The sequence below is a fragment of the Tympanuchus pallidicinctus genome, unplaced genomic scaffold (genome assembly GCF_026119805.1).
Source record: "Tympanuchus pallidicinctus isolate F22 unplaced genomic scaffold, pur_lepc_1.0 scaffold3, whole genome shotgun sequence".
In the NCBI taxonomy this organism is placed as follows: domain Eukaryota; kingdom Metazoa; phylum Chordata; class Aves; order Galliformes; family Phasianidae; genus Tympanuchus; species Tympanuchus pallidicinctus.
Window position 1 is genome coordinate 82,828,541 of NW_026294747.1, and position 72,089 is coordinate 82,900,629.

The 72,089-nt window shown below is 40.8% G+C and overlaps 2 long non-coding RNA genes across 2 annotated transcripts; both read right to left on the minus strand.

The window, feature by feature from the left end:
* Window positions 1–3,751: 3,751 nt before the first annotated feature.
* Window positions 3,752–50,933, minus strand: LOC128085282 (uncharacterized). Its single transcript, XR_008208873.1, has 4 exons — window positions 50,802–50,933; window positions 48,559–48,686; window positions 44,940–45,089; window positions 3,752–3,845 (listed from the first exon to the last, which is right to left on the minus strand). It is a non-coding gene; the product is annotated as an uncharacterized LOC128085282 (long non-coding RNA).
* A 13,798-nt stretch (window positions 50,934–64,731) lies between these two features.
* LOC128085283 (uncharacterized) lies at window positions 64,732–69,986 on the minus strand. Its single transcript, XR_008208874.1, has 3 exons — window positions 69,876–69,986; window positions 68,858–69,037; window positions 64,732–65,094 (listed from the first exon to the last, which is right to left on the minus strand). It is a non-coding gene; the product is annotated as an uncharacterized LOC128085283 (long non-coding RNA).
* Window positions 69,987–72,089: the final 2,103 nt, after the last annotated feature.

Consider the following 72,089-nt stretch of genomic DNA (forward strand, 5'->3'; position numbering starts at 1 on the left):
AAAGCAGCAGTCTCAGAGGTATTAAATTCCTCTAGATTTTGTAAAAAGCAGCAGCCTGATAAAGAATAAAAACACCTTATTTCTTCCACTGAAGAATAGACTATATTGTAAGTTCATCTCTTAATAGACTCTAAAGAATCCATATCCAAGAAGAGACTACAAAAGTACAACCACAGGGGAATACGTCAGTTCAGACACCAATCTCTTTAAACTCCAGAAGAATCCATAGGAAATCAGACCGTCTTGGTTGCTCTGCTTCCCTGATGGATTGTTTCCTTTTTTAGCTTTAGCTGTTGTTTTCAGTATGGTTGGAAAAGGCCTTGGAGAGGTGGGAAGAAACCATCTGGGTCTATGATTTCATGCCTCAGAAGCAGGCACGGTATTTCAGGATGAATTGTATGGTAAGTGGCAACTCAGTAAAAATGTGTCATGTATCTTTTGTGCTTAGTGTCTCAGAGCTTTCCCAGATGGAAGTTCACACTCTACATACCAAAAGAAGATGTTTGGGACTTTTAGCTGAGATCTTGAGTTGAACTGCAATAGATTTTGTTCGTGTCTAGCTCACTACTTCTGCTGGTAACAAGATTTAAACGATGAATAGAGAAAATTCATTTTTATGATTACTGAAATCAATATGAAAAGTCCCATTTGAGAATATGATTTATCTGATATTAGCCTTTATGGATGGATAGCTCTTTTTCTCCACTACTTCTACTATAGCAGGGCTAATCAGTAACAGAGAGAGAGAGGGAAACGTGCAAAAGTAAAGAAACAATTTATGTCTACTGTAGTGAAGAAAACAACTTCCTTGTGTTCTGCTTTGCTTGTTTATACTAATACAGAGTGACTCAAAGTGTGCATCATTGAGCTGTTCATGGCCTGCTGAGGGAAACCATTAACTTAGCCTTCTGTAGGAGTATTGGTGATGTAGTCATAACATGCACTCCAGTGCTTTGTACTTGCTTCTTGACGTATTGCCTTGTCTGTGTAGAATACATAAAGTCACCATGACCCTCATTAATGGATTCAGCCAGGTAATGCAAAAAGGTGGACTACATTGATTGAGGGAATATGAGGAACTTTTGTTACTAGGATTTGAAGGCAATACTTTTCTTAAATTCCCAGCTCAGATGATAGGATAATAACCAGCATCATGGAGTTACAGATTGGTTGCTCTTCCATAAGTGTTTTCTTCTCCTGGCCTGCATTAGAAATAATGTGGCCAGCAGCAGCAGCGAGGAAATCATCCCCCTGCACTCAGCACTGGTGAGGTCACACCTCGAGTATTGTGTTCAGTTTTGTGCCCCTCACTACAAGACATCAAGGCACTGGAATGTGTCCAGAAAAGGGCAACAAAACTGGTGAGGGGTTTGGAGCACAAATCTTTGAACAGTGGCTGAGGGAGCTGGGATTGTTTAGTGTGGAGAAGAGGAGGTTCAGGGGAGACCTCATTGTACTCTACAACTTCCTGAAGGGAGGTTGTGATGAGGAGAGGTTTGGCCTCTTCTCCCAGACAACAAACAGGACCTGAGGAAATGGACATAAGTTGTACCAGAGGACGTTTAGATTAGACGTACTGAAAAACTTTTCTCTCAGAGAGTGGTCTGGCACTGGAATGGCTGCCCAGGAAGGTGGTGGAGTCGCCGTCCCTGGCAGTGTTCAAGAGGCATCTGGATGAGGAGCTACGAGATACGGTTTAGTAGTTTTTGGTAGCAATGATAATGGGGGGACATTTGGACTAGATGATCTTGTAGGTAGGTCCTTTCCAACCATGTGATTCTATGCCATAGAAGCTGAATCTGAAGAACTTCTGGTGTCTACTTAGTACTATGGCTTGTGGCAGGAATTACATCTTTACAAAACTCCTGACAGAGTTAAACTCCAAAAGGCATTGTAGGTGAATTTTATAAGTTTAACTAATCAGATCTTTTGAGAATCTTATTATCCAAGTCATAGAATTCTCTGAAGCAGAAAAATATATTCCACGAGTTATTATGTAGAAACAAACTGGGCCTCAGCATTTAACATACCACTCTGTATTTCAGGGAGAAATTTTAGGTACTTAGATCAAGTATCACAACAGATGAGCTTTCAGTTTCTCTTCAGACACATCATCTGCAGTCTACTTACCTCAGAGTCACTGACTTCAAAATGTTCATGTAAATCATTAACTTGAACCATTTATTCTGACTACAGCTACATGGTCTAAAGTTGATGTCTGGAGTCTGTTAATCATTACTTGTCATCTGTTTGCCATGTATTAGAAGGGGATGCCAGACTTTCTTGCTGGTTTTGCAGAGCTCAGCACCTCTGGCTTTTTACATAAGTAACTTGCATCCAAGTTCCCTTAAACAGCCTGAAATGCCTCATCAGGTCTATTTGCTTACCTTTCTATTGCTGCCTAAAGAGACATCCTAAATTCTCTGATTCAGATCTGCGAAAAGATGCTGAAGCAGTTCCCAAAGCTGTATGGGGAGCATCATTGAAGCCTTGCTGCACAGTTCTGCAAGTGTCTGGTCACTCCTGTCCTCACCAGATCCGTTCCTGTGTGAGCTGAAGAGCGTAGTTCATAGTTCAGCCAAAATCTTAAGGCCAGAAATTGGCATTCCTTTGCCCCAGACTTCATCCATGAGGGACTAAGGACACTGACCAGATTCTCAGACCAGTTTGCAGTGGGGTGCGTAACAGCCAATGAAATGTTCAGAAATACCTGCAGAAGGAATTGGTGCTGCTGCTCAGCTGCTTGGCGGCTCCCAGCTGGTGTTATTTCTGTCACATCTTGTTGCATAGAAAACGATTTGAGATCCTTGGACACATTACAATGTTACAGTTCTTGATGGATCCTTGTGCTTGTATCTTCAGATGCTTGGGTTTTTTTTCCCCCAGCAATACAAAGGTCCATACTGGTCTTTCACTTACTACCTCCTCATAGCGTGTTGTTTCAGCCTCTTATCATCCAATCTTCCTTCTTTTTATGTCTTGAGCTTTCCTCAGCTGCTCTCTGTCATCTGCTACTCATAAAACTCCTTCTTTTATTGCCTTTTTCTCCTTGGTCTGTATTTCGTTCCCTCTACCACTGAACGTCCTTGCTTGCACTGTCTTATTTCTAATCCTAGTATTTGCAGCTTCATCCCTCTTCAGTTGTTCTGGTTTACTTCTTAGCCTGGTAATTGAAGTCTTTTGAGAAGTTCCTTCACATTTTTTTTCAATGACTCCTATTCCTTGGTCACTTCTTTCTTAGCTCCAGCTTTGTTACTGTTTCCCAACACAGACTTGTTTCTCTTGTACTCAGAGCCATTTTATCCCCTTTTGTGCTCTGGAAGCAGATGTTAGTTTGGAATTGAGTGCTGTGTTAGCCAACAGTAGCAAAGGGTTTCCATTCCATGGAAATGCAGAGAGCCTACAGACCTCAGCTGCTGGCTTTATTTAGTGCTAATATTTGAAGAATTTAGGTACCAACCCTGAGCAAACCATTACTAAGAATTCACAGATTTCAAATTTTCCAAAGTTTTCATCTTGCCCGTGTCATTTTAGTGCCATGAGGTAATTAATAAATAAATAAACAAATAAATAATTTTAAAAACCCACATTCCTTATACAAGCATAAGTTGTCTATTATTTTTTACCCATCTGCTCCAAACTATGGTGGGCAGATGCAACAGCTAACATTCTGCTAATTTTTCTAGCATAAAACAAACAAACAAAACAAAAAAAAAAAAACACAAAACACTCACATTCTTTTTGTTTGTTTGTTTGTTTTTGGTTTTTTTTTTGTCTTTTTCTCCCAGATGACTGGATGTTTTCTAAAACGTCACCAGAAGCCAGCCAGCTAGCATGGAAGATAGCTGCCAAGAATGATGGGTCAATATGTCAGCAACTCAAAATAAGATCTTATGATTGAAAATATCGGAAGAAAACTATATTTTATCTAGGACTTAATAATGAATAAATGATTTGTATAATCCCTTTTTTTCTTCATTATGTTTAATTGCTTTTTTTTTTTTTTTTTTTTTTTTTTTGGGGGGATGCATGAAATGTAGGAAGGTACAACTAGAAAAAATTCAACAGCAGAAAAATAAGAGATTATTTTCTACATGCAATTGAGAGATCCCACTTGCTTAAGAGAAACAAGTAAGTTACAGAACAGATAGGTTACAAAAAACAGCTGGGATGCAGCAATATCTTTGTCAGGATTAAACTGTTCTGTATGCTCAGTTTTCTAGAAGAGAAAATGACTGCACAGAATGGGCTTATAGATACTTGGCATTGCTTGTAGCAATTAGTGATAAAAGAGAGCAAAGCCTCACATGGGCTATTAGGTATATTGGTCCTTAGAGAATGACAGAAAGTTAGAACAGATACAAACACTTGCTTTGGCAAGACAGAACCAGAGTTTCTGAAGCACATATTTTCTGACCCAGTTGTAAAAGTCATTGTGTAACAGCAAAAAAGCATTCCAACCAGAAATGGCATCTGTACTGAGCATCAAGAATTTCTGTGTTGTCTTTTGCTTCAGCAGTCATCCTGCTTTATTGTTGTAACTGTTTTGTAATTTAGAATTAATTGTGGATGTCTACAGTCTACAGATCTTATTTTTGAAAGAAAAAGAAGTATAAATTCTATACTGGATAAAATAAAAATATTTATTCAAATAAACTTTCGATGCTGAAGTTGCAATTCCAGACTGAACAACATAACCTAATAGAGCGCAGATCTTATTTCAACCTTTGTGGTTTAACACAGCTCTGTAAAGGTATACTGCTTCTCTATGGTTTTCTCTGGAAAACCCTCTGTGCTGTTCTTCATGATGAGCAGTACCCTGAAGCACAAATAGTTTTGTGGTAGGAATGGTGCTGCTCCAGAATTTGGAAGTTAGGGTTAATGAGGATCTCAGATCCTACCTTTAGGTTTGCACAGTCCTGTGGCCTGAGTAAGTCAAGAAAAGATTGCACAGAAATGTGCTTCGTGTATCTTTAGTGGGAAATGAAGTTTAGATGTGCTGCAGTGTATTTATTCTTACAGTTCCCTGGTTAAATATATGTAGTTGTTGTCTTCTGATGCCTGTGGGAAATACTCAGCTCAGACTGCAACAGTGCTGCTGGATGAGCTGGAAGGTGAGGGAAAAGGTGGTGAATAGATGCATGGAAAGAGTGGGTAAAGGCTACTCTTGTTAAAGAATGCACTTAACCAAGAATAAACCAAAAGCTGAACAGAAAGAGGTAAATGGTTAATTATAAATTAATTAATTACAAATTGTATAATATTCATGACTCCTCAGGAAGTAAACCAATGCAGTGCTCTAATTTTAACCTGAAGTCTTCGCCATTAACTGTAAATTCTGGTATTCATTAATGCAAAGCAAATAAACACAAAGGTACTCATTCATTACGAAGAAATATAAGTAGCTCTGAGAAATTCAGTCTATCTTCAATGTATCCAATTAGTAAAGGGCCTGTTTTTAAGATGAAGAATTCTGAAAACTCATCCTTTTCTCCTGAAAGTTTTTTGCCATCTTTTCTGTAATGCTGTGATATTTTTAGCCGCAGATCTCCAGCGTTGTTTTCCAAGGGAAGCTATTTCTGTGGCCTAAGTGAGCAAACTGTGCAAAACAGGCCGCAGAGCAGGAAGGGAGAACGAGTGTCCGAGGGAAAACAACCACAACTACAAACAACAATTGCAGTGAATGGACCGGGAGGAGCCTGAGGTTTTGTGACTCTCTCAAACTAGCCTTTAGAAAGCAAAAGTAGATTCAGGTCACAAACATGTTTACTTGTTGGGACAGTTTTGCGATGTGTATTTTCCTTAAGGTCTCAAGCAGGCAATTTCTGCCAAAGGGTATGAAACAGCATAAGCAATGGCTAATAATTCAGAATACTACTAATGACACCTAGGATAAGATTTTGTTAAGGAAAACTAATCACACTCTCCAGGAGCAGATCTGGTGGCCTTGATTTGTATAATGAGAATCCCTCTGAATTCAACAGAATTATTTGCCAGAGTGGAAAAGACTTAAGAGAAATAAGCCACTGATCCAAATCCTGTACACAGTCTACAGCATTTAATAAAGTGGATTATTCACCCACACTGCATATTCTGGTATTGATAGCAGTCACCCCGTGGCTATGTGAATGCAGACCCAGTGGTGTCATCACTCTCCCTCTTCACTCATGGGCCTCCATAGTCTTAACAGACTCAGGGAGAAACTCACAGACGTGCCTATTCAGCGGGGCAACTGTGGGCTCCTGCTCTGAATTTGCTTTGTGTACATGGGTCTGTATTCATATATAGGATTGCATCTACTTGGCTACGAACTGTCTATTGTAAATTGCAGAAAGTGGAGACAGCAATGAATATTTAAGCCATTTTCATCCGTTAGACAGAACGTTCAATTCAGTGTGAGTCTTACTGATTTGGTCAGTCCAGCCTGAATTGATTCAGGTGTCACAGATTTCATCATTTTCCTTGAAACCTGTAAAAAATTCTGAGAATATTTGTATTATATCTAAATTTTCTTCTACTTATGTCTGAATTTCTTTTGTTGGTTTCCAGTTATGGCTTGCAGGAACTTGGCATCTGTAGAGATTCCTTCTAAAGTTAGAATGACAAGGAGGAAGAGGACATGTACATGAAAGGAAGGGTGAGGAAATCCCTTTGAAATTTGTGGGTCTACAGGAAAAACAAACAAACGAACAAACAAACCATTGATGAGGAAGGATGTATTTTAAACAGTGGCCTGGCTACTTTTTCTCTCTCCATATAGGCTGGCAAATACCACTAGCAAAGACCAAGGAAAAAGCAGATAATTGTTGCAAAAGGATACTTGCTCCTTTTACCCCTTTCCATCTCACCTACATTCCTTAGATTGTGTCATCATCCTACTCTAAACATCAAAGTCCACTGAGGAGAAAACAAAGCAAGACCAAACAACAAGGTAGTTTATTAAGACTGAAAGCAAATAATATAGCAGGTAATATAATGCAACTGGAATGTCAGCACTAAACAGCCGGGACATTTCTGATACAGTTGCATTTGTAGGTATTTGACTGCAGATAACAGATTTTATTTCCATCACATTAATCTCAGAGCTCTGATCAAGTGAAGCAAAACAGCAGAGGAGGTCAACGGTTATTAGAAGGTGGAGAAGAGTCTGAGGGGGAACTGAAAAAAGAGAAGGTGTTGCCTTCACTAAGCAGATGGTAGTTATGTTGTAAGAAAAGGATTGCTCTAGAGAATGAACCAGGTTTGGAACTTTCTGCCCTCAAAAAGGCAAGAACAGAGGAACTTATGGGCAGTAAATCTAGAACTGCAAAAAGAGATGGCCTTTTCCACATGATTACACTAGAGACACACCACTACAAAATGCTACTGCATTAATGCAGTCAGTAAAAGACTGCTGTGAAAGCAAAGAATTGTTGGGATTTTTTTGTCAAGAATACTAAGACTCTCATCCTATTACATGTACCATAATAAAACTCTGTTGAGCTCACAATTTTAATCTGAATTTTAGAAAATGTTGCTGGAGACAACAGAAGCTAAATAAATTTCAGGGATTTTTTTTTTTTTTTAATTAATTAATTGATTGATTGATTGATTGATTTGTTTGTTTGTTTTGTGTATGTGTGTGTATGTGTGTGCTGTATTTTTTGTTGTTTTTGATGTTTTGTTTTTGTTTTTTGGTTTTTTGGGTTTTTTTTCCCCCTAAGTTGTGTGCTGTGGGTAAATTTCATCAGGATTCGAAATAACGACTACTTTTGAGTAATGAGAATGTTGTGTTACCTTAGGTGGAAATACTCTGCTGCTGTGCATGCATTTTGAAATGAGATGTTGTCTTTCTCTATTACTTTGTCATTTTTCCTTCTTTCGGATGGTTGGTTTATCAGCTTGTTATCTCTTTGAATTTTGATTTGATTTCAAACTTCTGCATTTCTCTGAAAGTGCTTTTAATTTTGTAGCAGTTTTGGTTCCATTTCTTCCTAGATCCCATGGGTTCCAGACTGGGCCTTCAGCCGTTCTCAGCTATTGGTCTTACTGTTCATGAGTTCTACACTAACAGCAGTAGCTCCAGTGAAGATTGGGCCTTCACACAATTAATCAGCAAGATTTTTAAATGTTGTTGTAAATTGTTTTTGTTTATATGTGTGGCAAAATGCCAGGCTTGCATTGATGTTAGAGATCTGCTTTTCATTCTGTTTGTCTTTGAAAATTAGTCTGAGAATCTTTTCATGGAATGTTTGTTCCTTTGCCCAAAGTTTTTGTTCTTTTCAGTTTGGGTTTAAGCCATGCTGTGGGGATTGGGATGTTGTAATGCTAGCATCAAAATTGGAAAATTTTATATGACTTCTGATATCTGAGTTAGCTTGGTGAGAATGTGCAGGCATCTCTGCCTGGAAGTACATCATGCTGTGTAAGAATTACATTTGTATCATACACTTGCTGCATAAAAGTACTATTTGCATTGGTATATAAGTGATACCATTCTGTAGAATTGTCAATAGACAATTATCATCAGCCATGTTCAGTAAGGAGGAACTGGCATGATATGCATGTTTGAGGCACACATTGGCCCTTCTGTCATCGTTTCACTTCACAAGACATTTAAATCCATGTACCTCTGTAGTCCCCATTCTGTGGCCTCAAGAAACCTTTACTACTGCTTTTTATTCTGTATGCAAGTTGTCCATCTTTTGAAAGTGTTCAGAATTATGAAATGCTGGACTCATATCACAGCAGAGGCCAGCTAGGCTTTCACACACAAGATTTTGAAGGCAATGACAAAATGATCTCCAGCATGACCACAAGAACCCATATATGTAGTCCACTGTGGTCTCTGAAGGTCATGCAGGGTTGCATCACTAAAAGACAGAGCTCTTTACATACTTCTGTTGTGGTTTAACCCAGCAAGAAGCTGAACACCACACAGCCTTTCACTCACTCCCCCCACTCCCAGTGGGATGGATGAGAGAATCAGAAAAAAAAGTAGAACTCGTAGGTTGAGATAAAAACTATTTACTAAGACAGAAAACGAAGAGAGAAATAACTGTAATTATTAAATATGTGTGTGCGTTTGTATGTATATGTGTGTATCTACAAAACAAGTGATATGTAATAAAACTGCTCATTACCCACAAACCAGACCTCAAGAAGCATCAGCGCCCCCTGCCCCCCCCAGTTCCCCTCTGTTTTATAGTTTTTCCGCATTGTGGAACCCCACCATATGGTATGGAATGTCCCTTTGGCCAGTTTAGGTCAGCTGTCCTGGTTCTGTCCCCTCCCAGCTGCTGCTGCCCTCCAACCTCCTTGCTGCCGGGAGAGTATGAGAAACTGAGAAATTGAAATGTCCTTGGCTCTGTGCAGCATTGCTCTCCAGCAACTAAATGTCAATATGTTATCAACATTGTTTTTCTCCTAAAGCAAAAACATTGCATCATACCAGATGCTGTGAAGAATATCAGCGCGGTCCAGCTGAAACCAGAATAACTTGAGAAGAAAGAACTATGATTTCCACCAGAAGACCCAGAAGGAACTTGAAATGTAAACTAACAGAAAGTATGTATGTAGCTGCCGTTTTAATGGGCTTGCTATTTTGAATATGAAGATAAAAAATGATGCTGTTCTTCCATTTTCCTATCTTCTAGACTTGCATTGATTACAGTGTAGTGAGTAGTAGACCAGACCCTTTTCTATGTACGGTGATGAACGTTCAAAGACCTACCACATGAAGTCTCAGTCTTGCAATCAATCACGTGGGAAGAGATTCCCATGTGTCCAAAGGCCCAATGCAGCCAAAAGAAACATCAAAGATCACTTTTGAAGGTACAAGCTCAGAAACCAAGACAGATTTACTACTGTATTTTCCTTCCATCAAGATGCAGACATATTTTACATTTCTTTTTTTCATTCATCTCTGTAATTTTTAATATTGTTGATTATCTAAAGCGTGCAAAGAGTTCAAAATATGACCTAAGAGAAATGATATAAAAATGTATTTTAATTCCTAATATAGAGGATTATAATTATGTGATTCTGTGATTCTTTTTTCCTTCCCTGATATTTTCCAGAATGCACTATAAAAATAAAAACTTACCACTGTCTCCTGGCATGTGGTAACATGGTACTGGCTTGCTTTATTTTTCTTTTCCAGCCAAGTCAAAGTCACTATTTTGAAAAATCAAAGCCTTTTTCTTATTTATCTTCCTCTGGATCACTTTGTCCAGAATAAGGGTTCAATATCAACAAAGAAGAGATGTAGTAACTTAGCATGCCCCTTTATTCCCCTGTGAAGAACTCCAGCACTACGTCTTTGCTTCCACGGGTTGAATGACTGTCAGATATCAGCATATGGACATTTTTGGAACAACTCTTTCAAGTGCCATTCATATTTATACAGACTAATTTGTGTGTAACTGCGGACTCTTACAATAAAGGGAGCAGAACTCCTGAATAAACCATCGTTTCCTCTACAACAGAAAGCTAGGAACAGAAGTTAGCAGAGGCCTTTAAAATAACTACTAACGCATAGAAAGCAACATAAAAATGAATCTAGCTGCTTGTTTCTTTTGATGCCTTCCTGCTGGCAAGCTGTGGGAAATCATGTAGTTTCACATTTAGGTCATTTTGGGAGCATTAAGAATACATATACATTATGATAAACAATTTCAAAAAATAAAGGAAAAAGATGCTGTGATTGGTCAGTGAAAAATGATATGGTACACACATATCATGCCTTGCAGTGTATGCTTCTATTGCAAATAGCTTACAGTGGTATGCAGCCTAGCTGAGACTCCTTAGGACAAGACCTTCATCTTGAGTGCCTACATGCTCTAGTCCTAAGGACTGTTCACACTACTGAGACATTCTGAGCACAGAGATCTGGGTGTGAGTGCAGCGCAGTACACGTGCCCATTCCCAAAACTAGGCTCCTGTCCCATAGAACTTCCAGTGCCAGAAGGTCTTAATTTGCTGTCATCGAGAAGGCTTGAAATTGAAACACTTGATTAAGTGATTAGCAGTTATACAGTAAGAGGTTTTGTAGTAATCATAACACACAAATAAGCCTTTAGGCTTTAAGTTTATGTTGTTTTTATTATACTGTAACTGATTTGCTATTATGTTTCCATGTGACAGATTGTTTTCTTCCCCGAGGGACACAGTCACTGCTAATATTGCCATTATGCTAATATTACCAGAGGCAATTATTGATATTGACATCACAACCTTTTTGAAAAGAAAATAATAATAATAACAATACCATTTAGGAATCCATGCCATTCATGTTCCTAGAACGAGTTAATTTTTTCACCAGTAACATGCCAATTACTTGAGTTTCCATTGATTACCCCATGCCTGTGGGTACTGCCTGTCATCGCTCCTGCACACTGATTATTATGCAAGAGGCTGTCATACTGCAGAATATTTTTGCAAAACCAAACTGGTTCGCTTCAGACACACAAGACCCAGGAATTCAAATGGCCAACCCCAGTCTCCAACAACTAAACAAACCACACAGCTGAGCTCAGATATGGAAAACCCTGTAAACCAAACAACTGACTCAGGACACACAGCAAGCCAAAAAATCTCCCAGACAGCCAGCTGAGAGTGACTAACAGGAGGCAGGAGCTACACAAAATAGAGAAAAGTAGGCAAAAATATTGAAGACAAAGGGCTAAGTGATGATTTAGTCTGAATTACTTGCAGTACAAAATATTGTGCATTATCAAGCCGCTGCTTTTTTTGCCCTCAGTGCTGTTGCAGCAGAAATGCATGCATGCAAAGTTAGTGTGGGACAGCAAGAAGCCTCAGGTGAAGGTAAGAAGCTCAGAGGGTGAAGGCACCACAGGCATACACCAGTTCAGCCAGGTAAAGCCACGTTCCCCTGTTTACTGTTTCCCAGTTTCCCAATGTGCCTGGCCTGAAGCTCAGCTCCAGAATCATCTCATGGCATTCTCAGTTGTCATTCAGCATTAGAAAACCTGGGGAGCAAATGAAAATGATGTCTAACATGTGGGTGACTGCAGAAGAAGCCAAAAAGAGGGTGATTAAGCAGTGGATTAAGCATTTCCCTTTACCTTGAAAAGCCTCTGAAAGAAATGGTTTCAGGGATTAAAAATTAATGTGATTATTCTAACAAATGTTGTCTTTGAGAAGAACAACAGGAATAAGTTCCAAGCGGAGCTATCTAAGGGACTGTGAAACAATCCCTACGAAAAATGGTCCCCAAAGATCCTTTGTGGAGTGTTATTTTAAACTACTTTACACAAAGCGTATATAGGTGGGGATGAAATAATTCATACAATATTGAAAGACATTTATTTCCTAGTAAAACCTAGAAAACAAAGCAAACTCACATCCAACTGTGTTAGCTTGGAAAGAAACATTCAAAATTAAAGATCTCTTTTTTGTGTGTGCCAGAGGTCAGTAACTGTTTACAGCAGTAGAATAGTTGCAGTGCCTGTATTCGTATCCTTGGAGCAGATTCTGCACATCAGCAGACGAAAAATAGAGTGTTTTCCTAAAACCTACAACGTGCATCATTTTTTGTGACCAGCAAATAACTCAGATGTCAAAAGACTCCTGCAAGCTCACTCTTTTTTGATATTGGAACTTGTTTGTTCTATTTTTATTTTTATATTATAAATTTGATTTAATAGCTTAAGAAAAAAGGACATTTCAGAGATGAGCCAGAATATTAAGGCAGCCGTTTCATGACAGTTCCAGACCTTATCACAGTCTAGTTTTAATTCCTAGCTCTTCTTAGGGCTATTCTACACTTAAAATTATTTTTAATATAAAATAGATTCTAACTAAAAATAATTCAACCAGAGCTGATCTGATACTGCTTTCTAACAGTGCCTAGGATCTTCATGGTTTTTAAGGAACCTACCTGTCACCTTGATTAGCAGAGAAGCACCTTAAAGTCCCTTCCACTGATGAGTTACTGAGGCCCAGAGATACTACAAGTGACTGCCAAAAACATGGAAGTTGCACCTTCCAGAGCAGGTTATGCATCCAAAGAACAGATCTCAGAATTTTCCAGGCTGTCAGCTCCTACTGAATGACGGGAGTTAGGCCTGGGAGTATCTGAATGTAGTAACCTTGTTATTTCAAACTAGCTTACTAACTCAGAATGTCAACAGGGGCCCAGGTCCAGGACCATTGGGCCTTTCATTGGGTATTTATTTTCCATATATGCTGTTTAGGAAGTTTGGGTATCTTTACATCTCTTGCCTGTGCAGAACAGTACCTTTTGTCTCTGAAGCGTTTTAAGATAAAAATTTGTATGTTCTTTAGGTGCTTCTGAGGTTAAGCTGTAGTTGAGCAGGAATTGGCAGGATTGCAGTCTCGGTCACAGCTACTTAAAGACCTCCCTAAGTTCCATTTTAATCACATAAACCCTTTTATAGATCTAGGCTTAATGTCCAAATCCCTCTTGGAAATTTTATCCTAAGAGAATGTCCTGAGGTCACACAGAAAACTTATGAGAGAAGGAACTGAAGTTAGGTAATGTCCTCAGGTAGTGCTCTGCCTCTCGGACTGTTCTCCATAAAAATTACTTTGTGTTGTAAGAATGCAGCTTTTGGTGCTCTAAAATTGTTAGGAATCTGCCTATTTTGAGAGTAGACTCCGGATGGCTTTCAAAAAGGGGTACATAAATTACAATCAAAGGCTTTTTTTAAAAAAAAAACAACCAAACAAAAATGTGTAAAGAAGGCAGAAAGAAAGAAAAAAATGCTGTCCAGATTGTTTAGGGCACATTTCCCTCTCATGAGAATCACTGTTAGAAAGTCAGGAGGCACCAGAAGCAGTGGGTTTGGTGTCAGAGTCACTGTGACATTCACAGAGCCCATTTGTGACTGTGAATAAAAGGAAGGTGAGAGCACTATCTGGAGCTGAACAGCAATATTAAGGACAAGGACTTCCATGGTGCACATAGCAAAGGGAGTATAGAGCAACATTGTTCTCCTTGCCCTGAAGACGAAGGATGGCTGAACACAGAGAATGAGCGAAGTCAGCTGCCTTAATTACAGAATATATTAGATGTGTTTTATGTCTTTCAACTAAATTAGTGCAGCATTTTCAATACTGTGTGCAAGAATATATAAATGATACAGTTCTTCACTGAGAACAACATAGAGATGGCACTTTGCAGTTTCACAAGTAAGCAAATTAGAAAGAAAACCCTGAAACTGCGCTGGTGTGAATTGTCCCTCCCTTAGTGAGGTCAATGAATGGTGACAGTTACAGTACTTGAAGATTTTCATTCTCTTTCTGAACAGCATTTATGGAAACAAACATCTTAACACCATAAATCTGACAGTAGAAACCGCTGGCTATCCCACTTGAAACCAAGAAATTAGAATGTATTCATTACAGTGCTGTGCCTGCATTAAGTTGGTTAGACTTCTAGTCAAATGTCATTGTTTCTAACACTTGTAATTCGATGTTGTATGTTCAGCTAATGTAGAAAATTCTATTACTGTATTTAGGTTTTTCCAAATCTTCATTAGGTTCACATGAAAGCTGATGCCAAGTGTTATATAAGCAAGGAAAAAAAATGTGGTAATAATTTGGTTTGAACAAAAAGGAGAGTGAATTGATTTTTATATTCTTTATTGAATAAAACCACCTTTAAATATATCCTGTGGGTTTTATACCTTTAATTTCTCTTCCTTGCATCATTTTCTTTCCAGTCCTGTACATGAAGCCATAAACACTCCTTTATTAGAGAGAAGGAAAAAAGTAAAAAAAAGGGTGCAGTTAAAGAAGCCTTTGCCTGCTGTTTACTCTCAGATCTCTGAAAAGTAGCTTTTAAAATAAAGCAGAAAAGACGACTGTCTGACACGTACGGAAGATTTATCATTCTTCAAATGCATTTTAATGAATGTGAAGGGTTTTAAACTCTCTGTGCCTTGTACAGCTTGCTATTCCCTTTAAAAGCAGTTTAACTTCTGTAAGCGTGCAGTCTGCTGAGACTGCAAGACTGCTGAAACAATTACCAACATACCCCATCTTGTGATACTACAGGAGGAAAAAAAAGTCTAATTTTATAAGGAAATCTGTTCCAGTATCTAGATTTTGTTTTCATTAGTTGCTTATTGCATGAGATCACAGGTCAGTAGATGCAGAGACCAAAGTAAAGGCTCCCCATTCCACGGTTCGCCTGCTATAGTATTCGAAACTTCAAAAAGTTTCATGCTGGACACATCAAAGATTTTTTGTTTTAATACAGTGAAGGTACATAATAGAGCTTTTGTGTTTTCTCCCAGAAGCTAATAAGCATCCTGAACTTTTAACATAAACAAAATCTCAATATTAAATTGGTTGGGCAAATCGAGCAAACCCAATGTTGTGACATGAAATAATCTCTTGTTCTCATCAGATGGAAATGAATATCCTGGCATTTTAGGTTCAGGAGCCTGAAAAAGTCAGAGCAGTTTTTGCATGTGGAAATGCATTTGGAGGAAGTAGCATCATTGAAGAAAATGAGTGAACTGATCCATTGGTACACATTTCACCTTGCCTTTAGATGTGCAGCAGTTCATGGACTATGCAGGCCCTCAACTGTGCATGAAATATATCCCAGACTGCGCATGCAAAATCATCCAGGCCACTTAGGAATGGTGAAGAGTATCTTATTGCACCGCCTCAGATTCAGCAGTGAAACCTTATTACTCGGTTGACATGACGTGTCATCACATGTCATCATGACATAAGGTGTACATGACTTGATTGAGCAAATGTGAGGAGAACCCCCGAGAGATGGAGGAAGTGCCACAGCTCAGCATCTGCCAGTCCTCCACTCCTCCTCTCAGTGACTGCAGCAAGGGCAGCTGAAAGCTCAGAGGCTGATGAAAGACGGGGTTCATGCGGACGTTTGCACTGAAAATTGTGCGGTGTGAGGTCATGGGCTCTTGTGACACGTGAGAGAACAACTGCCTCTGCTGACGCCTTGGCTAGCCTTTCAGTTTGAGGGGAGACATTTAACAAATGCTTCATGCAGAAGTTCATGGATACTCTGAGCTTGATTCTCCTGTACTATTCTGGCAATACTAGGCAGCCTTGGAAATTATTGATTTGACATATGTTGGGTTAGAGCAAAAAGAACTGTCTCAGTACTGAACTTTGCAACAGGCAGTCCTGACCTTAGGACCAAGTCAGATATCTAATGGGACCACAATGACACAAATATACAGTAGACATCACGTAAATGATACGCTATGTCTTTCTTGGATGAAAGTAACTATATGAGCAATCAGAGAGATGAAAACTACCATGACACCTCAATAGAAATAATCCTTTTACATTTTGGAGCAAGAACTGTACAAGCCACTGTCAAGAATAACTGATAAGTCCACCAATGTAAGGAAGTTAAAAAAAAAATACAACAGTTCAGGGAAATAATTAGTCCTCATTGACTGATGATCCACTACTACATCTTTGGGTCTTTCTCTTCCTGCAAGATGATGCAAGGAAGACACTGCAAAACCAAAGCCCCTTTCCCTCTGAGCCTGGCTGCTGCTTTCTTCATCTCCCATGAGTTTACAGGAGTTCTTGTGAAGCAGTGAACTGGGTAGTAGAACTGGTGGGTCAGGCCCAGCCATCTCTTGTAAGCAGTCAGCTTCAATGAGAAATTCTCAGCTTTTACTGCAAAAACAAGAGTTGGAAAGTGAATTTGCATCTCTGGGCAGATAAGGCGGAATTTCTCCTTTTACCTTAAAGTAAACTGAAACATTGATAAAATTACTTTGATGACAAAAGTTAAGCAAGATTAAAACAAAACAAAACAAAAACTCAATCAAACTAGGATTGGACAATACATGAACAGTAGATCTATGTAAATTGTAATAGCTTCAAAATATATTTTAAATGAGTAGTGAGAACTTCAGAATCCGTCACCCTTTATATGCCATTGCATAAGCCATCCTTAACAAGAAAAAAGGAGAGGTGAGGTGCCTTAGGGACAAGCTATCCTATAAAAGCTTATTGGAAGGATTTGTGCATTTTCCTTTGAGTCAGCTGGTACTGGTCACTAATGCAGATCAAATCAGGTGATCTCGTATGGACATTCCACAATTTCTGTTTCCAAAACCTAGCTGCCATGGTTTTTATGGCAGCAGATGTTACACCGTGTGCTTTGATGAGCTGGAATTTTTCCATATGTGTATTCAAATCTTCACACGTTCAACGCGCTTGAAACTTAGAATGTCTAAAGGTAAGCATCTGGCAGGAATTTAAGTGTGAGTTCAGCAAGAAAGGCTGTGCCCACACTGTTAACAGGAAGGTAGTATAACTACTTTTTCTCCCTGTGAATGGAAATGTTGTGCCCCATCAAGTGCATGCACACCTCCCACTTACAGCCCAAAACTTAGCTGTACTTCTCATCTTTGCTGGTACTGAATTTTAACAAAGCGTGTTTCCTTCCTTCCCACACCTCACCTATGTAGGTTGCTCCAAAAGAAATGCCTCCTATTTATTTCCGTGGAAACTAAACAGATATAAAAAGGAAAAGAATGCCTCTGACATCATGGGCCAACATTATAAAGTAGGAGGCATTCGTTTTGGAGAATCTCTTGCAAAAATATATTCTTGTGACCCCAGAAGGAACTCTGACACACACAGATGTTAGGGGAAAACTTGACTGATAGTGCTGGCAAATTTGGCAGAAATCTGGGTTTCCTGGGCTTGCTGCTGCAAATATTCACTGCTTCCTGATGGCCTCCATATGGAGATTTCTTTCTGAATTGTTTGATTAAGTAAAGAAAAAATGCCAGCTATCAAAAGAGAGGGGGAAAAGGAAGGAAATTAAGAAGAAAATGCAGTATAGCGATAAAAGACAAAGCGCAAGCTTGAGCAGTGAAATTGTTAATTAGGAAAATGCTGCAAAGAGAGGTCTCTGTTATGTGAGTTCAAGAAAGATTTTTTTCTGAAGGATGAAATTAAGTTGTGTTAGACCACCACTTTGATTTTACCGATCTAACTAAGGGAGAGGTATTATTATTTTCATAGTAGGGGCCGATCTACTGAATTACACATTGCTGGTCTGTCACTCAAAATGACAACACAGACGGGATTTTCTTTGATCTCCAGCAGTTGATGTTCCAGACAGGAGTCCATAGGGAAGGCAAAGTTAATTTTTCAGACCCTAAACCTCAGAAAATCCATGGCATTGGGAAGAGGTTATTGTAGAGCATATTTGTAAGCCACTGCCAAGTGTTGTTGATTTGCTTCCTAGTAGGCATTATGATAAGAATCTGGTAAAGCTTAGAAGCCAATTACCAGTTGCAGTACTACCATTACATCACAGTTTCACTGAATTTACAAACAGTTTAAAAATAAAGCAGTTAATTCTTCACGTAGATTAGGATGGACAGCTCTCTAGCTCATTCACACCAAGGGCTGTGCTTTAAGTTCAGTGTAGTTATTCTGATTTACATGTGGGAATACAGCCCCGTAGTAGATCACCATACACATGCAGATGATAGCTGGAAATATGGGAGTGTATTCAAAATTTGAAATAAACATTTCTACACAAATATTTGGATGATAAAGAGTAAATGAGATTGGTTGAAAGTGATGCAGCAGATTTACCAAGGCAGTCCATCTAAAACAGCTGGCAATTTAGCCTTGGACCCTGATTTAAAGCATCAGGAGTTACCATGTAGTTTTCCATTCCACTCGTATTTGCAAGTAAATATTTACAAGAGAGGCTCTTGAAGTGTGGAAGTATTACTGACAGCACATAAAATAAAATAGAAGCTCTCTGAACTTTTGACAGGTTTTTTTTTTTTTTTTTGTCCAGTTAAATATGCAGAATATTTTTACCCTCTGGCATCTTAACTGTCAATTTGATTTCCATAATGTAAATAGCAAACAATGGAAGAAGCTGTTTCCACACAGGATATTTGTACCTGCTTATTCCCTGACTACTGACATTTCTGTTTACGTGTCAGCACAAATTAGTCATTGTAAGTATGTGCAATCACTCATACTTACATGTCAGTTTTAATAATTGCAATATCAATACAAGTTTTCCTTAGCCCAAATTGTACTCACTGAGACTTTCAGCTACCTTTGGCTCCCAAAGTTGAACAGCTGAGACTAAGTCAATACAAAGTCCATGTTTCCCCTTACATCATGTTGAACAATAGGAAAACAGTGTTTGGAAAACAGGAACATCTCCAAAATAACAAGGAGAACTGTGACTTGGGCAGGGAAGGTGTGGGAAAGGGACAGGCAGTGGTGCCGAGTTCATTTTGAGTGGAGCTGTCTTATCCAGCTGGGCGCCTCAGTGCATTCCTGCCAGGACCAGCACTTTGTAATGCACACTTGACGGGCATTGTGAAGCAAAGGTGATTCTGCTGAGAGGGGATTTGGAAGACAAGAAAGAGAAGGGGTGATCTGTGTAATGCAAGAAGAGATGTTAAAAAAAAAAAAAAAAAAGGAGGAAATATAGGAAAATAATAGAAGAATGATGCATATTTTAGTGACCTTCCTATTTCCTCCTCCTTCTTCTACTACAAGACTGGAACAATATCGTATTTTGAACTAAACAGTGTTACTGGTATGTGTTTGAGTAAATAAATGAGCATGTTCTCTTAATTCCAGCATGCGCACTGCTAAGTCATTGCTGCACACTTTCAGTGTGAGAAAGCTGAAACTGCACAAGCATACAAAGATCCTTTTAACACAAATCATGCCCTGATCATCTCAAAGAGTGGAGAAGCTTCAAAAGGACAAATTCTGTGTTCTCTGAGTTCCCACTGATGTGTGATTTCTGTCCAGTTCTGGGCTCCTCAGTTCAAGAAAGTGAGAGAACTTGGGGAGAGTCCAGCTGAAAGTCACAAAGATGATGAGGGGCCTGGGGTATCTTCCTCATGAAGGAAAGGCTGAGAGACCTGGGACTGTTCAGCCTGGAGAAGAGAAGACTGAGGGGGGATCTTAGCAATACTTACAAATGTATAAAGGGTAGGAATGAAGAAGATGGGGCTGAGCACTTTTTGGTGGTGCTCAGCAATTGGACAAGGGGCAACAGGCACAAACTTCACACATGCCGGAGAGATCTCTTAATAACTGGATGTGAAACATGTTTTGTTTTTCTCTCCAAGGAGTACAGTCTCAAATGTTCTGAGACAACATTCACATTTCTTCTGAATTATGAGAAGGCTAAAAGGCAGTATTTACAGCTTCTGCCATGGAGACAGTAAAAGACATGAAAAACATAAACAGCCTCTGTGGTGGGTGATGATGCCTTGACAGGGCCAGCCCATGGATGGGGTCAATCAACCAGCGGGTTTCTTCACCGCTGTCCTGCTTTGCTGGAAGCCAGCTGGGAGGCCTTGGGCTGAGGCACGGCCAGCCAAGAGCAGGGACACACAGGTGAGGATAAAAAAAACAAAAAACAAGCATTGCCTGGGTAATGGTGTGAAGAAGAAATAGGATAAAGTAGGTCAGAATAGTAAAGGGTGCTTTTGCAGAGGGAAGAAGCAGCCCAGAGCATTCTGCTTGCATAACAAATGTCTTTTACATCACAAGCATCTCTCTCCAACACTCTTTCTTGTGATGGGATTTTCAAAAGCACTCCATTTTTGCTAATCCTTTTCCTTCAGATGCCAGTGAGATTTGACCTTGCAACAAGAAGGTCTCACCTTTGCTTCTGTGGGAGAACTGCTCAACTAGCAGTGAATGCGAGTGCAGATCTTAGCCTGTTAGATTTTGATTTGGCAATGAAGAGACACAACTCTACTGAAACTGCCTGATCATTTTTCCTTACTCAGCAGGCTGATTTCTGTGAGAAGACTACCTGGGTTTGCATTGGTGGAAAAAAGGCAAAAAGCACAGACCAAGTAAAGTGATTCCTACTGTAACATTAAATAATAAAAAACAATGTGATAAACAGGATCTGAAACTCCTGACAGACTTCATTTCCAGAATGGAAGGTAACATTCAATCTCCATAGTGACGCCCTATTTCTTTCACACAATAAAACCTGCTGTACTCTGTTTTTACCCACTACATCCAGCAGCAAATGCTTGAGGATTTTGAGTTAAATCCCCAAACAGTATGAGATTTTTATTTACTCTGAGTTTGGAATCTTCTTTAAAAAATGAATCATGAAGTCTTGTGTTATCATTTAACTCCAGAGGTAGATGCTTTCTAAAATCTACGATAAAACTGAAAGAAATTGTAACATTATTAGCCCTCTTTTAACATAAAGGCTTCTCTGCTGCTACATGAAAGGTATGCTTTTAGCTCCACTGTCCACATTTTTAAGCATTTTTTTAGTATGACCGTACATTTGTAATGCTTTACAGCTCTTCTTTTTGTAATGGGTTCCACCAAGGTCAAGCTAAATGATTTCTAATTTTTATATGCATTTTGGAAATATATGTGCTGGGATACCTTGCAAAAATAGTTCACTGTCCTAATCCAACAGTTCTGTTTTTTTTCTTCACCTGCCATGCCTTCTCAAGTCTGGCATTGAGGTCTGATGAGATGTTCACTTCAATCCAGTGCTGCAGTGAAGTGACAGAAATCTGAGTGTTTTTTGTTGATATCCTCTGGTATATCCATTTAAAAGGTGAGATGGCAAGTCTTCCAGAGAGAGTCCCCAGCTCTGTAGTTCTCCTGTTGCTTTACCACCAGTCACTACATGCTGCTGAACTTCAGAGTGTACTACAAGCACATGATTTTGGGTCAACATAGTTGGAATTTGTAGCTCACTAATTACAAAGTTTCTATCAGTAGTAAAAGCACAAAATGATCTCATACAGCCACACAGGCTGATTTATCTTTGCTTTCATTCAAGGCCTACAGGCAATTATTAGATGAGCTAGGTCAAATGAAATCCTAATTTTATGTGGTGGCAGTACTCAGCAGTACCAATCTGCTAGCACCACGGTGGCCTGATTTCTAGAGGAGGTCAGAACAAGAAGTGTCAGGGAAGAGATGAAACAATGATATTGCACAGCACAGAAATAGCTGAGTTGTTGAAAGCAACGGATGAAAGAAAGAGAACATAAAAGAGCCTGTGTGGTGGTGGGCAATGCAGGCCTTCAGCAAGGAACTTGCTCACGGATGCAGAGAAAATCCGTAATGCTGGTAGGGCTCATGAAGAAGATACAAGAACAATAAAAGAGCTAAGTGACTACTTTGTATGCTCCTTCTGTCTGTTAAAAAAAACTAAGCATTACCATAGCTTGCTCAGACTGCAAATTATCAGGATGGACGAAGGTTATGCTTTTTGAGGACTTGGAGTCAGGTAAACCATAGTCATGCTAAGCTTTGTAAGTTATTTGGCCAGTGGGGTGCAGAGTGATGACATGTTTACAGGAACGCTCCTGTAATGGATGTAGATGTGGCTCCAGCAGTGGAGTATGTTATTTCTCCTCCCTCAGATGCAATGTGCTGTTTTCCTCAGCCGAGCACAGTTTCTGCCATGTAGGGTGCCTTTTGAGTATGTAACCTCTGTGCTTGCATGGAGTTGCTGTCTTTTGAGGGTCCTCTGGGAAAATTCATAGTGGTCCCAGAAATTCTGAGTGGGGTTTGAGTCGGTGCTGTTCACTAGTTTTTAGGAGGAGCCTTGTGACGTTCAAATCCCACTTTTTTTTTTCCTACAGTGGTTGGCAGTTGGTTACAACTGAATAAATGAATAGAATTATATTTGATGAAATACAATATGACTTCTCATCACAAATTGATCTACTGTCCTTCTGAGTGTCTCTCTATGCATTTTTATAATCCCTGCACAGTGTTTAGACATTAGAGTGACAGACACTTCCGAAACATTTCTAGCTAAATCACAGCTGGGAGTCATGGCTCCATGGTTGTGCTTAATTAGGTACCTATTCTTATTCATGAGACTCTAGTGTTGAAAGCAGCAGATTATAAAAACCTTAGCTGGCACAATATCTACTGACCAAAAGTTTGCTTCTGAAAAAATCTTGTGACCCTGAGGCACCACTTCAGAAGAAACCTGCTTATTTTGGAAGATTTCATTGCGCTGTTTATGCACTCAAAGAGGTGCTAGAAAGTGAAAGAAGGACATCGAAAAGTCTTTTCTCAAAGATAAGTGCTGAAGCCCAGCAGTGCCCTGACTCTTGTCTGAGAGGAGTGCTGCGGAAAGTCAAGGCTGCCCTGGGGGTCACTCTCTTCTCTGGGACACTGCAGCCAGGTGATGTTCCGGTTACAAAATAATGAATACAACTGACACCGAAATCCTTTCGGTTAGATGCCCAACAACTTGCTTAGCGAGCAATATTTGCATCCACTCTGAAGTATAAATTTGCTTTTGCATTTCTGGCTGATAACAGCAGGAATTAACACTACAGGCTTTAACCTGGAACAATCCTGAAAAGCTTGCTCAAACATGAATGAAATATAGCCAGCCGTAGGTATCACCTAAATATAGTGGATAGTTCTTCTCCAGCAGCACTGTGTGAGACTGCTTAGGAGAAGAAAAAGAAATTACTTCCCATTTTGGAAGCAAAGGTTGAATCATTTGAGGTAGGAAGAGTATAATTAAACAGTTTGGGCTATGGCCAAAGGTATGTGTGTGCAGTGAGTGCCTGCACAGAAGAAACAGGGCAAACTGAAGCAGAAGAGGAAAAAAAAAAAAAAGAGAAAAAAAAAAAAAAAAAGAAGGAAGAAACTGCTGGCTGAAATACTCATAGTGATGTTTTCAAAATAATAAACCAGCGATCAATCTGGTACACAAAATCGGAAGGATTTGGCAGCCAGAAGAGAATAAATTCTAACTCATAGGTGTAAAGTCAACTCCTCGCTTGCCTTCTGAGAAAAATCTTATGTAAGCTGAGCTCAGCACCTACAGTACTTGTTGCTGTTCCAGGGAAAACCAACTCTCTCTGCAAATATAAACCCTTTCTTTACTCAAACATCCAAAAATGCACTCATAATGCTGTTGCCAGGAAAACGCAGTGCTGCTACTACTTTAGTAGCTAGAGAAACCTTTACCCCCTACCACACATCAGCAGCATATAGCATATCTTTGTATTATCACATATTGGAGTCAAATTCATTAAATAGCACAGTCATTCAGAATGTGCGACAGCTGAGCCTGTTTAACAAATCCCACAGCCTGGCAGCTCTGCGCATGGCCAATGGCAGGATGCCACTGCATTCCCACAAAAGGAAAAGCAGCTATTTTTAAAATGTGTGAGATTAAAAACTACACATTTTAATCTTCAGTACCATTTCTTAAACATTATTTTTGAGTACAAAGAGTTCAACTGCGAGAAAATAATCTGTACTGAAAGGAAAAATATGAATGCATTTAAAACCTTTCTAGAATAAGATTCCTTGTGTATGCACAAACATATCCACACATACATAATATAAATGCATAAATAAAAGGAGAGCAATTTGGGGGATTAAAGCAATTGAAGCAAAGATTCTACTTCCTTTATGTTGTTGTTAGTCACTTGAATTTTTTCATGGCAAAATACATTTCATGCAGCAAGAGTCTAATTAAGGTGTTACTAAACAAAAAGAACAGCTTTGCAAAGCCCATAGGGCCACAACTCACACTTACTTTGAATAGCAGAAGAGAACGTTAATAATTCTGACATTAAAGGGAATCAGTTCACGATTGGAAATCCCTTTGCTGACTTAGAGAGTGCATTTTTTAAGCCATCATTTCTCTTTCAGAATCAATGTGGCTGTGGTGAAGAATCTAACTCCAATGCATTCCTGAAATATCCGGGAATGCAAATAGAGGAGGGTGAATGAGTGGCTGCAGTGTTACTCAGGGCGATGCTGAACCAGCACTGACTGAAGTTGCAAGCGTAGCAGCATGGCCTGTCTGTGAATGTAACCATGTGTGGGCAGCTCAGAGGCTGGCAGTCCCGGCTCCAGGAAGCCCACAGTGGGGCAGCATCAGATGCTGAAGTCCTTCTGTTAAAAAGTAGCTCATATCATTATATTCTGTAGAAGATAAGAAAGGTAAATCTTAATACTCGTTGAGAAATGGACTCAGGCTGACCAGGAATATAAATATGGAAAAATGTCTATCTTTTTTTTCATCTACAAGATACAGGCTGCCGTGCAGCCTGAATGAGTGTTTATTTTCAGGTGTGCTATGAAACACAGGATTAAGCAATGCTGCTCTGTCACCTCCAACATAGGGCCCCCACTGAAGGTGAATGCTGCAAGTCTCTCTTTGTCCTTCTACTGCCATCTAGGGCAGGATTCATGTGTCCAAGCCCAGCACCGGTGAGATGCGTTAAGGTACTCAATTCATCTGTGTGGGAAAACAGAGGCAAATTTGCAGCAGTTTCCTACCAGTAGCTTGAAAATTCACACTGGCTTAAAAACAGAAGCCTACGTCTAGTGAGCTTTTTTCCTATTGCTCCTAAGTGCAGTGGCACTCAGGACACCACATTTGTACACACAAATGTGTCTGTTCCACTTTGGCACCTTAGTGCTGGCATACTGTGTATCATGAACATCTCTCTGAGCACAGTTCCTATTCTACATCTTCTGTACATCTGTTAAAGCTTTTCTAGCCCTTGATGTCAGACTAAAATGACTCCTCATAAGGAGCTAAGCCTTACCAGTAACATCATTCACCAGCACTTTGCCACAAAAAAGAGAAGGGAGAACTTGGGGGCAAGAGCCTGATTTTGAGGCTAGCTTACAGCTAGTGTGCTCCTGTACCTTGCAGTAAAACTGCTTGGCCCAGCCCAACACAACACTGACACAGAGCACAACAACTCTGCTCCTGCTCTACTGGCCACTGCAGACAGGTGAATCCCTTGTGTCCCACATCCCCTCTGAGACCATCAGCCCAAGGCCTTAATTGCCTTGCCTCCTCTGCTGCTGCCAAGAGGCTTGGCTGGAGGTGAGCAGAGTCCGATGTTTGGCTGAGAACATGTCATCAGCCACCTGGCAAGAGAAGGGAGGACACTTCTGGGATGTATGGGAAGAGGGCCTTCTTTATAAGATAAGGTATGTCATCTTGATGAGAACCCAAAATAATTTTTTATTGTACTCAAAAACCTTTGATTCACTGGAAATCTAGTATGTAACACCAATCTAGTATATGAAGACCATTCTCCTGGCCAAGATAGGACTTGAGGAACATCTGCTTGGCAAAGTCCAGCAGACAGATGGCTGAATTCCCTGCCTGTAGCACAGAAATTGAAGGAAGGCCATGGGCACGCACATGAGGTTCTCTCTGAGCATCATTTCTTAACTCTGCTCCAAGGAGTCACAGGCTTATGATATAAGCCTCCTGCCCTGGTAATCTTTCTCTGTACTTTATGAACAATGGACTGGGCTCCCTGTATGCCTGGTGTAACGAGCTGCTGATTAGTCCACTCCAGCTTGGAAATCTTGCAAGTCTGGATTCAATTAATGAGTGTGCTGATAAAAACCTCTAAGAGAAAAAATAAACATTACTACACTACATCACTACTACATCACCAACAGCCACAAAGCAAAATGCAGCCACTACTTCCAAAGCAGTGAGAACAGGGGTGCCAGCAGTTCAGAATCTAAGACAAATTCAGAAATGTAAAAAGTAGATAAAGTGTTCAGAGAAACAACTTAGAGACAGAGGTGAAATATGGACTTAGTATACCATTTCTGCAGAAACAAAATGTTCAAGAAAACAGTGAAAAATCCTCATTTGTACCAGGAACACCCTTGCAAATTACAGGAATAGAATTATTCTCTTGCTGTAGTAATGGATAAGTATTTCCAGAGGAGTATATCTTGTTTTGAAATAGCCACCCCAAATGACACAAAAGACCTCTCCATAAGGGAAATACTCTGAATAATACTCTGTTATATGCTCTGTCAGAGACATTGCTTACTGTGATTTCTGTTGACTGTGAATGTACTGATATACAGAAACCATATCCCAAGACACGCATGTTTCCATGGGGTTTTTATGAGCACTTGTAAAATGGGGCTCTGAAATGCCATTTCATTGTGCAGCACAAAGTTCTGTATGCAATCCAGGTGAGTGTGGAGTCGTTATGTGTTTATGTCTGATATTAACTGATCTCTAACCCAGACCACGCTGTTCCCTAACACTGCAATCTCAGAAAGTCACAGACAGCTGGCAGAAAGATTGCTGTAGATTAAAGATCTAAAACTATAGCAGAGGGTTGATGCTCATGCTGCCTACCAGCTTCAGCAGCTGGCAATGCTGGGGAAAAATAAGGGGATCAACCCATCAGAAGGTGGTTTGACCAAAGGAACTGTGCCTTCAGCAGACTGTTGTTTGGGGAGAGGACAGCCCATGTTAGTGTGGCCAGACAGAAGTCTGTTGGAGAGCATAGCCTTCGACAGCTTACGTGGCCCTGAGTAGTGGCTAAGAAGTTTCAGAAAAGATTTTTCACTAAAGCAGAAATTTCATCTCATTCAAAGCCAGGGATCCACAAGAAGGATGTGACCCAGAAGACTGTGTAAGCCACTACAGTGCAAGATCATAGTAGCATTATAAATTATTTAATGCCGAGGCTGCTGCCAGGTTTAAGCCCTGTATGGAAGCGCAGTAAATAACAGATTCAGTCTCAAAGACCCTGCTATTGTCTGTCTTGTGTCTTAATGTGTGCGCAGTGGTTACCAGACAAATAAAACAGATTTGGTTTCAGGCTGAGGAAGTTTCTTTATTAGACACTGCGCACAGCATTAAGTCATGCATCAGTGGAAGGCTGGGGTGGATAAAGGTTTCTGCAGATCCTGTGTATAGAGGTTACTTCATTCCTCTAGCTAGGCCTTTCCAAAAAGATAATCTGGGAAAACACTCAGACTGTAGGGCATCTGAGGCTGTCCTCATGCCTTGCATTTTGGAGAATGCCTTCTGAAGAGATGAGAACTCAGGAAAGTATTTTTCCTTGAGAGGAAGGAAAAAAGGCTAGCATTTGCTGACCCATCGGCCAATAAAATAGCCAGGCACTTGTGTTGCTACAAAGGTAACAGGTCAAGCTGTTACAGCAAACAGCTCCAAAAAAGAAAAGGAATTAACATTTTGGAAAAAAAATCCAAACTGTAAGGAAATTATTTTTTTTATTCATTTATTTATTAAATAAAATCCCATTGAAAGAATTCTTGATACATAAACGAGTTTCTAATATATTTTCCTGAAACCCACTTCCTTTAATATTCTCTAATGCTTAAAATCTCATAGATTTCTTCACAGGTATTAAGGGTATGTTGTTGTCTAGGTTTGGAAAAGAAAATGCATTTTATTTTAAAAGACAGAATTTCATAAATGGTTATAACATTCTGGGCATGAAAATTACCTGCAGAGATGGTGTATTTTTATGGGGAAAAAAATGCACATGTAAACCCAAAACAGAAGGTTTTCTAAGAAAGTGATTTGCTAAAACATGTGTCAAGTACTTTTAAAAACATGCTTAAACACTTTCTATTTCTCCTCAGAATTTTATCTTAGTAGGACACTTTTTCCTGAGAAGGCTTAACAGTCACATGCTGATTTCATCTATGCATAATATTTTCTATATCAAAATACAAATATATTAAAATTGATCTAAGACTAAGAATGTATACAAACAACTGAAGAGTAAATAGCAAAACTGCAGATATGTGAATTTTGTTTAAACTCCAAACATTATGCACACAGGAATTCACTGAAAAAATTCACACCTAGAAATAAATTCAAGCAACTCAAGATAGAAAAAATACTCAGGAAAGCTCCCAAAGAACTTGGACTCTCCTTATAGACATCTCATGTACACAGAACATTTTAGTGTTGATTGCTCCTGCTTCCATGATTTTGATTTTTAAGATACAATCCTTCAGAAGAACGTCCCACCTCCCTAATGCCTTCACTCTGACATAAACACTGTATTCCCTGTAGGATTAGTTACACACATTTATAAACAGTAACATATCCTATTCTTCTTCATTCTTCAAATAGAATTGTCACATGAAGTTGGTTTATTAAGTCCTTCACTATGAAGATTACAACTAGCTTTTACTATAGAAGAACCTCTTTGAAACCTAATAATGTCCTAATAGCTCTGGAAGGGAAGTAACAGAAGCTCAATTGTTTTAGGAGAAAAACCCACCCACAAGGTCGTATTTTTAGTGAACCTATTTTTAGCATTCTAAAATTAGCGTTAGAATAACAAAGTAGTAAAGCAAGGTCCTAGACTACTTCATTATCTTAGTTATTAGCCTGACAGCCTAAGTGACTCGATTAAACATCAATGACAGAAGAGCTGAAGGATTTAAAGGTCAATAAATACGGTGATAGGAATTCTTCCATGTAGTCTTTCTGGAGCTTAAATGTTGACAAGCTAATTACTCTTCTTCCCTAATTAAGCAAACCTTTCTTGATCAGCTGTTCATTGACGAGCTGATCACAATTGCTCATGTTGAAGTTCAATAGAGGTCTAACTACCTAAATTTAATTAGTAAACAACAGAAATGAAAGCCAGATCCCAACTAGTTGACATTCTTAATTGAACTGGTTTTGAAGAAAATGCTACTTCCAACCTGTAAAAGCAATAACATTGTCAAGCCAAATTCTGGTCCTATGGGAATGAGCCACTCCACCTTGTATGTCTCCATCAAGGTGGATGAGTAGTGAGAGTATGAGGACTTACAATTGAGAGCACCAAAGGAGACAGACTGTGACTTTCTCAGTTTCTCTTTCATAATCTCTCTTCTCCCCATCTAGTGAAGACCTCTACAATTATACTGAAAGATATAATTTAAACCCTCCATGGATTCAGAGGGCTGCAGACAGAGGAGGACAGATAAAGGTGGCTCTACCATCTCCACGGTCAATGAATAACATATTAATTGGTGGGGTTAGGAAACACTGACTCTTACAGTGTTCTGCTTTGGCTACGGTGTACCAAAGAAATGAGTAGGATGGAAGAAATCTCCCAGTCCTCTCATCCCCTTCCTGTCAGGGAAGGATTTGAATAAAATCCTAAAAGCTTTCATGGGAAGCGTGAAGCCCCTCCAGTTCCCCACTAGCCTATTATTAACACTGTTTGTCTCCTGTTCTTGCCATTAATGACCTTGCAGCTACTGGTATCAAAAGGCAGTGTATTCTTTCACACAGATGTATGTCCTGTGGTGGCTTTTCAATAGCTCTGCTGGCCATTTGTGCTAGTTGCCCCTCTTTTGTATAAAGGGAATTTGAAATGATATTTACATACAAATAAGATAAGAAGTAGAAAATGCAGCATAAAAAGAAAATGAGGCATATGTAATGGAAAAAGAATTTTACTTTCATTTCTCTGAGCTATAAGGCCACATGGGAACCAGTAAGCACAGCAGAAATACAAAAGCAAAGAATATACCGTGCAGAGTGGGACAGGACATTCAGATACTGACAGTAAAGAAGGGATCCTGGTGATGCAAGGACAAAGGAAAGAGTAGGGTAAGATAAAAAATAGAGCAAACACTGGGCAGGAAGACTCTGCAAGAAAAGAGATGGGAAAGCTTTCACTGCAGTTTCAGCTAGAATTATTCCCTTCTCTTTTCAGTTTCTCTTCAAACTCTTCCTGTGTTTGTGTCCCGCTTTCACCATGCCCTTGGGTGGTAGTTTGGGTGGAAGAGCTTCCAGCTGAGTGCTGCAAAGCAGAACTGGTCTCGAAAATGCCATATGTGCATGACAAGAGTCCAAGGAAGAGACTAGCCCCAAGGAAAGAAAAATTAGGGTGTTAGCTTTTCTGAAAGGGCTGGAGTACTCCACTGGGGTTGCTGAAAAATGGTTTCCTAATGGAGAAAGATCATAGAATCATAGAATCTTTAGAGTTGGAAGGGACCTCAGAAGGCCATCTACTCCAACTCTCCCGCAATGAATAGGGTCAACATAGCTAGACCAGGTTGCCCAGGGTCTTATCCAGCCTCACCTTGGAAGTCTCCAGGGATGGAGCATCAACCACATCACTGGGCAATCTGTTCCAGTGCCTCACCACCCTCACTGTAAAAGATTTTTTTTCCTCATATCTAAACTAAATCTACCCTCTTTAGCTTGAAACCATTTCCCTTGTTCTAACATCACAGACCTTGCTAAAGGCTTTGTCCCCTTGTCTCCTGTAGCTCCCTTTTAGACAGAGATGTATGCTAGGTTTTGATGGCATTGTCATCAAAAGTTTCATAGTAAACTGCACTCCCGTCATGAAGAATTCTCCCTTCTGTTGGTTAAAACTCGTCGGTGAGAATTGTATGCTATAAAATAAATATCAGGTTGGGGATAATTTTGTTCCGCATTTTTCAACAGACTTAATTAATGAAATGGAATATCAGTCTTCTTGATATCACATGGATTTATTCCAAAACCTATGCAACAATAATCTAGTACTGGTGTGGGTGAGTGTAAGCATCAACTTGAATATTACAGACTCTGTCTCCACACAATGAAATGAACCAAGAATACTGATGACACGGCTAGGTGCCTGTAAGTAGCAACAGTTCTCTACTCACAGCTTCTGAGCCCAAAGGAGAATAAAGCAAAATTACCCTGGGGTAGGGGACAGCAAAGTTGCAGCAACACTTCTGATCTCACTGTCCTTGTCTCCTCGCTGAGGGTGGGGTAGTTGACCATGCTCCTCCTTCATGGCTGCACTGCAGCTCCTTTCCTGGACTTGGCTGTTAGTCGAGTCAGACTGACTTTGTCTATGCTAACAAATTAAGTAGGACTTAAGAATGTTTCCAGGCACTAGAAATCAATCATTCATTCTTTTAAATGGTCTAAAGAGATGGACAGATTAGTAGTATGGACACAATCACCCCACACTAGCCAGCCTCAGAGCCAGAATAGCCTTGGGCACATTTCTAGAGATCCCTAGCCCCTGCTGCCTGGTGGACAAGCTGAAGCCAAAGCAGTCCTGGTGTGGATCCTGAGCACGGACATTATCCCAGCCCTTTTCTGCTAAACTGTGCTGCTGGGGTTCAGCTCCTGCCCAGTTTGGAGTTATGTGAATCATCACAATGGTGTCCAATTTGCCACTCTTGGGATATTGATGTTTCAGTCAAAACCAATGAAACCTGCTCTGTTTGACATGCTCAAGCTGATGACTTTGCTCACTGAGTGATGATGGAAGAGGACTGCTGGCTTCTGGACCAGATTTGTTCTGAGGTAATTTCTCACTGCAAATGTAAGAGTATAGACAGGTCAAAATACCCATTTGTGAAGGAACATTTGGTAAAGGTCTGCTTTGGCTCATGTAAGAAAAGCTTGGGTCTGGGTTGTAGGCAGGCCTAAGTTACAGTGAAACACTGGGCAACAACACTACCTAAGCAAATACATTGGTAAGAAAGCATCCCTGAACACAGACATCATTCTGATAATCTTCTGCAGTGTTTGGAGATGCAGATGTGCAAAGCTATCCCATCAGAAATGGCTTTTGCACCCCATTCGACAGCCCACAGGAGGGTGGTAAGGCACCCACCTTCCTATCAGGATGCCAATTGTGTAGCTGGACACAGCCTTGAGCATTGTTCCAGGTCTCAGATGCACAACTGGTGTCAGCACACTTCAGCAGCGTAATTTTAGCGCTTTCTACTTGTTTTGCTCAAAAATGAGTAGATTTCTTTCTTTCCTCTCCTCGGACATGCAGCTGCTGCTGAGCTGCTCTTGCTGCGATTCCTCTGCGTGCGTTACTGTAACTCCTACTGCATAGCAGGAGCAATTACTGTACCCAAAGTTCCATCTCCCTCCACCTGGGTACAGAGATGTTAAATACACGGCCAGAGGGGACCACCCCCAGCAAAGAGATTTTTCTAATCTGAATATCAGATGCCTAAAACTCATCCCCAGACACTTTTTAAAGTGTTTCAGTTTAAACTGAAAATCGAGATAAAAACAGCGGTACTGGCAGGAGCTTAGCTCCTGGTGATACTGCAATTACTTTTGCTGATCGTTTCCTTCACACATGGACTGTACTCAAGGACTGCTCCCCTGGTGAAGACAGGAAAGATGGAGCAAGTATCAACGTCATCTCTGCAGAGAAGCTGCTTGAGGAAAATCTAATCTGTTTCAACTGAATTCAGAGAGCCAGCAGCCCTCAGAGGGCTTGGCTGGCTTTTTCTGCCGCGTGTTTATGGCAAAAACAGTGAGTAGAGATACTAAACGTCCTTAAACTCCCACCGGTTCTGTAAAGAGAAAATAATGTTTTTGCCACTGCAGCCACTGATTAGTTTAAGTTGCAAATGTTTAAGAGAAAAGAAAAATGGGCCTTCTCACACGGAGGTTTTCAAGACGTATTGTCATTTGCAAAATCACAAAGTTGATAAAGAATCAGGTCCAGCACGCCAAATCTGTTTCTCTATGGTGGTTTTGGAAGCTGTACTTTGTAAGCAGCAAACTCCATTGTTGTTCTGACAGCCTATGGACATCCTTTATACATTCTGTCATTGTTCAAACCAGGAGATTCAAGCTCTTTTTTTGGTTTGAAAGCTAATTGCCAGCCTAACCCAGAACGCAGTTGCACTGAGAGCAGTTAACCAGGCTGTGCTTTGCCTGCTGAAAGGGTATGAAAACTTTCAAGCGAAACATCACCTCATGTTCTCAAGCTGAATGTAAAAATATCACTCAGTTTAACTGCCTATAATCAAACAAAATCCCAGGCCATTTTCTCTGAGAGCTGTTGCAAAGGAGAATATGCAGCTGTACTAATAGTGACTAAAATTTTATTTGACAGCCAATACGGTAATTAGTAAATTAAAGCTTGTTTGTTTTGATGTTTGATTTGTTTGAGTGACATGAGGATTTTTTCTCTCTAACTTAACTTTTTTACAATTTGTCACCACTGGATTTTTATCTTTCAAGTGTGTTGCCCTGGAACACAGCTCTGCTCCCTTTTGGTACAGGTATAGCAAATGTAAATCAGATCTCAGTGGAGTTGTGGGTTTTTTTTTCATTTCTCAAAGAAATCTTGTATTTGTCAGCTTGTTTAACATTAAAGACTTCAATGCAAACCTGACTACAACATGTCAAGGGAAAGTCTATTTATGGAGGAAGTAAAGTTACATAATCTCATTTTCAATTACGTTTCATTTAGGGCATATTCTCATCATCACCTACTATTAAATACAAAGATTCTTGACAAGGAACTCCTTGAGGAAAACATGTCATGATTTAAGATATATAGCACACGTTTTGTAAGGGACCAGAAATCTTGTTTAAAAAATCCTAACAGCTCAGTGCTTTAATTACCCTGGGAGGAGCTTCTACAAATCCATGACCTGCATGTAGCTCACATTAGGGACAGTCTGGTGATTACAGCTGGGATGAAAGCCATGCTTTCATGCCATGTGCTAATGGCATCTTTAGGGCATGCGTTCAAAAATCAAACGTTGTTCTATTATATGACAGACACATTATACTTGAGATTAAATGGAAGAAGAGGACATTTTAGGCTAAACCAAATTCCTGATACTGTTTAAATATTACAGGTTAAGTTAGTGCAGTCCAGGGAGTTACGGATTGGATGAACCTGACGCTGTTTTGTATCACTTTGCACAGATGCATCCTTGCAAGTGGAGCAAGGAAAAAAGCTGCACTAAGCAGGCACCTACAGGCTGTCAGTTGGCTATTTAAAGTAAACCCAGCTTCCTTGAAAGAAGAATTATCTCAGAAAATCCCTTACTGAAATGAGGGACAGACTTTCCTGTTGGACTGCTCAGGCTGTAATCACAGGCATGCTGGCATCACACTTTCTCTGGAAGAGGACAGCTGAGGGAGGAATATAATTTAGTCAATACTGGTGATGCCTCATCTGGAGTGCTGGGTCCAGTTCTGGGCTTCCCAGTTGGGAGAGATCTGGACGCACCAGAAAAAGTCCAGTGAAGGGCCATGAAGATGATAAGGCAATGGAGGACCTCTGCCATGAGGAAAGGCTGAGAGAGCTGGGGCTGTTCAGCCTGGAGAAGGGAAGGTTTGGGGGGATCTTATACATGTATATGAATATTTGAAGTAGGGTGCAAAGGGTTTGGAGCCAGGCTCTTTTCAGTATTGCTCAGTGCCGGGACAAGAGGCACTGGGCACAAAGTGGAACACAGGAGGTCTCTCTGAACATGACAAGAACTGCTGTGCAGTGCAAGTGCTGAAGCAGTGGCACAGGTACCCAGAGTCTATGGGGTCTCCTCAGAGACCTTCAGAAGCCACCTGGACATGGGCCTGGGCACCCTGGTCAGGGTGTCCCTGATGAGCAGGGAGTGGGCTGCATGGACCCAGAGCTCCTGCCCACTTCAGCTGTGCTGAGATGCTGTGAAAGAGAATGTCTGAAAAGAAAATGCTTTCCACCATCTCCCCTGTGCTTTGGCAAAAGACCGCAGCAATGAGCCCTGCGGGGCAGAGGGGTGGGACTCAGCACCATGGCACCAGGAGCTGCAGGAGATGGTGGTGGTGGCTGCGATGCAGATGAAGCACAGGGACAGTCGTGTGGTGTTGCCAGCAGGAAGACCAAACTGAAAAGTGTATAAATTAAGCACGATTTTTAAGCACTTTGGACTAAATTAGTCTCTGGTGGAACTTCGCTGGTGTTTGTGAAGTTACACCCTGGATGAATCGGGTTCTTTGGCATGAAAAATGAATGCTGCCTGACTTTAAATAGAGCATGAGTTGTTTGCCATTGAGCAGGCTTGTTTCCTCTTGGAAAAAGTTTTCCTTGCAACCTTTGTACCCAGCGACTTTGTGTCCTTATAAATGGGCTGACTGAATGAGACAAAAAGTAGCGGGGTACCACACTGCATGTGTATGACAGGCCGACTAATTTAAAGTCCTAACTTATGAGCTGGGTTTTTCCAAGGCCATAGATTTTCATTAGCTATTTGCTGTGCTAATAAGAGACAACCACAGCAACAAGTGGTACAAATGTTAGCTTTGAAATACAGAGCACCTCTTAAACCAACAGAAGTGGCAATAAATGGCGTGTGTATATTTGCTCATTTGGCAAAGGTAGAAGTTCAAATTATGTCTCACAGCCAGTTGACATATACAGGCCCAAATTCATCCCTAGGGTAAATCCACAAGCTTCAGAGCAGCTACTCAGGGAATGAATTTGTAATTTTTCTCTTAATGCAGCTTCATTCCAAGCATAATTATTTTTTCATGTGCTATTCAATACGCGTCAGCTGATACGACGCAGAAATAGGGCTGCTAACAGCTATATGTTGCTCCTGATTCTTTCTCTGTACCTCAGTCCCTATTCCTGATGCGTAGCTGTTTGCTCTGCACTCTTCCGGGGGAGCTGAAACTGTTTCTTTCTGTTTTTTCATACTGCACACAAAAGCAAGTTCTGACATCATTAAAAATCTGTAAAATGTATCATACGAAAGACAGGAAGGCATGACCAGTGACTTTTTTCAAAAGGATAACAAGACAATCTGAGAAACGGTCAGCAGAAGAAGTCCTGCCTGCTCTCTGTGCTGATTTTGCACAAGGCATTTTGACCACATTGCTGAGGTAACTGGTCCTTCTATGCCCATCTCACCATGCGATCAATGACCACTAGGTGGTTCTACACTTGTGACTTTTTTTTCCAGTTTTTCTTTCTTACATTAAAAATTTGAGTGTATCTCAGCAGGCATGGCAATGTCCCATCTGGCTAAATCCTCCCTCATCCATTTTTTGTTTCGGTTTTGGCATAAAATATATCAACCTGAACATGCAAATGTAACCTTACTGTAATGCCTCAGGAGGACATTTAGTTATATGCAATCTCTTTGTTGATCATATTCTGCTCGGGGGTAGATGGCGCAGCTTCTTGTGAGCAATGGGCAATTTGGAGAGCTGAGGCCCAGGAAGGAGGTGGCAGCTGAGACCCAAGCACCAGAGGAGGGCTCTCACAGCTGGTTTCCTGGTCCTGGGTTTCCCCACTAGTTGGACTGGGACAGGGCAGGAGGAGTTAGGTGTTTTTTCTTATCCACCTGTCCCAAAGGATATGTAAAAGTGATACTGCAGTGATCCAGGCAGAACTACAGAGCTGCTAGTGAAACCACCACCATCCACTTCAGATCTCACCTCAATCAAGAAAATCCGGTATCTGTTGATGCAATCAGCACAATCAGATAGACACCGAGATTGTGACCGAGGAACACCTTCCCTTTCCGGGAAGAGACTCTTCCTCCTCTCTTTGGGATAAAAAAAAGATCCAGCACAGCCGCAGCTGTGCAAATTTGGGTCATTCCTTAGTGCCTCACACTCTAGTGTCATAACACAACCTATTGCCTTTATGGCAGCACTACTTTTTAATTTAGGTCTTGCTTTATTTCTCCAGAACCAACCTCAGGTTTCTCTACTTCTGCCTCTTTTCCATCCCGGAGGACAACAGGGCTTTATCTCTTCCTCTCTCCCCATAGGCAGCTCTGGGTGCCCTGTCCCATCCATGCCAGACCCAGCAGAGCCTTAGTACATCCATCATTTAAAATCTCTTAACTACAGGAGAATAAGAAAGTGGAATATAGTGCTTGGAGCTGTCTGCTGGCTATAACATATGTGAGTCTTCTCTTTAAAAACTATTACACTCCTTTAAAAAAAATTAATTTCAACTAAACAAATTTGGTGGTTGCTTTTTCCAAACCTCTGGTGTGTGGCATGTGGACGTGCTACCGGTAAAGGAGACTTGTATAACCTGCTGCAAATATGTGACAGACAGCTTGTCAGGAAACGATCAGGATAGGCAATGATTTGGGACTAATTTCATGGATGTTTTCCAGTTTCTATTTTCTCCACTGATCCTCCTTTCCCTTTCTCTGAACAAGAGGGCTTCTGAAATTTCCTGCTTAACATCTTTCACTTTGAATAAAGAATACGCTAAACATCCCCCCTGCAGCTGGTCCTGCTGAAATTGCTCCTCTGGAGGGACTCGCAGATGCTGCTGCCCTCTTTGAGAAGGCCCAGGCAGGAGGCTTAGCCCCCAGCCAGCCCACACTGAAGCCTGCAACCTGACACGCCGTGCCCCCGCCACTTCCACCCAACACACACACACTCCAAGCAAAGGCAGGGCTTTAAATGAACCCAGATGGCTGGCACACAGGGAGTAGGCATCCTGGAAAAGTGCCCCAGGGCTCTCTGGTTGCTGTCATCTTGGTCGACGAACCAAGTGCCTTCAAGATGTCTGTGTTGTTTCTTAATCTGAGATCACTCCCGTTTGGGCTTTTAGCCACTTCCTGTTGGGAAATGTCACCGAGGCATCAGAGAGATACACAAAGATTGATTTGACTGAAATCAAACATTGCCCTAACTCAGAGGTTGTAGATTATTATCCTTAATAAAGACCACATTGTAATAAAATCCAAATCAGATCCCAATTGATACACTGTACTTTCCCCTCTCCAGCGCCTGTGCCGCTGTCTGATTGAGTGACTTGAGTCTTGTGCAAAATAAAGTAATTGGGTACGAGTCACATGAAATGTGTGAAAGTGATGAATGCTGATAACCACTTTAAAATATTTCTTTTCCTTTTCCTTTTTTTTTGGGGGGGGGGTAGGGGGGGAAGGTGGTTCAATCACACTGAACACATGTTTCCCCTCTATATTTCTCTATAAAAATATGCAAACAATTACCTGGCTTTGGAGACATAATTACAAAGAGGTTCATCTCTAAAAGTTATTATTGATTTATAGAGTTATTTAGCTTAATGGAAGACAGACAGAAATGAAAAGAAACTTTCTTCTTCCCCAGAAATAACAGATGAGTTGCAAGGGAAATGTAAGATTTAGAAGTAATTTTTGCAAGGTGCAGAAGTTACGTGGTTCAGAGGGATGTTTCTTGTATGAGCATGAAGTTATTCAGAAACTACTGCAGCAAGGCTGGTGCAGGCACCCACCTTACTTACCCTCCTATGTAAGTAATTCAGGATGGAGCACTCTGCTGCCATGTCAGCATGGGCAGCATTGGATAGAGCATAGGGGATGGGCTGTAACAACATACCCGAGTTTGGAAGGTGAGGTTCAAGAGAAGGACTGTGTCCAAGGGAAAAACTGGTTGGTTTACTATTATTAGCTACCAGATAGAGGTTTTGGAGTGGTTTTTCAGTGAGTGCAAATTTATAAATAAGTCTTATGAAACAAATATAATGAGAAAGTCCAGCTTGCACTAGACTCAAAGAAGGAGCTTTGTGAGATTGGTGGGAATGGGACCACGTCCCATCCCAGGACAGTACATTTTGTCTGTTTGAAACATGAGGTGCCAGGAACCCCTTAGAACAGGGGCTATTGCTTTGTCAGGAGAGTACCAAGGTGGCATGGCAAGCTGGGAACCTGTTCCTTGGGTGGGCTGAGCCCTCTGCAGGCCTGAGAGAGGTGTGGGTGCTACAGCAACACCGAACTACAAGACAGATTTAATTCTCAGTTTTCTCTAAGTATCTGGACAGAGTGAAGTCTCATTTATCTTATTTACCTGTGTACAGCACAATTCTGCTGCCTCTGCCTTGCAATTAGTACCGCCTGAGTCTGATAAGGCAGCCTGTAAACAAACCTGGTCTGAATCAATTTTAAAAGAGAAACAGAATAAATCAATAGCACACCGTATGCTCTGTGGTTGTAATTGCACTTGATGGTTGTTCAGCTTCTTGTTCATTGTTTCTCTGCCTATAAAATGGAAAATCTTGGAATAATGATCTTTTGTCCAGCAGCACTGCAGAGGGAATCAAGAGCTCCCATTTGGCTGCTGTGGACAGCCCCAGAGTGTGAGCAGCCTGAGCACACTGTTGGCTGGAGGATGCTGTTAGAATGCTTTCCAGAAGGCTGAATGGCTGTCATAGGTGAACACTGCCAGACTCAGCACAAGTGATGGAGCAAAGATCCAACACACAGTCACTATCTGCTAGTGCACAGGTTTAAGCATCCCTGCCTTAACCTCCTCTATAGATATAATTGTTTGTATAGTTCTCAAGAAAACACACTCCTTACTACTTGATGTATTTTGACAACAGTAAGCAACTGAAGCAAAATGTAACTTTGGGATTTAGAAAACAGAGCAACAGTGCAGGATTATGTTTCATTTTAGGTACAGTCTCGTAAGGAATCATAATATCCTCGTGGACATTTTGCAATATGGGAAAATAAGATAAGGAAGAAGCTTGTGTGAAGAACTGTCATCCCTTTACATATTGTATACGTACACATATTATATTGAATCACTCTCCCACTTCTCATCTGGTGGTACTCATTTAATCGTGATTCTCAAAAGGCATTGGGCTTCCAGATCCTCCTGAGGGATGTAGAAGCCAATTAAATTGACAGTCCTTGACTAATATTTTGAGTATCTGACCCATGGGCAATAAAAGAGAAAGTTAATTTTACGTCATATAATTCAGAAGATTCAGCTGTAAGGAGCAGGAAAAATAGCAAATTAAGGAAAAAAAGATAACCTTCATTAGTTCCCAAGCCTTTTTTTTTTTTTTTTTTTTTTGGTCAGGTGCAACTTTAAAAGTATAAAGCCATCAGTCCATGAGCACAGCCATATTCCACTGCTGGTAATAAAAGCACCGTTTGTTGTGATTGCTTAAACTAGGGAAAAAATGGCTACTTGAATGAATACCTACAGGATGTCTCATGGGGAGAAGTTAGAGACCTCAGAGTGGCCCACAGAGTCCTATTGTCTCAAACTAGATCTGAGCTGTGCTTCCTTTTATTGTACAGCCTTAATAGCAATCATTGATCATCACCGCTAACATTTAATTTTATTTAGGTCTCATTTTCAGATGCGACTGTGGTTATTGCTTTGCAGTGGATTTGTCTTGCATCGCGTAGTAACAGAGGAAAGTAGCACAAAGGACAGGAGTGGTGAGACCCTGTAGTTTATGCAATAATGTGAATTAACAACAATAGCAGGCTCATAACAGCACATCAGTTGATAAAATGGGTGGTAGAAAGCATGGCATTTGCCTTCCAGAAACTTGGTGTATTGCTCCCATTTGTTCCTAAGGAAAGCAAGAGTGCTTCTTATCACTTGTGTGTGCTGAGAGAGCAGGCGTGGGGGGAACACGGCCAGTTTCCCTCCAAAGAACTGAGGAACCACTGTTCCCGATCAGCTTGCACTGAGAGGATGGTGGAGGAGGCCAGATCCTCTGTCAGGATAAGGAGAACCTGTGGGATCAGCCCCAGTATTTGTACAGGACAGCTCCTGCCGACAGTCTTTCCTCTGGTAACTGGGTGCATCTAAAACTGCAGGAGAAATAATACAGACGAAAATAATGCCTCAACTATTTAACTCCTTCCTTAAATGGAAACGGTTCAAATACTTCCTTCATTTATCAGTCCCAGCGGCCTATGAGAAAAATGGCTGTGGGCTCTGCCTGGTGCCACGGGGATGAGGGGACGCGCATGGCTCGCTGCTCCTCTCTAAGGATCCCTTTGTTCTGCCCAGTCCCTGGGGCACATGTCCCATGCGAGGCAATGACAGTTTTTGTTATCGCGCAGACCTATCAGTTTCAGTGACAATCACTCCCTTTTCAAAAAAACATTATTTCTCATGATTGTCTGCCTCTTGGAAAATGTGGCCTTTAAAGCCCAGGGGGGGATGAAGGATGAAGGGGAGACAACGAATGTCCTGGCAACACAGCCGCTAAATGGCGTGTTGTGGGACGATCAGTCAGTCAGCGCGAGGGGCAGAACGCGGCATATGGAAAGGAAAAGCAGTGCCTCCTGAGAGGGAGAGGGGCCGTCCCTCCACGTCTGGAGGAATAAAGGGAGCGGGGGGAGGTGGGGAACTCGCTAATAACAGCGTGGGTTTTTTCCTTCCTTCCGAACTTAGCAGCACATGTGACTTCATGAAGCCAACAAGTTATGGGCATCCGATGCAAAATTCCCCACAAAAATGCTCCTTAGCAAAGACCGCTGGGTAAACCGTGTCACCACTAATTTCTGCAAATGCCTTGATTTAAGGCAGGCGCAAGCCCTGAAATTCACACCAGCTCTTTGTGTGCCGGAGTCACGCAGATACCAGGCTTGGTGAGAAGAAACTGCATACTTCCTATTTTATTTCACCACGGTTCGACCTGCTTTTCCTCAGACTTAAAACCATTTGCCAGGTCAAAATAAACTCTTCAGAATCCCAATGTGAAAAATGTACCTAACAATTCAATCCTTGTCAGTTGGGAATTGGAAGAGAAAGCGCAGTGGAGTCTAATTAAATTATATAATAAGTAGCTTAACTTGTGGTTCCACTTTGGTTTCTGTTATTCTTATTATCATAAGCAGTATAGCAATATAGTTGGCAAGAAACTATTGAAATATGCAAAGCAGAGATGACAAAACTGGAGGCTGTTTGGGTTTCTCAGAAGCTTGCCTGTCAGAGCTCGGTTATGCAAAGTCAAATCCAGAAGGGAGGTCAAGCCAATTCCTATTTAATTCAAATTTTTCCTATGAGTTAGCAATAGGCTCTGTGTTTGACCTGTCTCCATTAGAGGCACAAATCAAAGGCTATATGGATTTGCAAATCCTCAACTGTCAGGTTCTTTTTTGTGAAATGAAAACCAGCACAGGCTCAGGTGTGAGTGAAGCTGATCACAGGATCATGGGGCAGCTTTGCATCTCTGGGAGTTCTATAACCACACTAGATGCAGTTCTGAACACAGCACATCCTGGTGCAGGTCCTCCTTCCTGCAGCTCCTTTGGACAAGCAGAGGACAGAACCTGATGGAACCTTCAGGCAGACATCCACCAGCAGGATATTATCTGAGCAATAGCTTCTGCTTCGTCTAGCACAAATCTGTCAGTAGAAATGTACACTATGCTTTACCTGACTAGTCAATAAAGCTGACCAGACTGTACATACTAAGGGGTTCCCTGATGATACAAATGCCCATAGATTTGAGTGATCAAAACTTCCTAGAAGTTTGGTGTAGGTGCTCAGTCTGCTACAGTAACAGGTTGCACTGCACGCTGACATCTGAATCTGGATCTAGGGCTCTGGTTTGGCACTGTTTCTAGTTTTGAAAATTGTCTCATGCAAGCTCCAAATAAGAATAATTTCAATCTGTTTAGTGGTCTGTAAATTCAAATACCCCAAGAAGAGATGAATCACTCTGTTCTCTGCCCCAGGGGTCTGACTATTACAAACAATGACTGAAGTCATCAGCAAAAGACGAGGTCACAGGCTGAAAGGGGAAAATATGCTTTTTCATTTCTAGCATAAAAAAATTGAATGCATTGTTTGGAAATGTCAGTGCATGAACTAGACTAAATGGAAGCAGGCTAAGCTGGGCTCTGACATCCAGTGCTTCCTTCTCCACTCCTATTTTGTTTAATTTGACAGCTACCTACAACATACACAAGCTCCAAAATTCAAAATAAGCTGCTTAAGAACATTACAACATTATCTATCTCTCTTTTACCTACTAGACAAATCAAATGTGACTCTTGGATTTTAAATCCCAAAAGGACATGAAAAACATCATCTTGGATATACACATATTGTTTGCCAAACCTTCCTATCGTAACTCAAGGCCAAAGAAAGTGGAAATATATTTATTTTATTATTTATTTTATTATTTATTTATTTTTATTTCTGTTTAATATGCAGTCCCCTAATACTAAATGCATTAGATGCCTTTAATTGAGGCTATACCCCATAAATAGGCAAAATCCATTCTCATTCATCAAGCTGCTACCCAAGACAAAATACTAGAGAACAGTCTGAAAATAAGCCTTAGATGCAACTTCAACCCCTCTGAGGTGAATGTGTTTTGCCAGTGGAATTAATGGAGCCTGACCTGCTAAGATTTCCTCAACCCTAAGCTTCCCATTGGTGGCTCATGGGGAGCTCCCGTGTGCCATGGAAGAACAGGAACTGGAATCAACAAAGTAGTCTCCTTTCTCAGCTTCTCAGCAATCCCTTTTTAATACATAACCAAATCTTTTTACCTCATCACTAGGGAAAATGCTTAAAAACAGGTGTTCACTAGGTATAATTACCTCCTGTAAATCCAAACATATAATAAAGAAAGCCTAAATCAAACATGTTCTACTCACAATGCTTTGTAAGTGAAACCCACCTTTAAAATACTTTCAATTAATGACAACTTTCACTTAAATGCCAAGAGTCTGAACTTGTTCTGAAACACATTCTTCATCACTTCACAGCTGATAATATGGATGCTGAAGCAAAATTCAGATTTACAAAGCACTTTGGATCTTATCTGATGTTCTCTATCCAACAAACCACCATGAAGCCAGAAGGTGTTTGGGGAGAACAAAGGATTCAAAAACCACCTCATCCTTATTTACAAGACTAAACTACAAATGAACATCATCTAAACAGTACTCACCTGATTGGGCTCATGATGCATAAATCAGAGCTTCATAATGAAAAGGAGAACAGACAAGATGAAAACAACAGCAAAACAACCAGAAGGAGTTGATACTCTGAAATCAGCTAGCTTCGGTGTAGGTGCTCAGCCTGCTACAGTAACAGGTTGCACTGCACGCTGACATCTGAATCTGGATCTAGGGCTCTGGTTTGGCACTGTTTCTAGTTTTGAAAATTGTCTCATGCAAGCTCCAAATAAGAATAATTTCAGTCTGTTTAGTGGTCTGTAAATTCAAATACCCCAAGAAGAGATGAATCACTCTGTTCTCTGCCCCAGGGGTCTTGGGGTCTAAAGTCAGCTGGCTTCACCCGCTGAGAAGCTTCCATTGCCTTCCACAAATGCAAGAGCCGGTTGTCATGCTCTTGCTCTTGAGATTTGGGTGTATGCTTTTAAAAAGTGTGAAGTTCCACTACTCATTTGTTGCTAGAATCACACTGCTGGTCAAGCATGACTGCAACTCTTACCAGCAATATTCCCTTCTTAAGTTCATAAAAGAAAAAACCTCAGATGTGGAGGAGCCATAACATTTACCCTTAAAAGGAGACTGCAGCGTTTTTCCCTCCTCCATCTTTTTTCTTTAATAACTAGGACTATTGAAATCTTGCAGAGGAGAAGATAGAAGGAAGCTGAAGAACATTTCTATGTAGGATAGAAATGCCAGCACTCACTTACAGAGTCGGTAGGCACAATTACAATCGAACACCCATCCTGCGTATGTAGGCAATTGGCATGTTCCTTCCTGATGCTGCTCTGCTTACTAAAGAACTGCTCTTCTCTCAAATGCGAAACATTCTGCACAAATTTCCTACTTTTGGTGAGAATCTGTTTTGAAACAAAAGAGAGAAAAATAAATCCCCCTACCTTTTACAACACAGCTTTTCGTTTTCCTGGAAATAACTTTTCATTACAAAGTTTTCATTGGAAGTTGCAACAGAAAATATTTATAAAACAAAACACAGGAAAAAAAAAAACAAAACCTTGTTCTCTGAACTTTCCATTTCTGAGAAATCCTTTGGATTTTGTGCTATTCTGGAACAATTGTGTTTTTACATTTTGAAATTTTACCTCAAAATGGAAAACCTGGCTTTGTCTCGCCCTCTGCCTTTGTGCCTTGGCTGCTTATCCTACACTTTTAGGAGTCAGATATGTGTCTCTTTCAATGTGTATCAGCAGTTGAACTGTGGTTGGAGAAGACAGCTGCAGGTCTAGGGGGCAACCAATTGTGTCTGTGGTAGAAAGTCAGCCTTTGGAAGCTTTCTTCTTTGCTCAAGTTTACTAGGTAAGTGAAAACATGAGCAAGAAAGCATTTAGTTTGTCTGAGGCTCTTTTTAGGAGCTGTACTGGAAGATTCTGGGAGAAAATAAAACACACACAAAAAAATAAAACACACACACACAAAAAAAAGGGGCAGAAATGTTCTCTTTGGAAGTTTGGCTGAGCCCAGCATCTCATTATTAGGGGTAAATTTGGCCCATCCTGCTTGCCAGCTGTACCTGCTACACCTTGGAGCATGTATTAAACCTTTGATTTAGTATTTAAGTGATACCCATCCTGTTAAATGTAAATTGAATGCACACTTACACTTTAAGACAATTTAAAGTGTCACCTTAGAGCTTTACTGTGACATTTCATGAACTCACAGCCATGTTCCCACTGATAATGTCAAATTGAACTGACTGGGCTAAATCCAGCTGTGGGGTAACCAAGCACTACAACCCTGCAGTCAGAGAAGTTATGCCCATGTATGCTAGGGCTCATTCCAGGTTTTCATTATCTGGCATAATTTATTTGAAAAAGCAGCTGAGAATAGCAACATTTCAACTGTTAAACACACTAAAGGCACAACGTTCCCTAGTAACGTATGTTGGCTCATCTCCTTTGACTACAATGGAAATACCTTGATTTGTGCTGGATGGGGACCCAGCCCTAGCTGAAAGCAAAGACAAAGAAACTCTCTTTAAACTGAATTGCTCTTGGAGACTGATGGCATAATTAATAGCAATTAATATGCTAACATATAATATACTGATGGTACAAGCTAACAACACAAAGCAAAGGTTTTGGGTTCAAGAAGACATCCTTAGAAATGAATGTTCTTTTGCTCATTTCCAAGCAAGGCTGAGCATGAAGCACTGATCCTTATTGGGCAGCTGGGCCTAGAGCCCATATTGCACGGTAGTTAGGAAAGATACAGGTTGGTAATTATCTTATAGCTGTTATTTTTCTTGATGTCTTTGAATTGAAAAGGTGTCTGTGAGTATAGAACCCATTGTTACACAGGCAACAGAATGCCTGTGGAAATCAGACTCTGGAGTAATTCAGATAAGAACAAACCATCAGTGCTATCAGCTATAATGGGAATAAACTATAAGCACAAGCAGGCAGTTCTCTGTGGAGCTCATCTTCCGCTATGTGCAGTCTGCCCCCTCGGCAGCCCTCCCCAGCCTCCTCCTGCCACAGCTCACACTGCTCCTTGGAGGAATCAGCAGCCCTGCTTGCAACCCCCAGCAGTCCCCCCACTGCAAAACAGGTGGCGTGTCTGGTTTTGCGAGCATCCATCATGCAGCGATGCCCACAGGGGGTAATCAGGAGGAAGGAGAAGTTTCAGATCTGCTTCCTTAGGTGCTGCCTCAAGTTACAGACTCTACTGATACAAGTATCATAGTACCCAAAGTAAGCTGTGCCCTTTCTTAGTTAATACACAGAATTGATCTGAAATATATTTGGGATAACATTTGCACCAGCATTTAATATTAGAAGTCAGCATGTATTATGAAGTTTTATTGTGTTAATTTCCCTCACCTTGGACTCCTACCAGTGAGGGAAGAAAAGGTGTTTTTCAATGTTGAGTGTTTTAAATAAAATGCATTCACTGTTGTCAACATCTAGAGCTGGTAAATTGACAAATTCATCATCTCATTATGATCCCTGCACCTGTTCCAGTTTGCAGGCTGCGGTGTGGTTTAGCTCATGTATGGTGTGTGCATCTGTTTAACAGGGACAGTTAGCTGGCAGAATTTGTTTATAAACCCAGTGAAGAGCTAAATGAGGTAAAATGCATTATCTTACATGTTAATTGTATTTCATTGCAGACAAACATTTATTAAAGATGCAGACGGCAAACCATACATTCTAATTGTGTTTGCACCCATTTCTGGTTTTATCCTGCTTTCCAGAATTTCTTTCTCCATTGTATTTCAGCACTTCAAGATGCTGCCTGAGACATCCATCCCTACAGGAGCCCCAGGCACACATGAACGTGTCTGCATGCAGGAGGAGGGCAAAGAGCTCACTGGAGCAATGTTGGAGGGATGTTGCCATGTCCTCCTGTCTTGCAAACATCCATGAAGAGATACAAATTTTTGGGAATCTGAGTATCACTTTGAAATGACTTCATGACGTTTCTGGGCATCAGCTTCCCTGGGAGCAGTGCTGCCCAGCAGAACAACAGGAGCAGGACTCATGATACTCAGCAAAGTGTATCTATGGGCCCAATTCCCCACAAACAAAATTTGGTGGTGGCTGTTACTGCCAGACTATGTTTTCTCAGACCTTTAACGATCTGAAGATAAGGTGAAAGAGGGACTCAGGAGCAGGAATCTGTACTGCCTGGTGGTTTGGAAGCCAAAAGCCTGAGCAGTGCTTGGGAAGCCTGAGGTCCAGTGAAGAATTAAACCCAGCTCTTTTTTGTCCTTGTCCTGCTACATAACACAGGAATCTCCTCCTTCCATTTATGTCCACCTGGGTGGGAATTTGGTCTCTGCAGGGTGTGTTATTACCTGATCCTAAGCTTGTTGTTATGGTAGAAGGATGGCTGGCTCTTCTGTATAGGAGAAATCCCTCCTTAGTCCCTTACCACCTGAAGCCCTTCTAGAGTCAAACCAACCTGCCTGCCTGATCCTGAATTAGAAACAAAATATGAACTGCTTGAGGACAAGGGCTCAGTTTGGAGGATGGACAAGTAAAGCAGAATGGACCTGCTGTAGAGGAGCTGCCAAAAACAAAGTAGCAATATCCGTCCACATTCCCATTTTAAGACGAAAACGGCAACAACTTCAGATCTTGGCTGATTCCCCTGTGCTGCTGAAGAAGATACAATTGAATTGCTGGCTTTTTGTGGCCATGTTTCATAACCAAAAACACACAGGGAAATTTCAGAAGATGGAGCTGTGCAAATGACTCAATGATCATTATGGGTCCCTTCCAACTTGGGATATTCTGATGCTATGAAATGTGTCTAAAGGCAGCAAAGCAGTCCCACTTCCTCATCAGAGGCACTGCTGGGGCTCACCTGCCAGTGACCAACCACTCCACATCGTTCCAGGAGGTGAAACCAAGTCCCAGCACGTCATAGGCACCAGAGATCAAATGTGAGATGAAAGGTCAGACCTCTGCGGAAGTGTGAGTATGGATCAGCCTCTGAGGGGAAAGAAAAACAGCATTACTGGAGCAAGAAGGGTGCTGAGAATGAAAGAACTCTTGCCAGGGAGAAGACTGAAGAACAAATCTACCGGGCTGGGAAGCTATACAGCATGTGGCTCTCATCCGTTCTGCTCTTTGCCTCATGTACAAAAGAGGTTGCAGAATTAGATTCCCTAATTCAAATACTTTAGGACTCATTCTCTAATTTCCCTTAGAAATTCATTAGATTTCTTTTTTTTTTTTTTTTTTTTTTTTAAAATGACTGGTAATGCTGCTTGCATTTTTTGGTTTTGGGAAGATTAAATGAAGGAAATCTTTGCCTAGAATAATCATCCTTACTTAACCTAAATTTATTCCATTCCTGTGCAACTTTGAAAAAGAGCAGCTCTTTGGTCCCTGAAGCCACACTGGAGTAAAGCTCAACAGTTTTCTAAAATATTGCCATATGAGTAGAAATATTCAGCACTGAGGAACTGATGTAGTGCAGGAATAAAAGGTTGTTTGTGAGCACTGGCTGCCACCAGCAGTGCCACCAGCCTGACAAGAAACTGATAAAAACACTTTCTGAATGTCTTCCAAAGCTTGGCAGAGATGCTTAATGTTTTTTACACTTAAGCTCTTGAAAGTTTACCAGAGAAACATGGCTTTACTGTTGGGCCAGTGTCCTCCACACAAGCACACATCTACAGCAGGGGGAAATCTGACGCTGAATACAAGAAAATTCTAACATTTAACAAATGCATATTAAGTGCAAATGCTTGGGTACATGTTTCTGTTTCGCACTCCAATTTCTCACCTGTAACACGTAAATAACTTGAGTCATGAGTTGGACTTACGCTCCAGGTTGCTCTGCAAATTTTAGTTATTTCTCAGTGTCAGTAAGATGAGATCATGATGCCTGCTCTTCCTTTTCCTTCCTTCCTTCCTTTCTTGTATATCCCTCCCCTATTCTTCCTTCCCAGTTGTACAGTTTTAATTTTAATTCAGAGCTTAGAGAACTTTGGTTTCAATTCAGTGCAATTCTCTACGCAGTGTTACTGATCCTGCTGAGGCTTTTATGTCTTAAAATACAGCATCTCTGTTTGCTCAGCCTGGATATTAGGAAAAATTTCATCTCCAAAACAGTGGTGAGGATCTAGCACAGGCTGCCAGGGGAAGTGATGGAGACATGGTCCCTGGAGACATTCAAGAAACGTATAGATGTGGCACTGAGGGACATGGTCAGTGGTCATGGTGGGGATGAGTTGGTGGTTGGGCTAGGTGATCTTAGTGGTCTTTTCCAACTGTAATGGTTCTAAGATCTTATCATCTGAACACTCCAGACCCCCCAAAAGCTTGTTCATAAAAACTGAAAGAAAATACATGGAGGTAGGACCTGAACAAAGTCCGGTAACATGTGTTTCAACCTGGATGTCTTGAAGTAAAAATCTACTGTAATCAGTAAGTCCCAACAGTGTACTGTAATGGGCAAAACCCTACTTCTTAAAATGTTTCATTAAAATGGAGAATGAAATTCTGGCCATGTAGTGTCAGCAATAAAGCTCATCTTGTTTTAGCTTGTCTTACTCCATGCGTACATAGATCTACCTTATCCTCTACGGTATTTCCAGCCTACATGCAGTTCAGCACACACACAGTAGTGAATCTGATTTGATGTGGCTGCTGTTAGCACTCCCAGCTGCCTGGAAACACCAGCCAGACATGGGAGATACTAAAAATCTGCCAAGGCACAATTTCTGAATAGAAGAAGAGGTACTGGGGATGCCTTGAAGTATAATATAGATTCCCAAGCTGCTTGACTTTGTCTTTGTAGAGAGCCTCCCACCTTGGACCTACTTATGGCTTACAGACGATTTAAGCATGGTGCTTTTTTTGAAGTAATGGCAGAAATGTGATGTATTGTAAAATGCCCATATGTATCCTGTGAAGCAAACAACCCCCTTGATTCTAAAAAGTCCACAATCCTGTCAAAATGTAGAGTGAAGCAACACCAGTCCTGCCTGATCAGAGGGACACTCCTCCTGCTTTGTTGAAATTGTCCAAAATTAATAAGCAGCATTACCCAGATCCAAAATCCAGGAGAAAAAAAGATAAAGTGATTCCTTATTTTACCTGATCAGGCATAGCTGCTGAGGAACCCAGGTGTGTCCATGTGGGATCTTAGCTTCGCACTTGCTGCTTTGAGATCTGACTCTCATGCCTGGGGGACCTGTGAGCACTGCGGTCACACAGGGCTGCTCCAGAAACAGGAGAAAGGGACCACGAGCAGCAGGAGCAGGCAAAGTTTGCTTTCTCCATCTGTTTTGTATTGAGAGAGCTATTACTGTGAGTAAAGTCAGCTGAGACATCCCAAGTCACTGCAGCCTGAATATTTAAGCTAGACTATAAATATCTGATTTAACTTTTTTTCTTTTTTTTTTTTTTTCCTCCTTTAATACTGATTATTATTTATGCTTTCTTTCTCTTTACTCTCCTTTGATTTAGTAGCACGAGGAGGTTTGTATCTCTTCAGCACTGGAAGCAGCTGTTAGCCCCACTGCAGATAGCTCCTCGTGGCTTAGGTACTTTGGGATTGCACTGTCCATCTCCCCTCTGCGCTGTGACCCCAGGTGGATCTGAAGTACTTCAGGTCAAGCTTATTATATACTATTCACCATCCCAATAAACAAGTAGCGTGTTGTCACATTTGGAGTGCTGCGTATTTTTCTAGTAATTATGCCTTATTATATATTTACCATTCAGAAAATGCAGGTGTGGGCTGTTGAACTGGGGCCAATAAGAATTCGCCGAACTGGCAGCAATTCCTCAGTGAGTCATGTTTCACTGTCTGTTGGTTTTATAACTGTTTTCACTACTAATTTAGCTCTGCGATGCAATATGCAATTAGTCCTATTATGGAAGCAGCTGTATTCAGTTTTACAATGGCACTTTCCCCTTTGGCTTGTACCAGAGCCTGTTGTGGTTCTGCTGATTTGATGACTGAAGTTGTAAAGTGGTATCTGGATGAGCCACAGTGAGCCATGAGCCTCATGCAAATATGATTCTTGCTTATACACCACTGCTCTAATGCTATTTCTTACAGTCCAATTAGAAATGCGGTCACAGAGAAAGCTGTTTCTTGCTACAGTAAGTAGTATTGTCATGTAGCGATTTGTTGCCACGCTGGTATCACCTCTGGAGTCTTGCAGCTTATTATAAATAACATTTGTCAGGCAGAATGTGCAAGCAATAAGCTTCTGCTTGGAAATTAGCTCTTGCAGGCTTCAAAAATCAGTTCCTGGGCCACAGTGCAGCCCCGAGGCTGAAAAGGGACCAAAAGAGAATAGACCTTGAGCCACCAGCTCCATTATTGCCTATGCCCAGCGCTTGGAGGAAGAATGCTGGCAAGACTGTGTCTCCAAATCTGTAACAACTGAACAGCAGAGAAGTAAATAAAAATATCAGTCATGCTAGCTAACTGTCTTTACTGTCAGTGAGGATGTGAGGAATATCCAGTACATATTGTGCATTAGTCTAATCCATATTAAAGCAACTCTATTAAAAGAGCAGGATTTTGAGAAATTGCTGAGAACATTCACTGCATTTTTCTACTGTGTTATTACCCATTTTCACACCCCTACATATGTTATGGTTTTGTTGCGTGTCACACAAAATGGTAATTTGGTTGTGAAAAAATGAGAAATCATGACATTTCACATGTGTTTTCAGTAAAGCAACAATTTTCCTTGTAACGGGCCCCAGTTTTCTTCCTCAGAAATAGGGCTATTTACAATGAAAACGTTCCTGTTGTGGTGGAGTAATGACACGAAGAAAGGAACCAGGCTGAACACTGTGCAGAAAAGTTAAAATGCCTACATTTCAAGTGCTTTGAATTTCAGGTGAGCGTCTTGCAGCCTCTCAAACACTGCCCCGCTGACTGGAGCACACTGGCAAAGGAGCTGGCCCCAGCCAAGCCTGCCCACTTGCTAAGATTGTTCCTGATCACTGTTGCCTGCAGTTATATCATTCTGGTCAGACTATTACAGTAGAAACTATTTTCCAGGAACTTTTCATGATGAGAAACAAAGGAGCTCTCTGCTCTGCAGAGAATAGCCATTTGGGAGAGCTGGACCGGCTGAGAGTTGGTCATATGCCCAGACCTTATCATTTTCTATCCAGAGGCTGGCTTTATGCTAGAGTAAACAGCTGGAGCTACGCACCATATTTCATCCAAAGCATGTAAAACAATAATGAACTTTATGGTTCTATAAAGATTTGCAAAATTATTCCCAGGTCTAAAGTTTAATTGTTTAATGTCACCAAATGACTTTGCAATAACTGAGCACAGTGGAGTGGCAGAAGTTAATCACTTGACTGAAGTGAATTAAGATTTTCTAAAGCTACATTTATCACTGTAATTTCAGGCTAATTTCATTTTCCATTCATAAAATATGATTTCAGTTTCTGTATCTCTATGAGCAGCGGAAAAGGAACGTGGCTGTTTTGTAAAACATGTTTTTGTCAAACAATGTCAGAGGTGATGTACATACTGATAACCGGAAAAGGCTAAGCTTATCTTGGCATCTTCAACTCGCATTGCACGTTCCTTAGCACTGAAGTCCACGTGCTGTTGAAGGCTTCTCTTTTGAATCTCAATGGGCCAAATTTTCAGCGTTAGCTTTGATTTATCTGTTTTTCCAGACCTCCTGTCAGGAGGCAAACACAATGTCAGCCATGCTAAAAGCAGGAGCCAGTTAGGACAGCATTGCTCAAAGCCAAGCCGGCGAACCAAAAGAGCCGTCCCCAAGGGCTGTCCACTTTCTGGTCCTTCAGACACCAGAGCAGGATGAAGGAGGCACAGCTGGCACAGTGTCCTCCTCAGATGTATCACACACCCAACGCTTGCCTATCAGGACAGGGAGCTCAGCTGAGTCCTGGTCTGCCTGAAGGGCTTGAGGAGAGTCTCCCAGAGCCAGGGTGAAGTTTCCAGGTGGACTAGAGGGAAGGAAAATACCCACTCCTTTCTCAAGTATGCTTCAAATGCACCATCAACATAGTTAGCTGCAGGTGGTCACACAGTGTCTGGCAACTTGGCAAATGGTGGCTTTTGACATTTATTCTTTGGACAAATGCATGAAGAATGAATGAATTAAAAATTTCTCCAATAGTGAACTGTACCAAACCCTGGATCAAAATCTGTAAAGCACTGAACCCTCTCCTCATGTTTTGATGTGGCTGAGCACTTAGCATCCACAGTCTTTTTCACCTTGCAGCGCTGACGTACAAATAGACAAAGCTGCCCACGATGACAACATCTCTGCAAAGTTTCCCAGACATCCAATAGCTCAGCTAAAACTGGGACCCATATAAAAGTAGGTATTTGGCATTTTTGTAATTTATATGGAAATTAGGCCATCTTCTATCACCATTTTCTTTCTCTCCCTCTTGCATAAGCCCCTTTCCCTTGAAGAAGGCAAAATATATTACTTACTCTTTTTTGTTAGTAACAAAGATCCAAATGGTTAGTTCTGCTATGGTTGCACCCATACAACAGCTTGCACACTCCCACTCATCAGAGTATGTACTCAGGCTGTGAACACATGCTGTCCTGGTCTGAAATTACTTCCAGGTTAGGCCATTGCTGCCTGCTCATTTCCCCTGCTTTCTCTCCTTCACATTATATAGGTTTGTTAAAAATTAGCCACCAATCCAGCCTCATTTCATTTGTTCCAACTGTTGTACCCCCCTGAACTCTTCCTCTCATACAAGTACAATTTATTCCCACACATGGCAGGCATGCTCATGAATTATTTATCCTGCTTTGATAACTTATACTTTGAAAATAATGAGAGAAGCAAATGTTTCCAGTGTAGGAGTCATAACAAGCAAGAAATCCAGCCAAGCTACTGGGCCAGAAGGTGGTAAAATGCCCCAAGTTAAATGAACATACCTTTTCAATGTCCAAAGAAACATCACAAAAGTCATTCAAAGCAATCACCTGTCCTCAAAAACAGTGCTATTCAGCTCAAATTAGGAGCCAATATCTTGCAATGACCAAAGAAGCTCTCATTTCTCCAGCTTGCATCCTGCACATGGGAAAAGAATTTGGCAGACTGAGGGTGGAATACATGTTCAGCTATCTCATCTATTGCATCTGACACATGTTCTGGACAAAGGTTGTGTGGGATAAACCAGTGACAGCTTTCCCATCCACTTGCAAACAGTGAGAAACTTTCCACTTCCCCTCACAAACTAAAAAGACTGAGGTCTGTTAAGAGGAAGAAAATTGACCGTGTATACCAGGGGAAAACGCTGTGTGACACAGCTTCTGGGTGCTTTGGTCTTACATCACACTGAGAAAAAGAGTTAGGCTTTGCTTTTGCTTCCTGAATACAGTCCACCCCACAAAGCAGGGGATGCAATATCTAATGAAGTAGTTCATTTAGGCAGAAATTTGGTAAAAGTCTGAGAAAATTATTCAACCATTTTCAAGTATTAAAGAAAAAAGAAACGGGCTGGAAAGGATATGCTATCTCAGCAAAAGGGAGAGGAATGGAACAAAATAATGACTTGTTTTACGCAGACTTCACCCCATGTTTGGGCAGAAGTGGCAGGAAGCAAAGCTTCATGAAGGCACTGCAATGTTAGCAGCCTGCAGTGTGAGGAATCAGCCATTTCACCCTGAATACTGACTGCTGGGCTTTGAGCAAGGCAACCTGCCCGTGGGCCAATGTTCATGGCAGAAGGGGCCATGCGGCCTAGCATCAGTACTGCCTGCATGCACTGCCTGACAACGTCTCATGTGACACTTTTATCACCAGGGCTACTGAGCTGGATTAGATCAGTGCAGACGCAGGTTCCAAGGGTTGTCATAGCAACGAGAAACTAGGCAGGTGGTAAATGGCTCCCACCTGTCTTCCCAGACTTCTTGGGGCTGTGTGGGACGGAGCTGGGGGCTCAAGGCCTTTGAGGTCTGGCAGGTGAGGCCTGGAAGATGGCCCCGCCTGCGGGAGCCCTGTGCCCCTGTGCCTGGGCAGCTCTGAATCCCAAGACCCAGAGGCCCTCCGGTCTCTTCCTCCTTTTCCTCAAAAGGTTTTCTCTGCTTTGTGATGGATGTGCAAGAAGAAAAAACACTGAAATACATCAGGAAACTGATTATTCTAAGGTTTCCGATGTAATTCAGAATGGTTGGCAAAGGTGATAGAAAAAAAGTAAGCTAAATATTCTAAAAGCATAATCCAATGGGGATTTGCAGTCCCTATGCTTTATTCACTAGGCTGCACAAAAAGAAAAGGAAACTCCATTCAAAACGAAAATTCCTAATTAGAGATTTTACTTTTTTCCTTGGCTCATTTTGACATTTTCTTTTTGCTGTCCTGCAGCAAAGTTCTTTGAGACAGTCTGGTCTCCCACCAAAGCCAGTGAGAACTACCAAGCACTGTTTTTCCTGGAGCTGAGTGACCTAATGCTCAGCTGCACTTCCTAGGCAGGCTGTATTGCCCAAAGACCCTCAGTCTTTTACTTGTTCTGTATCGATTTGACAGATTGTCTGTCCCAACCTACTCCTTTCTCCTTACATGTTTTCCAGAGCCAAATACTATATTGAACAGGTTTCCGTGCTGTTTAAAAAATTGTATTTTTCCACAGAATCAGTCCCTCCCAGTTTTAAAACCCCTCTGCCAAAAAACGTCACCCAAATATCTTAATATCATGTTTCTTCCTATTGCTGATTTTGGAAACTGTTGGATCCTTTGGCTGTAGTTAAGTATCCTCAAAGAAATCAGTTGGAGTCAGAGAAATGTCAGTTCAAATAGTTCAAGCTTGGCAAAATGATAAGCAAATGAAAACAGCCTTATTAAGTTTGAGAAGCCCAACAGTTGTGTAGCTTGATATCCAAAGTAGATCTTCCACTCATCTAAAGGAAAAACTGATAAGAATTTGGGAAATAAACTTTATATGCTTTTGCTAGAGTTAACAAAGAAAGACAGGAGCCCCCCCTCTAAAGAAAGGAAAAGTCAAGTTACAGGAAAAGGGAATAGTTGCTGGAACAAACTCTTCAGTTGTATAGTTGCATCAGTTTGGAGGTGTTCAAAACAAGGCTGATACAAAAGGTCACTGTAACTGTTCCTTACCAGGGTTTGGACTAGGTGACCTGAAAGGTCTTTGCCAAAGCTATTATCATTGGTACTGTGATACCTTTGTAAGATAGCTTTTGTACTCCAATAACTCAAAAATTGATGTTCTTTTTAGAATGACATTTCACAGCCTGTAAATCCTAAAATGGACTAATGGCTTTGACTTTTTGGGGTAGAAGATTGGTCTTAAAAGTAAAGGACTAGCTTGTGCTCAAAACTTTTGAGCCTTTATTTGTTGGGGGAGAAATGTTCACACACTTCCCCTATCAATAATGATGGTTCAGAAGATGTCATTAGAAGGTCAACAGTCTGTGAACCACAATTTAAGTAAATGGGCTTTGAGAGAAAGCCTTTGAGCCAGCCCATGCCATGGTGGTCTGACATTAACTAGATAGATACATTTCTTTGGAGATTTGAGGGATATTCAGATATTTTCTCACAAACAAACTTGAACTCATCTTGTGGATTATGGTATTTTTACAATTTTTTTTTTTTTTTAATGGAGGCTAACATTCACATATACAATTTCTTGGCTTCAAAGAGGATGTTTCTTTCTGCACAGAAGAGGATCAGAAAAGATAAGAGATGGTAAAAGTAAATATGATTGCAATCTCTCAATGTTACTTCTCCCTCTAGTGCTACTGGCTCTGATGTTGGTTTTAATTACATTTAAGACCAACTCCAGTACAGCTTTAATGTACATCACTTGAGACAGCTCCTGAGACTTACTCTGCAAGTCCCTTAGCAATTCCTCAGTGCTATTTCTTGAGAACACCTGAGAAAATGAAGAGTTGCTCAATGTCTCAATCATCATGTAGGTTGTATCAGAATAATGATATTTTTCTCTCATCATTACAAGTGATCAAATAAAGACAAGTCTGTACAATACTCGTTTGTATACAGACTGTAAAAAACAAGATAAGTTAAAAGAAAAAACAGGTGTGGGTTTAGTGTGCACACTGTACTTTAGCAGCAGCAAAATAGAGCCCCATCCAGCTCATGGTGGCATGTGGCCCAGAGCAAATAGCAGCTGTACAAAATTTTTGTGTATTTTTTGTACAGTTCCTTTGACCTGAATATTTGTCCTGTGGAATTTCAGACAGAATCAAAAGCTGTATTTGCTGTCAAGGTAGGCATACCACACGTACCCAAGTACCTAATCCTGCATTCCTTGTGCATTCCAGGCACCCACAAAGTCAATGAGAATTTGAGATGCAGAATGAATACAGGGCCAAGCACATCATTTGAATATTTTAAGGAATGTTCTTGGATTTTTACAGTTGATGTCATGTTTTCTACCCCATCAATATGGATTAACAATGGTCCAGAACAGCAGGAACTCATTTCTTATTCATATATGCTAATTGCATGGTGCTGGATAGCAGCGATTTCTTCCTAAACTTAAAGTTTGTGTGGGGATTTTTTTTTTCAGCTAACAGAATAGAGAAAGGATGTGACTATGAAGCAGAGAAGTGAAGAGGATTTAACACAAACACTGAAATATTCCATACCTCTAAACATGTACCCCATCCTTTAAAAATACAATTCACATGGATATAATCCATCTTTCCTTAATCTGAACCCCAGCTGACTTTGAGGTAAGACTGTAAGTCCTGTAGTGTATTTTTCTCTATTGTTTCAATACATTATTTCATTTTTTCAATCTCTATGGAGGTAACTCATTAATAGTTTCCTAGTTTCATAGCACCACAGTATCCGGTATCTTAGAATAACGCATGAAGTAATATAACCACTTGGTGTGTGAGACAGAAGTGCATATAAAACACATCTTATCTTCTTAATAACAATTCTGGATCTAATGTTTCATATTAAAATACATTTATTTTGCATAAGACCTGGTCCAAAGGTGTCCTGTCTTTGCAGTAAAGATGGTATAGTGTGAGATGGCAGTCCTTCGCTTCTGCTAATCTTGGCTGGCTTCTAATGTGCTGGATAGGACTGCTAGCTCTGATGTAAATATTCTTACTGATATTGCCTGGTTTTGAGAAAACAGATGGAAGTAGAGTTGTTTCAACTGGCATAGGCCTTCAGCGATGATGTTTTTAAAAAATTGCATTTTTTTCTAATGCTTTTTGATTTCCTGATTTGTCTGTCTCTATCCAACTGATCTACAGACTTAACGGAACTCAGGAGTCTATGGACAGATGAGCATGGAACAGTGTTATTTATGTTTTTAGGCAATGCACACAACAAATCTGTTTTTCTCTCCTAGTTACCAATGCCAACTAGAAACATCTATCATCATTTTATAGGTCATCACATCATCATATGGATATAGAATCTGTTTTTCACAAGCTCTTTGATTAGATTACTAGTATTAGATTAGGGGGGCTTTGCTGATGCTAAAAGCCTATTTACTTATAATTATGAAAATAGCACCAGCAAGCTACGACCTCTCTCCTCTTTTTCTCTGCATGCTGTGAATTCAAGGTGCTTTCTAGTCATCTGTTCATCTTTGAGTGCTGTTATATGACATCTATTGCCTTGGTGTCCAACCACTAGCATTCACAGCAGACACTGGAAATTTGGCAGCAGCTGTGGCCTGTGGGTATCTCAGCTGTAAGCAGGGAATACTAGGAAGGCGATTGCATTCGTATTGAAAATTCCCAATACATTTAAAGGCAGGCAGGGGACCTTGTTTTGAAAACCCAGTGAGACCATGGGGTCTGGGAAGAAATCCATCCTTCCACTTCACCACAGCTCTGCCATGCTGCACTCAGCAGAGCAGTGGCTCAGTGACTGGGGCACCCTGATCCTCTGCCTCATCCCACTCCATGTGAGAGGCAGCAGGAGCAATGAGATGAGCACTGGCCAGCCTTCTCCTGTATGCCTGGGAAATCTGCCACTGGAGGAAAATCCCCAGCAGGAGCCTGCCATGTATTGTCTGCTCGTGCAGTGCACGGCATGATGTTGGCACAGGAATCAAAGCAGGGTAGAAGGTCTGTCACAATACATGATTTTAAAACTAGAAGAACAAGGGGATCGATGCTTTTTTAGTATACGTTTTGCCTTATAGATGGAGACAAAGAGGAGGGGAAAAGACAGTGTTTAGAAGGAAGAAAATGTGTTTATCTCTCACATAAGAAACATCTCCTCATATAACAACAAGGAGAATAATATTACCTTTGTGCTCTACTAAATAATCAGAGCAACAATTGCAAACACAATTGGACTTTCAAGCAAGAATGAGATGAAAATGCCAAATCTACCACAGCAGCTCAACAGCACCAGCACCTGGTAACGCTGTCTCTTTCTGTTTGCAAATGAGCGTTTGTCTAGCTTTATGTAGAGCGTTTATATCTAATCCTGTCAATTTGGATTGTAGATACTGCATTTTCCTAGAATTAAAGCAACTCCCCTTATAACTTCTGAGAGATTATTAGGTGTGATTTTCAAAAATATTGAGCTTTTATAGTATAATTCCTTTTGACTTGACTGAGAGCTAAACTAGTTGAGGATCAGGCATATCTGAAAATCATATCCACCTTTTTGAAGAAACAAAGTGCATTTTGTATTGACATAATAGTACATCTTATTCCAAGTTTTTCACAAACGGTTGGAAGATAAGTTTCATATCATGCCTAAAAAGCATGTATTTAGCATATTCAAGCAACAAAATAGTAATCCAGAAAAAAAAATAAATGTCTTTTCCCAACTCCTTGCTCTCTTTTGCCTTTACTCCACTCAGTCTGTCCAAGATTGTACATCCAATGACCTTCCTGTATCAAATATCTGTAGCTTCTGTTCCCTCCTTAGTCGTCATTTAGCCTCTTCTGACACCACCTGACCCGTATACTAAAATCCTTGTTCATTTTCTTCTCGTTCTTATCCTTTTGGTGCCTCCTTTTCTTTCAGGGTTTCATTCAGACCATGCAGCTTTTGCCCCTTGTCATGGGCAGAATTTGCAGTCTTCTTCTTTCATTATACAAATTCAAATATTGATCTAGTTCTCCAGATCCACTTCAGTGAATGCAGTGCTCTTTAAAAGCATTGTTAGTAAAGCATCTGTGTATCTTGAGTGCAAATCTTTCAATTTAAAATTAGAAAAAGCCCAGATAAATTGTTGGGAAAAGGATGTGAATTGCTTTGCTTATTTCAACTGCAAATATTTCAACTCAGAACATTGACATACAAAAAATATTATCACAGTTTTGTTTGCACCACATACAAAAGCATTTCTGAAAGCCTAGGAGACTCGGGGACTTTTTCTTCCTTGCCCAAGTGTCTGCATACTTGATATTTTAGGGGGAATAAAAGACCTTCCCAGATCTGTTATAAAAACATTTTGGCAGAAATTTTTTTTTCTTTTTTTTCTTTTTTTTTTTCCCATGGAATTTTGAAGTTTGCTGTTTGTGGCATTATAATTATATTCAAGATTTAGTTAGTCTTTAGCACTTAAAAATATCAGCTGCCTTTCAAGTCTTTCTGTTCACAGCTATTCTTTGTGGTATATCCTACAGGGATACCTGTTGTGACTCTGGTTCTGAGAAGTCAACGGTGAGCGCTCCTAATCTCCTCTGCTCAGAGACAGAACCATTTCTGTCATGACAGAATGGCCCTGCTTCTGATTCATTATCAGCTTTTATAAAGGTTTGCAACTTGTTGGTGCTTCTACTGCATGGGCCTGAAGTCTCATCCTGTAGTCTTACTGGAGAACTGGCAAGAGACGTCTTCTCTTTCTGTGCTTTCTGGAACGAAGTCTTCCTATGCTACTTCTTCTCAACAATGCAGGGGCTTTGAAGGTTTTTCCCAGAAGGAGCAACGTAAAGAGAGAAAAAAAAAAAGATCAGGCTTCTTCTTGACCCCATATGGGCCAATATGCCCAGACACATAATCAGTCTCCATTTCTCTGTTGTCAGTTCCTGTTGTTAGTGATACTTTCATTGCTATTCAGAAGTTTGCTTCTCAAGCACAAATGCCTCACGGTGGTCTTATGAACTACAGTAAACTCTGACCTTTTGAATATAAAACAGCTTTATGAAGCAGGGAAGAGACTGCAGCCTCCATCTGCGGCAAAGCAACACTCCAACCCACAATGGGAACAAAGGACATGATATTTCCTCTGTGTATGTTCATAAGAGCAAGAAGGACAGGTGGGCTATCAACCTCTGCTTCTCCTCAGGAGGTTCAGTACGTGGAAGGAGGCATTTTCTGCCAAGTTTGAGTCTGTCAGGTAAGGAATTGGCAATGACCTTCAATTTCTGAAAGATCTTCTGGGCACCTATTATCCCTTGGAAACAACCTCACCACCCACTCCTTTATGGGAAAATTAAAATGCTTTTTGGATCCAGATGATTGCTTGACTCTTTTTTCTGATAAAAAAAAAGAATTAGGAGTACCCTAGAAAGAGATAGTAATACCAGGAGAAACCTGCTGCTTCTGCTGTGGGAAGTTCTCTTTCACTTATCTGACAACAAAAACAAGAATGTCAGAAGTGGCTTTTCTTTAGAAAAATGTCCCAGTTCTGCCCAAAGGGACAATTTACATCCAAAGGCCAGCTAGCCAGCCCCGAATATAATTTTACCAAACTGTTACACTTACATCTATTTTTAGACACAAATCCTTTGATGAGCTCAGTGAGGTTTTAAATGATGGAAAAGGTCCATCTATGGGAGTCTACTTATAAGAAAAGAGGCCTAACTTGAAAATACAGCACCTGCCACCTCAATGTAGTGTTGGATGGTTGGTGAAGTTTGGAAAGCAAGTTTTGTGGAACATCAGGACTAGCTTTTCAGATAATGACTCTCCATCTCCAGCTGACATCAGCTGGAATTCCTTGTTCTTGAGACTTCTGAGAAGTAGAGCTTTTACGCCTTGCTTTACATATCACACATTTCAGAATTGCTTCCCAGGGAAGCTGCGTGCTTTCTGTAAAAAGAAAAAGTCTACTGCAACTTTTACTCAATTTCAATATTTGTCAAAAAAAGTAGTCTTCTTTCTCCAAATAACTAAGTTAAAGTTTGCAGCCAAAGTTTGACATTTTGAATTTAATGTAGTCAAAGTGCACAGGAAAACTTGCACATAATTTAGACATCAAAAGCACTTGTTTAAAAAGGAAGAGCAAGTTTAATTGAGCATACAGCCATGTCAACTTGTCACTCCTGGAGCAGGTAGTGTCAGCAGACTGGGGCTGTGGATGTCTGACTAAATCCTGAATTTTCAGGGGAAAGGAACTAATCCAGCATTTTTCTGACACCTAATGACCCAATGGACAATGGAGGACATTTGGGATTCACAGTATGTTCAAGCCTGGAGAGACATGAGGGAAGAAATTGTAAAGTTTTGTCCCTTTGATTTCTTCAAACTGAAAAGTATTGGCTTAGATGAGTATAGGGAAGAGAAAGAAGCCCAGATCAACTCAGTATTTTGACTTTTGTCAGAACCATGCAATTGGATTTCTGTAGGCTGACTTTCTGTAGGGTCATAGTTAACCCGAAAGCAATGGTTTACACTGTGCTAAACAAATATGGCTGAGCAGGACTGGCTGCAGAAATCAGAGCCTCAGTTAAAAGGCAAGGATCAAAAATACTCATCAAACACAGTATATGTTTTGGATGAATGGAGGATACTGGATTTCACAGTGACTCCCACTGTAAAGGGTAGAGCATAGCTTTGCCAAAAAGACCTGGGTGGAGTGATGGATGACAGCTGGACGTGAGCCTGCAGTGTGCCCTCACATCCCAGAAAACCAGCTGTATCCTGGCCTGTATCAAAAGAAGTGTGGCCAGCAGGTCAGGGAGCTGATCCTGCTCCTCTGCTCTGTGTTATGAGGCCTCACCTGGAGTACCGTGTCCAGACATGGAGTCCTCAGTACACGGTAGACATTGACCTGTTTGAGCACCTCCAGAGGAGGGTCACAAAAATGATCCAAGAGATGGAACAGCTCTCCTACAAGGACAGGCTGAGAGAGCTGGGACTGTTCAGCCTGGAGAAGAGAGGGCTCTGCAGAGACCCTAGCTGCAGCCTTTCAGTACCTAAAAGGGGGCTGTAAGAAAGAAGGGGACAGACTCTTTAACAGAGTCTGCATTGATAGAACCAGGGGAAATGGTTTCAAGCTAAAAGAGGGAGACTGAGACTGCATATAAGGAGGAAGCATTTTTACAATAAAGGCGGCTGCCCAGAGAGGTGGTGGATGTCCTGTCTCTGGAGAAAGTCGAGGTCAGGCTGAATGGGCTGTGAGCTCCACATTGAGCTGTAGGTGTCCCTGCTCCTTGCAGGGGAGCTGAACCAGATGACCTTTAATGGTCCCTTCCAACTCAAACAATTCTATGATTCTATAATTTGGTGATGATTTAATGAATATCTAAAACGGTGTAATGTACTTGTCAACATAATTGCATGATTGTATGATGATCCTGTTAAGCATTTACAATTTTTCCACTTTTTTCTTGTTGTTGTTTTGGGTAATGTTGGATTGTATTTTTAAGCAGCTATATGTGAATTACAAAGGAAAGAAACAGGTAAGAAAACTTATAATTCAAATACTGTCACGAACTGGCTTTTTAGACGTAAGCAGCTATGATAACTTTACTCCTTCCTTATATCTCTTTATAAACTAGACTTCATAATGGTAATGACAAAAGGAAGAGAAGCAAAATAGTCTCAAGAGAATTATGTGCATTTCTCAGTGCATTTCTCAGAAAATTATGCAATACAGATGGTTGAACACAGCACCATAGCTGTTGGATTTAAAAAAAAAGTGGGACCTCTTGGTCTTCCTGTAGTGAAAGATCAGCTAAACAAGGAAAGAGGAGCAATGAAAAGTCACAGAGAAGTGTGGTAGCTTGCTAAGACTGTTCAGTATAAGTCAGTAACAGAGCTGGAAAGAACCAAATAATTTTGACATTACAACTTAACGTGGCAGGCTGTTCCTGCTTCCTGGCAGTGGCACACTGCTTCCTGGTGTGCTTCCTCATCAACACATTCACAGCATGCTTACAAACCTTTTGTCCATGAGGTACCCTATTCTCCAGCATCTTGTGATACAGCTGCTGCTGCTGAAGGTAACCATTGTTTCTTTTCTGTAGAAGGCTCTGACTTTCCTTTTTCAGTCATCTCCTAAGAGTCATATGCCACATGGGAGCACCATTCCCCAAAAAGGGACAGATTAGTTTCATCACGCTCTTCCCACATGTTTCGTCCCACAGAGGCCAATGCAGATTCTCATTATGCCCCTGCCATAAGCTCCTGCATCCCTGGGGACAGCAGCAGTCTTGCAGGGAGTGGGTGGCAGTCCCAGGGCCCTGCCCTGTTCCCAGTCTGAAGGACACCTGGAAATGCAAAATAGCCCTACTGAGGACCTGCAGGGCAACATCCCTGAGAGTGGAGCCTCCATCCACTGTGGTGATATTACAGAACATTTCATGCTGCATGCTTATGAGGATACAACCTTACCACCATCAAGCAGCAAGTCACTGGGAGGGCTGCATGTTGGTGTGATTGCTTCTGTGGTGTATTGCAAATACACAAGATATGACATTACCAGCAAAAATGTGTTAACTTGGAAATCCTACCTAGGCTGGGCTTTTCTCAGTTCTATTAAAACATTTACATATTATTAAATACAATCACAAAATAACACACTAGTAGTTTTACTGTCAAATAAATACCTTGTAAATACAAGGATTTCTTACCACCATCACCATTACATTTATCTTTTGCTTAAATCCTTTCTCTCTAGAAATAATACAAATCAAGCCTCTGGGGCCTGTTTATGTAATGGGGATTTATGTCATTTCAAGACAAATGGCATTTGCTAAGTTTCAGGGAAACACCTGTATTAATTGTATTTCCTGCTCATGTGTTGCTTTTGTTTGCAAAAAAAGAATTCATCTCAGGTGAGTTAACCTTGCTTTTAGAAAGGGCACCTGCAGTTATCTTAGTGCTTATTGTAAATCAAAACATGTTGAGCCTTTAAAGCAGTGAAATAAAGAGGTGCTGACAAGAGGGTATGCCAATAGGATTAGGAGCTTTTCTCACTGCTTGTATTATCAGGATGGAGAATTGAGTCATGTTAAATTACAGGGGGAAGAGATATTCCCAGAAATTCCACAGATCAGAGATTGACTCTCTCCTTCAGTAAGCCTATGGATAGGAGGGGCATTCTGTGCTTGGTGAGATTAAGAAGGAGGAAAAAAAAAAAAAGAAGAGGAGAAAAAGACACCTCCCTTTTAGCCTTAGGCGTCTATAATTGACCAAGATTTTTCTGCTTGTGATTTGATCCATCCAAACCCTGTTAGAGGCACTTGCCCCCAACTGAGACCAAGGCTGAGGTGAATGAGAATTAGGTGACTCACTCATATGTACTATACGTGCATTCACATCTATTAGGATAAATGACATGTCATTCAATTTAAGCACAGGCAACTGGAGATTGTCATATTTTGAAAATGACAACTGTTATTTATTTATTGAGAATATTTATACAGGTTTTTCCTAGGTACGGAGAATGCATTTTTCAGCAGCGCAGAGATATGGGTGAATCAGGCAATTACACAAAAACCAGAGAGGAAGAGAAACAAAGCTGACAGTACCAGGCACAGGGGCTGGGTCAGCAGAGATGAATGGTGCTAAGCCACCAGAGTCATTAAGCTGACACTGCTCTGTGGTCATTTTAAAAGGACTGATCATGATGCTCTGACCCCTGCTCTATTAATACAGTATTGCAGCAAGCAGTTATGTTAGATGGAAACAGGCAACCATGATCTAGCCCAGTTTTCGAGAATGGAAAAACTGGGACTAGTCTGATGCTGATTTCCAGGATTTGGGGGCTAGGAGGAGATGGGAAGGTGAGGCTCACCTTCCCCTGTCCTCACCCCAACGCATCCTCCGCCCTGCAGCAAGGCTATAGGCTAGGGCTTCCTCCTCACCATTCCTGTTTAGATTAGGGTCATCTCTGCCTACCTCCGTTGCTGGTCAGAGAGCTACTTCTTTAGAAAAGCCATCATTGTTAGTGCCTTTCAAAAACACTACCAACTATGTTCTATCTCATTCTTAAATGCAGATAGCTCATCAAAAAGAAAGATAAGTAGATAGATGGATAGATGTACAGACCAACAGATGAAAAAGAAACATCTATGTGATTATAAAGAGACGACATTAACAAGGTGGATATGAGTTTCCCACTTTTATATGGGTACAAAACAGAACTGTTACATTTATGTCCAGTCTTTGGGACACCAAATTATCACTACAGCTCAATGGGATGCTCTCTAGAGTGGACACAAGGGACTGAGTTTAGTATTGATTTTTTTTCTCCTAGATGTGTTGGAAAACAAATATAATAATGACATTATGACATAATGCTTCTATCTTTCGGAATTGTTTTCTTTTTTTTCCTTTATTGATTGGAAATCTTTTGGGGTTTATTCCTCCGTAATTCTGACCTCCACACATTACACAGGAAGCTGGAGCACTCTGTATCTTCTATAAGTTCTGCTAATACTTAACTTTGTGTCTGATGGTTCCATTATGCAATGAAATGATTTACTGTGCGTCAAAAGATCGCAGTTGCCATAATCATCATCTTGTTTGGTGTTCTGAGTTAGGTCTATGTATTTTCAGAAGACTTGAGAGAAAGGTATGACAGCAGTGAGAATTGCTGAGTGCCCTCAAATAGGAGCCAAGGCCGATCAGCTGTTTGGAGGAGGAAGTCAAGCATTTACCTTGCAGCGTTAAACACGCTCTCCCCACTGAGAAGGCTGCCATCAAAGCACTGAGGCCAAAATTTTGTGCTGTGTGTTGACTGAAGTTAACTATCCAAACAAATAACCTATGCTTCTGCAACTCTTGCTAAGTCAAAGATGTGGACCCTCTGAAAATGAGTCAGGAGTTATATGACCAAAGGTACCTCTGGAACGGCTGCCTGGCTCTTAAACATTGCCCCATCTGTTTTCATGCTTTACATAACTAATTTTCCTGAGGATGTACTTTGCTGGGTTTGGCACCAAAACAGATAAGAAAAAACAAACCCAAGACAAGGGGCTGATTGAACTCCAGCAAACCCATTTTGTTTTCTCATATATTTTTCCAACCAAATACTTCAGAGAATGATTGAAGAGAGGATGAAAAAACAAGAAGCTGGATGATCAACTTTTTGTTCTAAACAGGAGCAAGCCACAGGTAGCAGAGAAGACAGCTCTGCTCCAGCTCACCAGGCAAAGAAGGAGCTGTGAAGGGATCAGTATGGCAAGGACAGGGCTGCAGGCCAGCATAACCTCTTCCACATCAAGTCCCTCAGCACATGGCATGGTACAAAATCAGGGGAATGCACAGCTACTCTCATCTGAATAACCTGCTTTTCTGGCTGGAGGCAGGATTTTTAATATTTTTCCAATTCAACTAGAACAATTTTTTTTCTTCAATGGCAAAGATGTAGTTGAGACCCGGGTAGCTTCATTCCACCTAAAGTGAGGTATTTCTCAATGTGTGGGAATGTATTTTTAGCCAAATTAGGAGAATTAATGACTATAATTGATTAAATCCTTCAAGGGGTGTTTCATTTGAGAAGGTAAGAGCATTTCCTAGAGGGAAAGCCTCATTAGGTTTGACTTTTCTAAATGGTTCTCTCTAGAGTTACAACAGGGAAGGAGGCTAGAATTAATCTGAAACTACAAAGATTTTCCTTCCCCTGACACTGCATTTTCCAGGGAATACACACACAGAGCAAGACCTGTTGGCTGCCTCCCTTTGGCCTGACAAAGAAATCCATGGAGGCTGCGTGCATGCACACTTTGGGGAAACAGCACCAGAGTGGAGCTTCTCATGCTGTTTCCAAAGGTTTCAGTAAGGATACTGCAATTAATGGAGTTAATATAAAAACAGTAGAAGTAGGCTGATGTTTGTTAATTGTGGGGCTAGCAGAAGTTATGTAGACTGTTCAAAAATCCGTTAAGTTCAATTGCTTGCAGCATTTACTGAAGATCAGCATCCTAAAATTATAAATTATCAGCACGCTCAGAAATACCAATTGCAACAGCAAAGGTGTTTCTGTTGAAGCAGAAGCCTCATTTACCAAGTGTAAAGGGCACTTACCTATGTGAACTCGAATTCCTTGTCCCATTCCTTATGTTTTTCTTCTTCATTAAACCCAATCATTGTCTTTTTCCAAGGGATGCTGGCCAAGGAAGGGATGCTATTTCACCAGCTCATTGAAAATTGTGTATTTCTTCTCTGATGTCCAAAAATCACACACAGTCTAGTTTGTCTCAGAAGCTGTGATCAAAAGAAAAGTGAAACCTGTGGAAATTCTTTCAAGAACGAGTGTTTGAATCTTTTGTATAGTCTTCAAGCAATAATTGATGAAGTTACCTTTAATGAATCATAGAATCACCAAGGCTGGAAAAGACCTCTAAGATCACCCAGTCCAACTATTTACCTATGACCAATACTCTCCAATAAACCATGGCCCTCCATAAAACACTGAGCATTTCTTGAACACTACCAGGGATGTGACTCCACCACCTCCCTGGGCAGCCTGTTCCAGTGCCATCCATTCTATGAATGTTTCAGGAAGACGTTCAAATTTAGTATCATTTCAGGAAATTTTTTTGCCTTACCAGGAAGCTGAGGAATACATACTCAATAGAATCCTAGAAAATCTATCGTTATTTTATTCTATTATGAACAATGTTTGAACACATACATACATACTTCTAGAAGTCATTAAATTCTCAGTAATTCACATTTGTTGCTCAGGCCATAAACTATACTCCACCCCCAAATAAACTCAAAAAATTCTTAAAAATTGAACTTCTGCTTATCCTTAACTGAGTTGCTTAGGCATTAAATTCCTCCCATCCTACCTGTGTCTTTGTGAAGTGATTACCTTAGCACCACCCAACTGTAATAATATCACACATCAATAATACTTAATCATCAGAGAAGGTAGACAAAGTTCGCATTCATGAAGCTCTATCTAAAAAAGAACAAAATCCTGTGTATTAAAGGATACATAAAACTCCATAAGAAAAGATTACATGTATGGCACATGCAGCTTCTTCTAGAAAAACTTGCTCTGATTTCTCTGTAGATCTTTTAGTAAAATCTATACCTTGGCTAATTAAAGACAGCAGCATCCTAGGTGGAGTCCAACAGGAGCGCAGCTGATCTTAAAACCTGATGCTCAGCACAAAGCAACCACCTGTCAATATTTCAATTACTGCCCTCCCCACCTGATCACACTTCAATTGTTTTCCAATAATTATTATAATCATCCACCACAAGGGCAACTGGTTGTTTCAGGGTTATAGGTGAGAGGCAAAGAAGAAAAAAGCACCCACCCTGCCGTTTGTATACCTATTTCCTCAGGGCAGCTCCTTATTTCAGCAGCTGCTGGTGAGGCACAAATCAGCCTTAGAGCCAAGCCTGGATGGCATGCATCCTGATTTCTGTTTTTTTGTTGGTATTGCTGTTGGTCTTAATTTGAGTCCTGCACATGACCAGCCGCTTTCTCTACTGGAAATAATTTCTCTAAATTAAAGGTTGCTGCAGTGTTTCAAGCCTGTCAAAGATCTCTTGTTGGACAGGCTCTTTTTTTTAAAAAAAAAAAAAAAAAGTAGGCAGAGTCTCAAATCTTAGCCCTGAGAGCCAGATTTCACTTGATGAAAGGATTGGAAAATCCTTTTCCGATCAGGATAATTTTCTGTTAGATTTCACGGGAAGAAAAGATTTCAGTTTAGTTTTCATTTGAGGGGAATGAATGGCTTGGATCTATTGTTGTTTTTGTGACATTATTTTTAGGAGAGGGGAAAAAAAAAAAAGCATTGAAAATCCTGACCCACCCTACCACAAACACAAAACCTCTGTCAGTGCTCTTGCTGGGATGGAAGCTAGCGCACAGGAAGCAGGAAACACGGAATATTTTTTACTTCATCTCCAACATTTTTGCACTGACTTCATGCCTGTGTGAATGTACCTAAACAAACAGAACTTCACCAAACCCATCTCTTTGAGCTGCTGTAAGTTTTGAAGCAATGTTACCAGGAACAAAATCCTGACAATTCAGATGAAGCCTGCTTGGTTTTCAGTGGAGTCAGGAGTTCACATTTAAGATAAAGATACTGTGGTGCTACATGTTGGATACTGCTAGTCAGCCCCAGTCATAACACTAATTGCTCTGCCTGGGGAAGGCAGTGAGATCATTACTCCATTATAAAATGCTATCATTTATAACTGAGTAGCAAAATAACACATGCTGGGATGGAAGGAAAGCAGAAAAAGTCTCTTCCACTTTGTAGCGCTTGCCCTGAATCTAGAGACCACAGAAAGGGAGAAAGGCACCACTTCTGTCACCTCAGGAAAGGCTTCAGCTTCGGGTGTAGCTGCAGCCTGGAAGCAAATAAACGCTTTGCTGTAAAGGGAACATGTGCTCAGTTGTATGGAGGATGCTGCAGAAAAAGCAGTTACAACCAGCCCAGCATGGGTGGGTGGGTGAATCCCTGCATCCTCAGCCTTGGGGAGGGGGACCAGCCAAGGCAGGTGGTGAGCCAGCACAGAGGAAAAAAACATCCAGAATAAGCAGATAAGATGATGATAAAATCAAAGCAATAATATAACTTGTGGAGGAGAATCCAGGCAGCAGTTAATTAGCAGAGAAGAGAATGCAGCTCTTAAAAGGCTGTGGAAGGGAATCCTCCTGGGACCGAAGGTGCCAGAGCCATAATTGTTTCTTCCCTTCATTTCTTCCTGAAAGAGCTCTTTCCCCTCTGGTGAGGTTTAGGATAACCTTGTTGTTTTGGTTGTAAGGTTGAAGTTTTCTCATATGACAGCCTGTCCTCTCTGCCATGTATACTTTGCTCTCAGAGACAGTAGTAAAATTCTTCAACCTGTCTTTCTCACCCTTACCTGGAGCTCAGCCTGTTTCTCTAGCTTGAACTTTGACAACATAGATTTCTCTCCACTTTTCTCTTCCGTTATTTGTTTCCTACCTTTCCATTACACAGGACCATAATCCAAACATGGTTTGTTGTTTGACTCCAATCCTTTGTGTGTTACAGGTGTTTAAAATCTGATGCCCCTTATTTTGGGGAGTTCAGTGCTTAGACCTAACAGCTGCTGTCAGGATCAAAGGAGAAACGGTTATCCCAGATTTCTGAGAAATCTGAGCCATTGATAATCTAAAGTCAGGCAACCTAAAACTGCAGTGCCTGAACCTAAAGGAATTTTCTACGAATGTGTAAGTTGTTGGGTTTTTTTCTGAGAGGTGAGTGAGATCCCTCTTTAGACTCACTGTTCAGTAAGAATAAGGTGCTGGGATGCTTTGGAA